Source organism: Aethalodelphis obliquidens, unplaced genomic scaffold (genome assembly GCF_003676395.1).
Source record: "Aethalodelphis obliquidens isolate GAN/ISIS:26980383/991018 unplaced genomic scaffold, ASM367639v1 scaffold5, whole genome shotgun sequence".
Lineage (NCBI taxonomy): Eukaryota > Metazoa > Chordata > Mammalia > Artiodactyla > Delphinidae > Aethalodelphis > Aethalodelphis obliquidens.
Genome location: NW_020837949.1, coordinates 4,645,684 through 4,717,772, shown reverse-complemented (window position 1 = coordinate 4,717,772; position 72,089 = coordinate 4,645,684). Strand labels below are relative to the sequence as shown.

General features: G+C 41.0%; 2 protein-coding genes across 4 annotated transcripts; one reads left to right on the top strand and one right to left on the bottom strand.

The window, feature by feature from the left end:
* Nucleotides 1–12,185: 12,185 nt before the first annotated feature.
* Nucleotides 12,186–39,468, bottom strand: XRCC2 (X-ray repair cross complementing 2). Of its 3 annotated transcripts, XR_003431824.1 has the most exons (4): nt 39,334–39,462; nt 26,885–26,966; nt 16,875–18,406; nt 12,186–15,046 (listed from the first exon to the last, which is right to left on the bottom strand). XR_003431824.1 is itself a non-coding variant. In XM_027101447.1 (3 exons), exons 1-3 carry the CDS (start codon nt 39,385–39,387, stop codon nt 17,685–17,687), a joined length of 843 nt encoding a protein of 280 aa, XP_026957248.1. In that variant the 5' UTR covers nt 39,388–39,468; the 3' UTR covers nt 15,434–17,684. The 3 variants fall into 3 exon arrangements, 2 of the variants coding, with proteins under 2 accessions (XP_026957248.1, XP_026957247.1); XM_027101447.1 differs by lacking the exon at nt 12,186–15,046 and having other exon boundaries at nt 15,434–18,406; nt 39,349–39,468; XM_027101446.1 differs by lacking the exon at nt 12,186–15,046 and having other exon boundaries at nt 15,434–18,406.
* Nucleotides 39,469–63,583: 24,115 nt separating this feature from the next.
* Nucleotides 63,584–65,273, top strand: LOC113617790 (zinc finger protein 396-like). Its single transcript, XM_027101285.1, has 2 exons — nt 63,584–64,490; nt 65,212–65,273. The coding sequence occupies exons 1-2, from the start codon at nt 63,584–63,586 to the stop codon at nt 65,271–65,273; spliced, it is 969 nt and encodes a 322-aa protein (XP_026957086.1).
* Nucleotides 65,274–72,089: the final 6,816 nt, after the last annotated feature.

Sequence of the window (72,089 nt, the reverse complement as noted above, 5' to 3'; positions counted from 1 at the left end):
TGGTAGCGCAGTGGTTGAGAGTCCGCCTGCCGATGCAGCGGACACGGGTTCGTGCCCCGGTCCGGGAAGATCCCACATGCCGCGGAGCGGCTGGCCTGTGAGCCATGGCCGCTGAGCCTGCGCGTCCGGAGCCTGTGCTCCACAACGGGAGAGGCCGCAGCAGTGAGAGGCCCGCGTACCGCAAAAAAAAAAAAAGAATTAATCATAGATATACAGAAGAATGTTTGTACAGCACTGTCTTAGCCTGTGTTCCCCAGAAAAAGAACATGAGGCAAAGCGTACATACTAATAATTTATTAGTGAGGGGAAGGGGAGTCAGAAGAGCATATCCACGGGCACACGGCAAGCTTGCCACGGAACCCTAACAGTCAGCTTGGTCTCACAGGGTGTCTTCAGTGATATAAAGTGCTGTGTCTAGGAGCAGTCCATTCAGGGGGAGGAAGGGAAAATAACTCATATAACAGTTCCCTTCCTTTCACGAACTCTCATTTGTCAGTCAGCCTCAGAGGACATTAAGGCCCCTCAATTTCCAGGTTGTGCTACCTGGCCTCTCCAGGCAGTTACTGGGGAGGCCAGTGGGCAGGCACGGCAGGTGGTCTTCATTGTCAAGTTGGTGGACGGAGCTCCTTGATTTGCAGGGCTATGGTGGAGGCAGCTGTTACTGGGTCCACAACCACGGAGAACTACGAGCCACTGCTAGTGTTGCTGTGTGTGTGTGTGTGTGTGTGTGTGTGTGTAAGGGGGTAGGGGGTAGTGGGGTGAAATAGGCATGGCTGTGCAGATTTTGGTTGGCACACCACAGCGTAAGATATAGTCAACCCCTTGCACCACTTGGACCTACTCATGTCCTCTTATGATATCCAGATCTCATACGAGAGCACGATGCCCTCACTTCCTCTCCAGAAGAAAGGAAAGAGTCATCTTAATGGTAATAGCCACTCATCTCCTTGAAGCACACCAAGACCCACTCTGCCGCTGTAGCTGGCCCCAAATTTGTAACTAGTATTGGTGTCATTTCCTGCCACCTATTCCAGATTGCTCTCCCTTTCAGCCAAGCGTTTTGGCTGTTCTGAGTTGCCTGCTGGACATAGTTTGAGCCCTTAGTTGTCTTGTCCACGTTGGGTCATGGATGCTTCAATTGCTCATTTACAGTTATCGGTGGCATGGAAACATCACAAGATACTCTCATTTTATAGAATAAAGTGTACCTACTCATTTTACACAAGAAAGGCATACCTATCACCCATACCAAATCTTACTACGGTACACTGCTGAGGCACCTCCCCCCCAAAAAAAAGGCAAGTCAGCGGGTGGTGGTGGGGGATCAGTCTGAAATACTGGTGTCTGTGAGGATTCCTTTAATCAAAGAACCATAAACCCACAGCAAGTTTTCATGCTTTCCCCTCTCTTATTCATTAATGGTGGGATAGCTTACAGAGTGCGTCAGTGGAGAAAACACAATTCTTCTAATGACCTAACTAACATCTCTGATTATTTAGAAGAAGGCATCACTTCTGAAGGAGAATACCCTGTGAGCAAAGAGGCATGTACACAAAATACTGAAGGCAGAGGATGCTCACTTCATCCAGGCAATAAAATGGCAAGGATTTATGTCCTCTACCTACTACCTACCTACCTGCCTACCTGCCTACCTACCTACCTACCTACCTACCTACCTATCTATCCATCCAATAATTCAAATAGTCAAGATTTATAAACATCATCTTGGGAAATCCCAATCTGTTACAAAATGCACTTTCTCTGCATTTTCTGAGTTCTCGACAAGGGGAAGGAACTTCGGCCATGTACTTGTCTCAGTTGTCTATTTCAAAGAAGAGGGATGAATATTTCCATGGTTACTTCTGACAGATGAACTTCCAATGAAAGAAACATATTCAAGCTAAGTTAAACTTTCATATTAATGTTCTAATTTCACTAACTTTTAGATTACTGGATTTTAAAATCCATACTTATTTTTTAAATTGGGGCAAGTCTCCTTCCTGATGCTACCCATCAACTAATTCTGTTCATTTATTCAGAACTACTATGTACTTATAAAATGCAGATTCAACTTACACAGCTTATGAAGAAATACATTTCCAGCACATTTACTTTGTGTTACCCATTATTTATCAATATTTGAAATACATAGGTTGTTTCAACCAACTGTATTCTACTAAGAGCTGTAGTAATTATTCAGTTATTTAATACTTGGAACCTTAAGATCACAGGAGAAAATTGCTTCTAATTTAAATTTATATACATATTTTTGTTGCAGACACATGTGATCAGGTCAACAGTCAGTAATGGACTTTTAAATATAAAAAATATGTTAGATCAAACTTCTGTAGGGGGAAGGAATTCAGGAAACTAGTAATGATGTAAAAATTTTGACTATTAAATACAAGCTTTACTTTTAAATCTATTTTTAATTTAAAAACCGGCGGTAGGGCTTCCCTGGTGGACCAGTGGTTGAGAATCCGCCTGCCAATGCAGGGGACACAGGTGTGAGCCCTGGTCTGGGAAGATCCCACATGCCGCGAAGCAACTAAGCCCGCGCGACACAACCACTGAGCCTGCGCTCTAGAACCTGCGAGCCACAACTACTGAGCCCACGTGCTGCAACTACTGAAGCCTGCGTGCCTAGAGCCCATGCTCTGCGACAAGAGAAGCCACCGCAATGAGAAGCCCGTGCACCGCAACGAAGAGTAGCCCCGCTCACCGCAACTAGAGAAAGCCTGTGTGCAGCAACAAAGACCCTATGCAGCCAAAAATAAGATAAATAAATAAATTTATTTTAAATAAAGGTGTTAAAATACACATAACATAAATTTACCATCTTAACTGTCATTAAGTGTACAGTGCAGTAGTGTTAAGCACATTCACACAATCTCCAGAACTCTTTATCTTGCAAAACTGAAACTCTATAACCATTAAACAATTCCCCATCTCCCCCTCCCCCCAGCCCCTGACAACCACCCTTCTACTTTCTATGTATTTGATCACTCTACAAAACCCACATAAGTGGAATCACACAGCATTAATACAAGCTGTACTTTTGTATTTTAAAAAAGGGTGGTAGGTATAAAATTGCTATGATATGTAGATTTCATTGGATATATTTAATAAATATTTTATTTTAAAGTGTTAATATGTCAGAAATCAAACTTTTTGCCACTATCTAAACTTATGAATTAAAGTTCTGAAGGTCAATTCAAAAGGTGTAAGGCAATACTTAATTTTCCAAATTTCATTTAGAGAGTATGTGAGTAGAAAAGAAGCCCAGTAATCCCAATTTACTCTGTGTGTTTGTTTGCTTTGTTGGCCGCGGCCCGTGGTTTGCGGGATCTTAGATTCCCCCATCAGGGATTGAACCTGGGCCACTGCAGTGAAAGCACCAAGTCCTAACCACTAGACCACCAGGGAATTCCCTATTCTTTTTGTTTTATACACAAGAGATTAAATGATTTGCATGTAGTCAAGACCTAGTTGACTGTAATTCATGAGAGAACCTAAGACTCCTGATACCTAAGAGCCCCTTCCCACCACAGATTCTGTTGTCCATACATTTTATATATTTATTTCAATTTTAACCACACTATTCACATATAATCTGTGTGAATACTTAGTATAGTCAAGAATCCTTTGTAATAAAAAAATACCTTGTATCTCTAGCATAAGTTAGATTTTTTATATAATAAACTTAAATAGACGAATCTGTATTTGGTAATATGGTATTCTGTTTTAAGTAACTGTATCAACCTATAAATGATCAGTACACTAATATGGACTTACAGAGGTAGGATAGGCCTCAGAGGTCATCTAATCTGAAAAATACAGAATAAATTAAGGCACAGTGAAGTAAATTGCCCACAAATAGCCTTCAGGAAATTCTGAAACATATTTGAAATGTTAAAGACATGAGTTATGTGACTATCCATAAATATTTCTTAATCTTTTAAAAGGGATCCTTTAAGAAATTTCAAAATAAATGAATGAAATCCAATAATTTAAAACTCAAGTGCTGTTATTTCTACGAGATCTCGGATTATATGTTCATTTGTTCATTGGAAGAAAAATCACATTTTCATTTCTTATATTTTATTTATATTAGAGAGAGCACTTCAATATTAATTCAAATATCCATTAAATGCAAAAATGTTAATGCAATATTAAAAATGAAATTTAAATGAAAGTAAGGGGATATCACATTAAGGTTCCCATGGCAACTCTCACTACACTTTTCAGCTTCTGAATTGTAATATGGTCATTTATTACAGGCTCATATAAAATATAATTTTGCAAATATTTAAAGATATATAGGTTAATTCATGTCAATTTAAGGCTTCATATGCAATGTAATATAATACATCAGACTAAGAATACTCTAAATATTAACCCATATTCTTAATTTAGACATACTATATAAAAGATGCAAACTTCCTCAATTTTGAATAATCTGTTATTAAATAATTTGTGTTTTGAATAGCACTCACACGAATTATAGCATTTTGCAGTTCCCATCATGGTTGAAATCTGAACTTTATGTTACGTAAATATGAATATAGGCGGGGTCAAGTGCCTCTCTCTTTAGCTTAGCAGGAGTTTGAAATTACAGATTACACATTTTGCCAGAGTAGGCAAAATGTAAATTCATTAGTTCACACAGTTAAAAGTCCAGGAACTGAATTATGTAGAAGATCAAACGATACTGTCAGAGCCCTCCTGGCTCTGCTTTTTCTACAGCCTTCAGCAGTACACAGTAACGTACTGAGAACTCAAAAAAGTAACCATCTGTTAACTAAGCAATATCTCTTTATTTATCTAAAGGAAAAAATTGGACTACTACAAAGCTATATGTATAAGGATTTAGAAAAAAATGTAGACAATCTAAACATCCATCAATAGGGTAGGTTAAGCAAACTACGGTATACAGAGCTTTGACAATGATTAGATCAATATTGACGTGGAAAGGTGTCCATAGCACATTCTCAAGTAAACAAAGTATAAAACAGCATGTACAGTAAGGAAAAACCCAGAACAAATCGAAACAAAAAGCCAAACACTATCTCACAATGTGTATACATGTATAGAGAAAAGTCTAGAATGATATACTCCCAATATTAATAGTAGAGATCTCTGGGTGGTGGGATTATGACTACTCTATTTCTCGATATTATTTTTCTGAGTTTTTTCAAATGAATATAATTAGAAAACAAATATAAGGTGTAAATAAAGTAAATACTCTGTTATTGGTGTGAAGATACTGATATTCTTCTCCACTGAGAGCAGGAGTATGAATTGGACAAAACCTTGAGATATCTGACATCGTGAAAACGTTGCAGCAAATCTATTTCTATATTCTATTTTTTTAAATATTCAGGAAATTGGAAACCACTCACATATTCAAGAATGATTAAATAATTATATATCTATAAGAGGAAATACTAAATATCATGTTGTAGAATACTTCTATGTGAAAATACTATTGATAACATGTCAGATCAGGATGCCCTTAGGGGCAAGTAATAGAAAAAAACCCTGACTCAACGTACATTATAAAATTTCTGGGTCACCACAGTAGTCGAACATACCCGTTTACTTCTAATTCCTCCTGAAACCAAACTGCAATGACAGAAAAGGGGAAAAAGTAAAAACTCAAAAAGACAAAGAGGGGGGAAAAGACAATAGCAACACAATTTTTGAAGCTAGAAAGCTGGTGGATGGGGATGGGTCTGTGGACCCGGTAAGACAGGACGTGGACGGCTCAGCAGAGCCCAGAAGCAGGCTGATTCACCCAGCAGAACTCAAAAAATACTCAAGAAATGAACACATTTGGAAAGTGGGAGCGCCATGGAGGAATTTATATGAGAAATGAAAAGAACCCAGGTCTCCCCCAGAAATCAAGACCTACTGGGGGTTTTAGAGGCTAGCGCCTCCCCCACACCCAACCATTGAACTTTTACAAAAGGTTGAGGCCAGAGCACCCTACTCCTATGTGTTCGTGCGTATATGTGACAATTACGGTAACCTATGATAATGTTATGAGACGCATTAAAAATGAACCTTAGTGAACTGATTAGAACTTCCCCAAATCTCATTCTGCTGTCCCCTTCTTCTTCTAACTTTAGCATACAATAGTTTCGCTTGTCTTTGAACCCTTTGTTTTTTTAAATACTTGGTTTATTTTTTATTTTTTGGCTGTGCCCACGCAGCACGTGGGATCTTAGCTCCCCAACCAGGGATGGAACCTGCACACCCCCCTGCAGTGGAAGCGCTGGCATCCCATCCACTGGGCCGCCAGGAAATTCCCTCTCTGAACCTTATTTTTTAAAGAATCTCCACATTAAAAATGTATGAGTGTTCACGGCAGCACTATTCATAATAGACCCAAATTGGAAGCAACCTAAATGTCTTTCAACGGATGGAAGTTTTAAAAAGTGGTATATATTTCCATAATAGAATATTACAGGGCAATAAAAAGGAATGAAGTACCGACACTTGCTGCAACAGGGAAGAATCTTGAAAACATTATCCTAAGTGACAGATGCCTCACAAAAGGCCACCTATTGTGTGATTTCATTTATAGGAAATGTCCAGAATAGGCAAATCTATAGAGTCAGAAAGTAGATTAGTGGTTGCCAGGGGCTGGGGAGAATGACTGATAGTGGATATGGAGTTTCTTTTGGGGATGATGAAAATTTTCTAAAATTAAAATAGTTGTACAACTCTAAATAAACTAAAACCCACAAGGGTATACTTTAAATGGGTGAAGTTTATGGTATGTGATTTATATCTTAATAAAGCTATCAAAAAGGTGTTATGCTGAAAGTATTCTTCTGCAATTTTTTTTTTAATTGTCCGTGCCACGTGTGGCATGTGGGATCTTAGTTCCCCAGCCAGGGATGGAACCTGTGCCCCCTGCATTGGGAGCGCGGAGTCTTAACCACCGGACTGCTAGGGAAGTCCTTCTGCAATCTTTTAAGAAAATTCAACATTATGTTTCTAAGATTTATCTAATGTTTACGCATCTTGCAGTAGTGCATTCATTTTTAATGCTGTTCAGGGCTTAATAGTAGGGATAAACTACCATTTGTTTATCCATTCTATGGTGAGTGGATGTTTTAGTTGATTCTGGCTTTTGCTGGTACAATGCTAATATATTCATACATCTCTCCTGCTGCATAGGAGCAAGAACTTCTCAAGAGTATATGCCAGACGAAAGGGGTATGTGTGTTACGTGCTGTTCCACACACAGCTGGCTTGCATTCCCACCAGCACTGAACTGGGCTTCCCTTTGTTGCCTACCTTCTTCAGCACTTAGTACTGCCAGCCTTCTAGTTTGTCAACCAGGTGTGTATGAAATGACATCTTAAGATCTTAACCTGTATTTCCAATTACCAATGAGATTGAACCTCATTTCATGTTTCTTGACTATTCCTGTTTCTCCTTCTGTGAAATGCCTCTAAATGTTTTGCCCATTTCCCTATGCATTAATTCTTCCTTATTGATTTGTGTGTACACCATATGTATACACAATTATAATGAATTAGAAAAGCTAATGAACAGAAAAAATTACAATGTGTATATTCATCTGTGTATATATTTAATTTGGTTTGGATATTAAACATGTTGTTCACATGGGTTGCAAATATACTTTCATACTTCAGTTTGTAGCTTTTCACTATTTTTTTTTTTTTTTTTGTGGTACGCGGGCCTCTCACTGCTGTGGCCTCTCCCGTCGCGGAGCACAGGCTCCGGATGCGCAGGCTCAGTGGCCATGACTCACAGGCCCAGCCGCTCCGCAGCATATGGGATCTTCCCAGACCGGGGCACGAACCCGTGTCCCCTGCATCAGCAGGCGGGCTCTCAACCACTGCGCCACCAGGGAAGCCCAAGTTTTTCACTATCTTTTGATGAATAAAAGTTCAAAGTTTTAATGTTGTCAAAATTTTTCTTTTCTATTATGGCTATTGATTGCTTTTTGTGTCTGTCTGAAGAAGTACTTCCCTACTCCAAGATCACAAATATATTCTCATGTATAGTCTTCTGTAGTTTTTAATGTTTTGCTTTTACATTTATGTCTTTAACCATTGAAATGGATTTTTCAAATATATATATATAAAGGTCCAGTTTCATTTTTTTCCACATGTCATCCATCCTTGCTACAATGTGAACAGTCCATCCTTCCCACAGTGATTTGCTACTTCTGGCATTTATTAAGCTCCATACTTGGGTGGGTTTGTTCTGCTGCTCTATGCTGTTCTACTTGCTTATCCTTGTACCAATAAGACACAATCTTAATTACTTTAGCTATATAATATCTTTCCACATAATAGGGTAAGGCTCCCTACCTCAGTCTTCTTTCAGAACACAGAGCAGCATTAGAAGTGCACCACTCGGGGCTTCCCTGGTGGCGCAGTGGTTAAGAATCTGCCTGCCAATGCAGGGGGACATGGGTTCAAGCCCTGGTCCGGGAAGATCCCACATGCCGCAGAGTAACTAAGCCCGTGCGCCACAACTACTGAGCCCGCGCACCACAACTACTGAAGCCTGCATGCCTAGAGCCCATGCTCCACGCAAAAAGAGAAGCCCACGCACCCCAACAAAGAGTAGCCCCCGCTCACCGTAACTAGAGAAAGCCCATGCACAGCAACGAAGGCCTAATGCAGCCAAAGATAAATGATAATAAATAATTAAAAAAAAAAAAAAGAAGTGTACCACTCAGATTTCCTTTGAGAGTGAATCTGCCGCAATGGGTGGGGTTAGTTAACAGCCTCCCCCTAAAGCATCTTCTGGATCTGCTGCAGCAATTGAGCCGGTCCTTCCCAGGCAGCTAACCAATGCCCGAGCAAGGCAGGAGTCCTAAGGACTGGCCCAATGTAGGACCCTCTACAGTCTTCGCACCGGCGTTCCCTGTGGTCAGGCCAAGATTTTCTGGGCTGTGCAGCCAGTCTAAAGTTCTTCCTGCCAGTCCTTCCTTCCTTCCTTCACCCACAGGTGTAAGACCTGCAGCACACTCTGAAGGCTCTCCCTGCCTATTCCTGCTTCTTCTCTTTATACTTTACATCTCACACTTCTAGCCACATTTTTGCATCTGTCTCCTAGAAGACCTGAACTGATACAGGGTCTTGGCTGTCCTTGGTTCCTTGCTCTGCTAAATTTAAGAATCATTTAAGTTCCAAAATGAAAGAAAACAAAAATACTTTGTTAGGATTTTGACAGGAATTGCACTGGATCAATTAATCAGTGGCAGAATTGATGTCTTTATAATACTGAGTCTCTCAGTCTATGAACATGCTACCACTCTCCATTTGTTTAGGTTTTCTTTAGTTTCTTTCAATATAGCCTTGTGATTTTCTCCAAAAGGTCTTGCATATTTTTGTGAGATTTCCAGGTATCTTATATTTTTAGTTATGATTGAAATTGTGTACTTTTAAAATTCCGTTTTTCTAATCCTGTTGCTGGTATTTAGAAATATTTAAATGTTGATCTTTTAACTAACACATTTGCTAAACTCTTAATTCTAATATCTATTTACAGATGGCTTTTGGGTTTCCATGTACACAACCGTACAATCTTACAATAATGACAACTTTGTTTCTTCCTGATGCCTTTTATTCATTTTCCGTGCCTTACTGTGTGGACCCTTTCAGTACAATGTCGCAAGTGACAGCAGACATTTTTGTCTTGTTCTTCATTTTAAAGGTAATGCTTCTACTGTTTCACTATTTTGTAATGTTTACTGTGGGGTTTTTGTAGATACCTTTTATCAGTTCCAGGAAATTCTCTTCTATTCTACAGGAAGACTTAATATTGTAAAAAGATGTTGAATTTTATTAAAGGCTTCTGGGTATCTACTGATGTACTCACATTAATTTTTACTTTAATCTCTTCGTGAGAAACTTACAGTGACTTATCATGAAATAACTGAATTTTATCAAACACTTTTTCTGCATTGTTTGGTATCTTAACTTTTCCCCCTTTAATCTAGTTTATGTGGCAAACTTTACCGATTTTCAAATGCTAGGCCCACCTTGAGTTCTGGGATAAACCCAACTTGGTCATGATGCTATTTACATTTAATTGAATTGTTTGTTGACTGTCTTTAGTGTTCTTTATGTGTGTGTGTATATATACATATATGTCTTTTTTCTTCCAGTTTTATTGAGATATATTTGACACACAGCACCGTGTAAGTTAAGGTGTATAACATAATGATTTGACTTACATACACCATGAAATGATTACCTCAGTAAGTGTAGCGAACATCCATCATCTCATATAGATACAAAATTAAAGACACAGAAAAAATATTTTATCCTTGTGATGAGAACTCTCACCATTCACTCTCTTGACAACTTTCCTACACAACATCCAGCAGTGTTAATTAGTCATGTTGTCTATTACACCCCTGGTACTTATACCTGGAAGTTTGTACCTTTGACGGCCTTCATCCAGTTCCCCCCATGCCCACCCCCTACCTCTAGTAACCACAAGTATGACCTCTTTTTCTATGAGTTTGTTTTTGAAGTATAATTGGCCTACCACACTATGCTAGTTCCTGTTACACAACACAGTGATTTGATATTTCTATACATTTCAAAATGATCACCATGATAGGTTTAGTTACCACCCGTCACCAAAGATATTACATAATTATTGACTGTATCCCCCACACTGCACATTTCATACCTGTGACTCATTTATTTTGCAGCTGGAAGTATGTACCTCTTAACCTCCCTCACCTATTTCTCTATCCCCCTAACCCTCTCCCCTCTGGTGACCACCTGTTTGTTCCCTGTATCTATGACTGTTTCTGTTTGTTCATTTGTTTTTTTAGATTCCAGATATGAGTGAAATGATACAGTATTTGTCTTTGTCCCACTTATTTTACTTAACATAATAACCTCTAGGTCCATTCATGTTGTTACAAATGGCAAGATTTCAGGTTTTTTTTTTAAAAATAAAGTTATTTAATTTTGGCTGCATTGGGTCTTTGTTGCTGCGCGTGGGCTTTTCTCTAGTTGCAGCGAGTGGGGGCTACTATTCGTTGCGGTGCTCAGGCTTCTCACTGCGCTGGCTTCTCTTGTTGCGGAGCACAGGCTCTAGGTGCGTGGGTTTCAGTAGTTGTGGCACACGGGCTCAGTAGTTGTGGGTCGCGGGCTCTAGAGTGCAGGCTCAGTAGTTGTGGCGCACGGGCTTAGTTGCTCCGCGGCATGTGGGATCTTCCCAGACCAGGGCTCAAACCTGTGTCCCGTGCATTGGGAGGCAGATTCTTAACCACTGTGCCACCAGGGAAATCCAAGATTTCATTTGTTTTATGAGTAATATTCCATTTTGTGTGTGTGTGTGTGTATACATTCCACATCTTCTTTATCCATTCATCTACTGATGGGCACTTAAGGTTGCTTCCGTATCATGGCTACTGTAAATAATGCAGCAATGAACATGGGGTGCATCTATCTTTTCTAATTAGTGTTTTCATTTTCTTCAGGAGTGGAAATGCTGGATCATATGGTAGCTCTATTTTTAATTTTTTGAGGAATCTCCATACTGTTCTCCATAGTGGCTGCACCAATTTACATTCCCACCAGCAGTGCACTAGGGTTCCCCTTTCTCCACACCCTCACCAACATTTGTTATTCGATGTCTTTTTATAACAGCCATTTTGACAGGTGTGAGGTGGCATCTCATTGTGGTTTTGATTTGGATTTCCCTGATAATTAGTGAGGTTGAGCATCTTTTCCTGTTGGCCATCTGTATGTCTTCTTTGGATGAATGTCTATTTAGATCCTCTGTCCATTTTTTAATTGGGTTGGTTTTTTGATGTTGTATGAGATCTTTGTATATTTTGGATATTAACCCCTCATCAGATATATCATTTGCAAATATCTTCTTCCATTCAGTAGGTGGCCTTTCTGTTTTGTTGATAGTTTCCTTCACTGTGCAAAAGCTTTTTAATTTGATGTAGTACCATATGTTTATTCTTGCTTTTGTTTCCCTTGCCTGAGATGATATAACCAAAAAAAATATTACTAAGGCCACTGTGAAAGAGCATCCTGCCTGTTTTCTTCTAGAAGTTTTAGGAGTCTTACATTTAAGTCTTTAATCCATTTTGAATTTACCTTTGTGCATGCTGAAGAGAAAGTAGTCCAGTTTGAATTCTTTAGCATATAGCTGTCCAGTTTTCCCAATACCATTTATTGAAGAGGCTGTCTTTTCCCCATTGTATATTCTTGCCTCCTCTGTATTGGCTTTATTGATCCCTTATTACATTTTTCCCATTTTATTTATCTCTGCTTTTGTTATTACATTTCTTTTATTTGGGGAAGGGGATTTAATTTACTATTCATTTTCTTCTTTAAGGAAATGCTTATTTAGCTCCTTTTTTAGCCTTTCATCTGATCTAACAAAAGGGTTTAAGGCTATAAATTTCCCCCTAAGTATTGTTTTAACAATACTCCTCATATTTGATATAAATTTCATTAGTGAATTAAATATTTTATATTTTCTATTGTGATATCTCCAATCTATTTTATTTCGAAGTTTATTCCTTACTTTTGAAATATATGCAGATTCTCTATGATCTCTTCGTTACTGATTTCTGGTGTAATTGTATCAGCACTGGAGAACTTACTCTGTGATTTCAATCCTTTGAATTTTGTTGACACAGCTTTATGGCCCACTATATGGTCCCTAAAAAGTGTTATAAGCATGCTGAAAAATAATGTATTCTGCACTTGATGAGTGGTGTGGTGTTTGTGGACCATCCTGTTCTATTTTTAGTATCCTTACTGATTTTGTTTTGTTTACTGTTTACCAATTACTCGGGTGTTAAAATCTCCAAACATAATTCTCAATGTCTCTATTCCCCTTGTATGTCTGTATTATCCTGGTGAATTGAAAGTTTTATCAACTCCACTTTTTCTTTACCTCTAGTAAAGATACCTTCTATCCTTACCTTAGTATCTTTTGTCTGGTATTACTGTACATATACCAGCCTTCTCTTAGTTCGCATTTAATGGAGGATTTTTGTCCATTCCTTTAATGTGAAAAATTATAACCCTTTTTTTCTATTCTTGAGTGGTTATTCTAGAAACCATAAGACGCAATCTCTTTATCAGTGTCTAACGTTGATACCTTTCCTTCTCCCAGACAATGTAAGGACCTTAGAACACCCATTCCATTTACCTGACTCCTGACTCATGGCGTTCCTCCCATGTATTCTTAGTCTGCATGAGTTGTGGATGTGTTGATATATACATTCATGTCTGTGGGGGCGGGAGTGGTCATTTCTTTCTGCAGTTTCTCACCCATAGAGACCTGTCTTTTTGTGTGTCGTAATACCTTAGATTGTATTTTGGACACTGCATTTAAGAATTCACTTTTAAAAATAACTTGAGGCCTATGAATGATATTGTCATCCTCCAGAGAGGATCTGTTTTGGTAGCGACATATTCTGCTATTACTGGAAGTCCCCCTAAATGACTGTGGGGAGAGTTCAAATTACTGATTCAAGTCTTGTAATGATTACAGTATTTTTCAGGGACTTTTTTTGAGATTGTTTTGATGTGTCCACTGCCTCAGTTTTCAGATTTACTGATACCGGTTGTTACTGATATAAAGTCTCCGCTCTATTTACAGTCATGCCTTCCTGTTCGCTCTGAAAACTGTCTGAGCCCTTGCTCTTGGCAGTCATTTGACTTTGTTGCTTCTCTTGTGTCATCTATTACAGTAATTTCTACTCAGTTTTTCTCCTGTGTCCTTTGTGTTTATTCTTTTTCTAACAATTTGTATGTTAGTATTTTCTAATTGTGAATATGATTTCTTATGTGACCTATTGATTATTTAGAAATTTAAACTTTTTTCTAAATTTGGAAACTTTCTAGTTATCCTTTTTGTTGTCGACTTCTGACAAGTGCATTATAATGAAGAAAAATGATCTCCATGATACTGACTCTCTGAAATTTGATGTCTTCTCATAGCACATGATCAGTTTTCATAAATTTTCCTTTTGTGTTCAAGATATGCATTCTCATTTTGTCTGCAGAGTTCTACATACGTTTATTACATCAAGTTTGAGCTTGTGCTTAGATTCTCTCTCTTTAACTGATTTTTTAACTGCTTGGTCTCCCAGGTATATTAAAATGTCTACCATGATGGTGACTGTCAATTTCTCCTTGTAGTCTCTAAATTTTTGCTTTATATTTTTGAAGTTATCTTACAAAGGACATATAAACTAAACCTTTTATCATTAACCAGTTAAGACAGAAAATATTACCACAGTTAAAGTCTATTTATACAGCTCCAGGAGCTTCCTTTGATACTTTTCTAGTCTTTTTAATCTTTAGGCTCTCAACATTTCTGTATCTTGGTTTTAGATGTATTTCCTTAAAAAGCATATAGCAGATTGTTAAAACTCTAGCCTAATTACCCAAGATTTTTCACAGAAGAGTTCAACACATTTATAACTGGATTTATCTCTACCGCATTATTTAGTGCTCATTTGTCCTATCCACTTTTTCTGTGTTTGTTCATTTTTTCTTTTTCTCTTTTCCCTTTTGCCTCAACATATACTACTGGAGCATATATTAATTTGTTTCTTTTAGAAGCAGCTCTTCAAATTGTCAAGTTAATACTTAAGTCTAACCTTGGTCCATATCTTTACTCTCCTTCAGAATAATACAAGCTATTTAGATTGATATAATTTCAATTACCTACCTTCTATGTACTAGGCTTATAGGCAATGGGATGCCTAGAATTGCTACTTTATATCGTTTCTTCCTCCCATAAATTGGATGTGGTTTTACACCATCAATATTTCTTTAGATTTCTCCAAGTGCTTACTATTTTCTCTACTCACTATTACTTCTTACATTTCAGGCTTTGGGATCATATTCTTCTCCTTGAAGTCCATCTTTCAGAAGTTCCTTTAGTGAGGCAATTTTGGTGGTAAATTCTCAGTTTCTGTTCATCTGAAAATGTCTGTTTCATCCTCATTCTTAGATAATCCATACAGAAGAGTAGTCTGCATCAAAGTTTTCTGGAATGATATTAATAATCCAGCATTTGAGAGCTGAAAGCTGACAACTTTATACAATGGAAGTGATAAGGTGAGCACTGTCTTGACTTTCTGTAGCATTTATCAGATGAACATCTGAAACATCTTTCATATGCATGTTTTAAATGGTCTCCCTGAGAAGTGCACCTATAAGAAATGTATTTTATGATCCCCCCTTTTAAACAAGTAAATGGGATAACTATCCTAGGATCCGTAGTCCTCACTCCGGTTATTCCTCTGGCCCCATCCAGCATCCCCATTATCCGCCACCTGTGGCTCAGGATGTGCCGCTTCTACCCCTTTAAGGTTGGTTCTTTTTATAAGTATTAATTTTTCTACAGTGTTCAAGAAATCCCATTGGTATAACTTTTAGTTTAAAAGACTTTTTTATTAGCCAGGATTAATTCCTTCCAACATGTTAGATAACAAATCTTTTTAAGATAACTAAGTCTTTGGTCTGACACATTAATACATAATTGATAATTTAAGTTAATATAAAAGTTCATTATTTTTTAATCATGTTCCTGAAGAATAAGTTATAAATCTGTGAATAACAGCGCATTAAATTAGCACTTCATTTATACAGAGGAGAAATGGAAACTCCTATCATAGCCAAGGCCAGAATTCTGCTAAGAGTCGCTAAGTTTTTCATAAACACGTGTAACACACACCCAGCGCTTGACAGAGAAGGTAGCTGAATTTTCACATCTCAACAGCTAAAAGGAGAAGTCCTCTTAATTACAGCAAGAGATTGTCACTCTTACTGATCACACACTCTTATGGGGGAAAAATAAGCATATTCCCTCAACATACAAATATTTATAAATTACTTATGTGTAACATGTATTGCATGTAATAACATACAGAAAAACATAAGCTGAAAAAGGATGAACTATGGATAAAATATGTAAATATTTAAAAGTATATTAATGGCAAGAGAACATTTATTGATGGCACACAGGTAAGCGGGTATGAATGACAGTAATGTGATCCAATGTAATTTAACTTGACAGCCAATTAGAATGCCATCATTTTAAATTCCATAATGTGGCTAAAGAGCAAATACTGAGCCTAGAGGGGCTGTTAGTCTGACGCCTGCCGACAGTTTGGTTCCCCCTCAACCCACAACAAAAGTAGTTCCTAGACAAGGATTTGCTCATTAGGGAGACAATCCCAGGAGCCCCATGAGAGTGGGGAAGTGAGAGGGAAGGATGGGAGGCAATAAACAGTGAGTTAATGGACAGATTATTGCTGTACGTGACTGGGAATCAGTCCTACCAGGGCCACCCTGAGAAATGCGTCGTTGTCCTCACTGAGGGCTGAGGAAGCAGGTGCATTCATCTACCGAATCCTGACCCTCACTGCTTAAGGACTGCCAGGTTTGGGCCCCATGCAGCAGGCTCTGGCGTCCAGGGACACCTTCAGAAGTCTTTGGGTTTGGGGAACTGCAGGTAAGCTCCAGGAGCTCCAGGTATGGACAGCAGATGCTACATCTGCTGTGCCTGCATTATGAAGATGATCCTTTAAGCCCTTATAAAGAATCTTCATTAGATAAGTGAACGTACAGTTAATTTTAACTAAATAGGTTACATATAAATGAACATACCTGTGAGAACACCACTGTCAATTCTTTCCACTTTTCCCACAGGATACCTCAAATATACATGTGACATAAGGCAATCTGATATATAGGTTGAGTGAGTGCCAGGGTCAATCTGAATATCAAATATTGATATAATTTAATCTTTTCTTAGATTAAAATATATAAATCAAAGTTCTAAAATTTTCTTCCTCTTCCACAATACACTACCTTGTGTGCCCCTGGAGGTGCATGCTCCCCTTTCTGGTCATTACTGGGCCAAAGTATATACAGCCTTGTCCAGCTCTCAGCTGGAAACATTTCAATTCATTTCAGAGTATGTCTGAAGTATTCTAAATGGGTAAGAAAACACAAGTAACATACAGTTACTATATAGTTTTAGCATTTATCTATCACTTAACAAGAAAGATGAAAATTTCAATATTCACAGAACTCCTTGAATGGGTATCTTATTTCCCTGTGTTTTAAAAATTATACAGAAGCTCAAGCATAATGCAGCTCCATCTTTGAATTCAGTAAAACAGATCAAAGTGCTCTGACTTTCCATCGTCTTTGGTGTGAAAGGCAGATTGGGTAGGCTCCTTGTTTTCATCCTCTTTACAGAAATAACAGCTCTACAGAAACATTTTCCAAATTTACAGCTTCTTAAAGGAGTTACATATGAAAAATCAGAAATGCATTTCAACTTTCCTAAACAAGTATTTAACTGAATTCCAGAAATGTGACACAAAGTTAGAATATTCCACTTTATTTGGACTGAAATGTATATCTTATTTACTTAGTCTTAAAACAACTTAATATAGCTTAATTGTTATTATCACTTTGAATAATCTTCAACAACCTAGGGAAGAAGAGTCTAAGGTTCTACTGTACTAGTTTAAGAAATCCATTCTGTATAGAAACACGGTTATGTCAAGTTCCCTTAGAGTTTAAGAACTTTAGAATCAAACCCTTTTGGCCTATTAAAGATGTTTTAAAATTTGCATAATATCCTACAAAAAGACTATCTTATGATACATATCAACAAAACTCAACACCACTTTCTCCAATAATAAAAAAATGCTTTTTTAAGTTGTTACTTTTTAAATGACGTGAAACTAAAGAAAACTGGTTGCTCGTTTTGGAATCATCTTGTTTGGAGAAAAAGATTCTGTGCTTTACCACTTGTTGCCACGCCTTACACAGATAGGGTCTATAGTCTACATCCACATCACTCTGGCGATTAAAGGCACAAGAAGGCCCTTCTGCTGAGCCTGAGGTTTTCTGCATTATACTTTGTGTTGTTGCAAAAAGAGCCAACCGATACTCATTTACCAGCTTCTCTAAGAGTTGGGAACATTTCTTCAGAGTGGACTCCTGTAAGTGAACACTTTCTCCTCCACTGACACGGTCTATCCAATAAAAAGCTGACAGGCTATCTAAAATCAAAAGGCAGAGGGAGGGGTGGCTACAGAACATGGTTTCTAGCGAGTACAGTGTGAGGAGTAACTGGGTGCTACTGCTGCAGTGCACCAGAAAAAACCTCCCAAGGCAGCGTTTGATTATTTCTTCAGAACTTTCCGATAGTCTGTGCTCAAGAATTGTAACAAGCCGAAGTATATCAAAGTGGTAATCTGTGTCAATAAACAAGACTTCTACTTCCAGTCCGCCTTCCGATTTTGGAAGTATACATCGTGCTGTTAAATGATAAAGCATTTCTGTTTTTCCTGTTCCTTCTGGGCCATGAAATTCAAGAATATCACCTGTGTAAAATTTAAAAATGTCAGTCAAAATGCAGCAGCATTTGATAGCCTACAATAATGACAGCCTACAAAATGAAAAGTGTGCAAGAATGTTTAAAAAGACATTTACTGAAATTTTTTCCTTTTGAAAGAAAATCTAAATCCATTTGCCAAAACGGATTTGTATAAGCAAATACAAATAAATAAGGAAAGAAAAAGTAAATCACTAAATTTCACCTCTGAGAAAGGTGTTGGCTATTAATTAGCACAAAGAAAATTTGAAAAACAAAATGACATGGTTGAAATGGGCCTAAGGGAATCTCCTGGTGAGGGGGCCACATACACTCACACTTAAATTGGTGACATTACAGCACTAAGAATGAAGTGCCACAGATCTAGGGTCTTTAAAAGCTACTGACTACTGCACACACCATTTCTGGTAGTTAGTTATCCCATATCCAGTTTCTCATTTTTCCTTAAGTATAAAACCCCAGTTTGGGGGGAAAGCAATGTGCCCAGCTTAAAAACGATTCTTCTCAGTTTTCCTTGCAACGAGAGGCCAGCAGGCAGCACAGCTGTAGCCATTGAGACACAGGTGGATGTCTGTTGGGGTTTCCAAGTTGTGCTGTCCTCACACAGGCGCCACTTCTGTCTGCTCTGCCGCTCCCTCCTCTGAGATGACAGCGAAGATGACAGGTATACACTGAGGAGGGCAGACCCTAAAGAGGGTGGGGCAGGAAAACAGGAGGCACCCAGGACGTGGATGACAATAAGGAACCTCGCACACCAGCCTGCCTCCATACCTGTGCGAGAAAAATAAGCCACTTGGCTGGACTTCTGCTACGTGCAAGTGAAACAGTCCCTAACTAGGGCTTCTCAAAATTGCTGGCATTATGGGTGGAACAGTTCTTGATGGTACAGTTTCACACATACAAGGCAGTAAGAACCCACAGCTTTCAGGCCCTAAGTGCCAACTGCATCCCTCAGGTGAAAACACCCCTGCACGTTTCCAAACTGCCTCCAGTTACCCTTTGCTATATGAGTATTGCTTGATACTGTCTTGCTGAAATGACATCTGCACTGTGAATTATTTTCCTAGCATTATAAATCAAAGTCAACTACTCTAAACTTTGAAGACCCCAAATCTCTTTCTATATAGTTTCCAATAACTCTCTTTCATTGAGGACAGCACAGGTAAAATAAAACACCTGGGGAAACTGTCCAGCCTCCAGAGTTTTTCAAAATCCACTCTAAACAGTGGCCTACCAATTCTTGTTTGCTTGACATTTAATTAGTTTTTTAAAGATTTATTTATTATTTATTTATTTATTTTAGGTTGCATGGGGTCTTAGTTGTGGCATGCGGGCTCTTCGTTGTGGCGCATGGGCTTTTCTCTAGTTGTGGCGTGTGGGTTTTCTCTTCTCTAGTTGTGGCGCACAGGCTCCAGGGCATGTGGGCTCTGTAGCTGTGGCACGTGGGCTTAGTTGTCCCGCGGCATGTGGGATCTTAGTTCCCCGACCAGGGATCAAACCCGCATCCCCTGCATTGGAAGGCGGATTCTTTACCACTGGACCACCAGGGAAGTCCCTGTTTGTCACTTAATTTATGGCTGAACTACATAATTGGAAACACTATGTTAAAAATGCAGATTATTAGGCCCTAAACAAACTACAAGTCGATCTGAGAATCCAGTTACTTTATTTCCTGCTATTCCTAACAAACCATTGTATGTTGGAACATTCACAAATAATGTGTAAGAAACCTAGCAATCTGTCACCATACCATATTTAAGGTAGTATAAAACTTCAGCCAATTTCCACTATAATCTTATATACAATCTGCAATTCAAAATTTTAATTAAAGACTCCCCCAAACCCCTGCCCCCAAGATTCCAGCTTCAAGGAGTAGAACTATTTTCATATTAACAATTGTTCATGGATGCTCTTATTAAAAGTTAACACAGTGACTAAAACTATATTCAATCCAGATGTTCCAGTTACTCTCTCCTACTATATAACTGATGAGCTAAGTGGAAATCCTCCCTGCCCCCAAATAAAAATCTTTTACCGCCCTCTATTATAGAAAGAGAATAAGCTATATGCACTAGATGAAGAAACATTAACACCGAACCAATATTAATGATAGTGAAGGAAAGCTGAAAACACAGCTTAGCAAGATTAACCTGAAAGTGGTTTGGAGGACACAGAGGACCACGCAGAAACACGACACGGAGACCGACAAGCAGGCCACACGCAAGCACCTTCTCTCCTTTCCCCAGGAAAGGCAGCCTAAGAGTCTGAGAAGCAGTAACCAACCTTTTTATAGCGCTTTCCAAATGAAAAGGGACGGCTGCGTATCTCGCTGGATCCTAGTAACAACACTCTGAGGTGGGAAGACCAAACTGTATCATCTTCTGTCATCACACTTAACATGCTATATCATTTTTGATGATTTGCTTGACTGATTCTATTTCTTGTTCACTACTTTAAGGTGGGGACTTGAATACACTATCCCCAGCACAAAGTACGGTATCTTTTGAATGCATTTCATCAGGTTACTTTCTTCTTAAGAATTTCTTAGAAGAAATCTAAATAATGAAAACGTAAGTTCTCATTTGGTGAAGAAAGTCAATTTTGGAACACGGCATTTTGAAAGGGAGCAGGTGTGGTAGGGAGTTACAGGTGGGGATGTGGGCGTTGGTTAGCAGAGTCGGCAGGTGCGAAGGCCAGCTGCCCCTGGGCCCGAGTGTGCTGACACTTCATTTCTATCACATCTTCAGCCTCCTTCACTTAGAAGGTAAGGGTTAAACCTAAGGTAGTGATTTAAAAGTTCTCAGAGACAGGCTTGGAAGTGCTGTGTAAAAAAAAACACATAAGCAGAGCAGAGATTTTTTTTTTTTTCTTTTTTTTGCGGTACGCGGGCCTCTCACTGTTGTGGCCTCTCCGGTTGCGGAGCACAGGCTCCGGACACGCAGGCTCAGCGGCCATGGCCCATGGGCCCAGCCGCTCCGCGGCATGTGGGATCTTCCCGGACCGGGGCACGAACCCGTGTCCCCTGCATCAGCAGGCAGACTCTCAACCACTGCGCCACCAGGGAAGCCCAGCAGAGATTTTTAATTCACATAATCATGTAAACATCCTAACAAGAATTTAGCTTTCAAAAAAAAAATTAGCTTTCAAAATGGTAAGTTAAGATGTATCTCTAGGTGTCACAAATAAATATATCCTACAGCCACTACGATTTAAGATTCACAACAGTAATAAGAGGCTGGATATAGCAATCTAGGAATAAGTTACACAGAAATAGAGAACAGAAAACTCTTTGGGGGGTGGGAGTGAACCTAAAACTAAGATAGAGGGCCAAAACTCAATTCTTTGGATAGATCCACAGCATAAAGACAGATAAAACAGAAATTTAATAGAAATAGTACTAAATAATACTAAATGCAGCAGAAAAGTCCTAAAAATAAAAAAAATGGCAGGGGAGGGTAGGAAACCGATCACTAAACTGGTCCTGGATAGTAACCTTATAGCAGTAAATGTGTAGCCTGCAAAAGCACATTAATGTAAACATTTTATGAACCAAACTTTAAAAACTGAGATACTCAGAAGATAGGCTGAGGGACTTCCCTGGCGGTCCAGTGGTTAAGAATCCACCTTCCAATGAAGGGGACACGGGTTCGATCCCTGGTCGGGGAACTAAGATCCCACATGCCGCGGGGCAACTAAGCCTGCGCCCTCTAGAGCCTGTGTGCTGTAACTACGGAGCCCGTGTGCCACTAGAGAGAAGCCTGCGCGCCAAAACAAAGAGCCTGCACGCTGCAATGAAAGCTCCCCCGTCCTGAAACTAAGACCCAACACAGCCAAAAACGAATAAATAAATATATTTTTAAAGTATATTATTAAAAAAAAAAAGAAGTCAATAAGCTGAAAAGGCAGCACAGGGAGCAGTCACTGCCTCTAGAGTAAGAGCAAGGAGAGAAATCAGAGTGGGGGAAGGTAGGGACACATCAGGGACTAGAAAAGAACACAATGGTTTAGGCTCATTTAAAAAGTAAAAAATTCAGTAGCAGTTCCATGTGTCTGGAGAGTCAAATGAAGATAAATTAAGCTAAGAGAAATGTAACGTATTCTGAAGTAAAAGAGGAGGGACTCCACAGAGAGCTAGAAATACTTGATATTGGTCAGAGGGTAACTGTGAGATATCTCTGGATATTTTCTGGATTCTTAGAACAGGGGAAAAAATGAAAAGTTTGCCAAGTATTTTCTTGGAGAGAGGGGTGGTGCTCGTGAACATTTTTCATCATAACACAAAAGAGAAAGGCTTTCCTACATGGTTTAACAAGGCTTTCTAAATCCATGTGTTAACGAAGGACTAGCTGGTGTGGTGTAAATATGGACTCCTTAGAGCCCTGGTTCAGCACAAGTTAAACTGAGGCAAAGTTTAAGGCTGGCTAAGAGATTATTAGGTAGACAGAAACCCTCCTATCCTTTTACAGATTACTAGCAAAGTGGGGGAAAAGGTCATTTGTAACAACTGGGTAAGTAAAATCTGCAAACTTGGAAATTACACATAAATACTATCATTAACTTCTTGAACTAGATTCCCTGCAAATATGTTTAATGATGAACTGAAATCAATTTCACTGATTTTTATAAACACTTACTATCTAATCATAAGATCAAAAATAATATTCAGGGACCTCCCTGGTGGCGCAGTGGTTAAGAATCTGCCTGCCAATGCAGGGGACACGGGTTTGATCCCTGGTCCCAGAAGACCCCACATGCTGCAGAGCAACTAAGCCTGTGAGCTACAACTACTGAGCCTGTGCTCTAGAGCCCTCGAGCCACAACTACTGAGCCCTTGCGCCGCAGCTACTGAAGCCCACGTACTTAGAGCCTGTGCTCCGCAACAAGAGAAGCCACTGCAATAAGAAGCCCATGCACTGCAATGAAGAGTAGATCCCACTCGCTGCAACTAGAGAAAGCCCGCTTAACAGCAATGAAGACCCAATGCAGCCAAAAAAGTAATAATAATAATAATATTCAAACATTATGTTCTGTAGAGGAGACACGGTCCTTTTAACTGCATCTGAATCACTATCTCGTAAGTTTCTGTGAGCTGTTAAAAAAATCTCACCCTAGTCCTAGGCAAACTACTGCATATTACAACTGGTAGTTAAAGGAAACAATCCCCCCCCCAAAAATCACCTCTACAGTTTGACATTAGACAAATTAAACTAAATCAGAAAATCTGGATGGTTTGGCCTTGATAGTTACTCTCACAAATAGAATGAGTAAGGGGTTTGGGTAACAGATTGTCGGAGTAAGTTCACGAATTTAAAGAGCCTTCAAAATCAGTAAAAGAAAGAAAAGCCAAAAAAATACACCATCTAGGTACCAACCTACTAATTGTATAACAAATATGTTGAATTTGTAGAGTACAATCATTATAGTACTGAAGAGGTAATGAGTCTGTATATGGTACTGAATAAGTACTATCCAAAAAAAGTATTAAAAATATGTTTTACAACAGCGTTAGAGACCCCTGTAACAGCTAAATCGCTTACAGCTTCAACTTGAGCTTCCCTATAACAGTTTCTGATAAACTGCTGTTGTTGATAAATTACTCTTATAATCCCAGTCTTATGTATGCTGTTGCTCCCATGAATATTCATCTAACCAGTTCTTTTTTTCCATCTAACCAGTTTTATAGCTCTAAGAGCTATCATAGTTTTAAGTAAACTTTTTTGTTAGTGACTGAACATAATGGTGTTTTTAAAGTTTCTATAAATGTAATATTCAAATGTATAAGCTGTGCTTCAAACCTATTTTTTTTTTGTTTTCATTTTATTTATTTTTGGCTGCACTGGGTCTTCATTGCGGTGCGCAAGCTTCTCATTGCGGTGGCTTCTCTTTGTTGGGGAGCACAGGCTCTAGGCGCACAGGCTTCAGTAGTTGTGGCACGTGGGCTCAGTAGTTGTGGCTCTCGGGCTCTAGAGCACAGGCTCAGTAGTTGTGGCACACGGGCTTAGTTGCTCTATGGCATGTGGGATCTTCCCGGACCAGGGTTTGAACCCGTGTCCCCTGCATTGGCAGGAGGATTCTTAACCACTGCGCCACCAAGGAAGTCCTCGAACCTATGTTTTAATGTCAGTTTCGTAAGGTTCAACTTAATAATATCCTTTCTGATAGAATAAAAAGAGTTCAATCTTTTGTCTAACATGTTTGATCAAAATTTGTCATTTATTATTGATAGTTTAGAATTTTTTTTTAACTAACAGATATGCTCTATAGGAAATACTAAAAGGAGTCCTGCAGGCTGCATGAAAGGACAGCAGTAGACAGTAACAAATCCAAATGAGTTAATAAAGAACATAGGACTACATAGGTAAATATAAAAGACAGTATAGGTGTTTTATATTTTTAATTATTTTTTCATCTGATTTAAGATTATTAAATTATTAAATAATTATTAAATTATTTTTATATTTTTAATTATTTTTAATTATTTTTCATCTGATTTAAGATTATTAAATTATTAAATAATTATTAAATAATTTTTATATTTTTAATTATTTTTTCATCTGATTTAAGAAACAACTGCATTAAGTAATTTTAATGATTTTAACTAAGCAAAATTTTAAGTGTGTTTAAGGGCATACCGTATATAAATATGTAATTTAAAACAGCACAAAGGAAGGGGACAGGAATGGAGTGATACGGTAGCAAAGTTTTTTATAAAATATTGAAATTAAGATGGTATTTAATCCAAACCAGATTGTTATAAATTAAGATGGTAATTGTAATCCTCAGGGCAATCACGAGGTAAATAACTCAAAGAAAAAAAAAAGTAAAAATAATGACAAGGAATTAAAATGCTACACTAGAAAATATCTATTTAACACAAAAGAAGACAGTAAAGGATGAATAGAGAAACGAAAGACGTAAGACACATATAAAACAGATAGCAAAATGGCAGTCATAAACCCTATCTTAACTAATAATAGTAATAAATGGATTAAACTGTCCAGACAAAAGGCAGATTGACAAAATGGAATAAAAAAACATGATCCAACTATAGGCTGTTTACAACGGGCACACTTTACATCTCATGTCACAAGGCTGATAGTAACCAAACAGTAACCAAAAGAGAGCTGAAGTGGCTAGCCTATTATCAGACAAAGTATACTTTAAGACAAAAACTGTTATTAGAGTCAAAGAAGGACATTTTGTTTTTTTATTGTGGTAAAAGATGCTTAATACCATTAGCCGTCAGCGAAATGTAAATCAAAACCACAATGAGGTATCACTTCATACTCACTAGGAAGGCTATAATCAAAAAGACAGACAGTAACATGTTTGCAGGAAGTGGGGAAATTGGAACCATTATACACTTCACTGGAACCACTGGAACCATTATGCACTTCACTGATAGTGGCAAGTAAAATGTGGCAATTCCCAAGCAGCTACTTTGGAAAACAGTCTGGCAATTTTGCCAAAGGTTAAACACAGAGTTACCATGCAACCTAGCAGTCCCTCTCAGAGGTATTATCCAAGGAAACTGAAAACATTTCTCCACAGAAAAACTCGTACACAAAATGATCATAGCAGCATTAGTCATAACAACCAAAAAGTAGAAACAACCCAAATGTACACACCAACTGATGAATGGGTACAATAGAATATTATTATTCAATAAAAAGGAATGAACTACTGATGCATGCTACAATATGACAAATCTTGAAAATATTAAGCAAAGTGGAAAGAGTCAGTGACAAAACACCACATACTGTATGATTCCAATTACATGAAATGTCCAGAAAAGGCAAATCTATAGAGGCAGAAAGTAGATTAGTGGTTGCCTAGAGCTAAGGGATGTGAAAGGAAATGGGTAGTGACTAGTAATAGGCAACGGTTTCTTTTTGGGGTGAAGAAAATGTTCTAGAATTGATTGTGCCGACAGATGCCTAAGTGTGCAAATTGTACACTTAAATGGGTGAACTGTATCTCTTTAAGGCTGTTATATTAAAAAAGAAGAAAACCACCTAAGCACACTACCTTCTTTCTAGTTCTCCCTAGTGTAGAGGGGCCAGTAAAACAAATGGGTATTATTCTCCCTATCGCAAAAATATTAACAGAGCTACCAAGTACCGAAGGACTTTCCCGTGATTCTCAAACTTGTAAAGAATAAAAATAAATAACAAAACTCCCATTAAATACTGTGCTGGGATAAAAGAGGTTTTCATACTGAAGGCTTAACTGCAAATAAACCAAACCCCATCTCATCTGACACAGATAATGAAGGCTTAAAAGTGTCTCATAAAAAAAAAAAAAAAAGTGTCTCATCATCATCTTTCTCAGTTTTTAATTTCACAGTGTAACCTATATAGGCTGTTGCTAGAAGTGTGTGTATGTATATGAACATACGTGGGGGAAAAACTTGTTTTATAAAACTTAATTTATGACACTATATTTTGGCTTGAGATTGTGTTTTTACCATGCACAGGTGAATCTTCATCAGCAAACAGATGTGGTTCTATTTCTTTCAAGGAACTTCTACCTTCCAGTCGGGCAAGGAGCTTGTGAAAGGGAAAAAAAAGAGAAGGAAAACTCATTGTTTAAAAATATAAAATCCTAGAAATCGACATTTATTCAATTTTCCAAAAGTCTGTAAGAGACTTTTCATCATTTTGAGGATCTGAAGGAAATTATGAAATAGAAAATACAGTCTAGGAGAAAAGTTGTGTTCATTTATTCAGAAAATACTTTATTTTTTGTTAATGTACCATATACAGTTGGTATAAAATGAGTCCCTGCCCTCAAAGAAGCTGATAGGGTCTTTGGGACACAGCACCAAACTGCTAATTGCAAAGTATTTACCTTCCTTACTCATTATAATTATCTTTCTCACTCTGCTCACCACACTTGTTATCAGGTTATCAGCTTTTAATCTGTCTGCCCATTATATCGCCAGCTCCTTATCTAGGGAGGGGGGGGACAGAGAGAAAGGTGGAGAAGAACTTCCCTGAGAACCTCCCAGTGAATTTGTCAATTCGTGAACAGGGCACAAGCAGGCATACCTGGCAGATGGGACATCAGCACAGTGTGTGGGTAAACTATAAGCAGATTTGAATTGCTAGAGCTTGTGGCACGAAACTGGCAGGAGATAATGAAGTCCTAAAAGAACAGAAGTCAGATCACAAAGGGTCTTGGATGTCACCTTTAGGAGTTTGCTCTTTGGCTTGTAGATAAGAGCAAGGGGTTTTAAGAAGCAATCTAGAACAGTTAAGAGTAGACAGCTAGGTCTTTGGGCCTGAGGTTTCTCATCAGTAAAGTGAGCAAAACAAACAGTATTTCCCTCACAAGACTGTTGAGGATTCAGTGTGTTCCGAGAGTGCCTGGCACAGAGTGAGCATAAGCTATTATTATCTGCATTTCAAACAGATCATCTTGGTGGCTACCGAGGGGATAGATTTGAGAGCAAAGCCAGATGCGGAGAAAAGGCCCAAGTCCATCACACTAACCTGGAGAAGTGCCTGTACCAAGACAGAAGGAGCTAGAACTACAGGAAGCAAAATTCCAAGACAGACTGAAATGTCAACGTGGGAAATATAATCAAAGTTGATTCTCAAGGTTCTAAGGAAACAGTACAGATTTGACAACCCTTCTAAACAACAAAAATGCGTATCACAAACGAAGAAAAGCAGTCATCCTTTGTGGGTTTTTTTTTTTTCTTTTAAACAGAAGCAAAAGTTTTTGAAAGAGTTCCTGCAGTGATGAAAAGGTTCTATGTATTAATTTGGCAAATATTTACTGAATGTCTACTATGCACAAAGCACTACGGCAGGTAAAATGGAGACTACAGAAATGAAGATAATTAAGCTACCCTCAAAGAACCTGCAGTTAGGTCCTCTAGGAGATGAGATTTTATCACAAAACACGCTAAAGACTGCTAACTACACTCAAGAGTGCTTTGAGTTAGAACAGAGCTTCTGAGGGCAAACCTGTGGTCAATTATTTTCATAAATATTAAGACATTATTTGTCTTTCTCACTATGCTGACACTTGCACTGATGGTGCAGCAGCAAAGGTGGGTAACACTGCTGGCACCCAGCACAATCAAGGCAGTGGCATCAAACCATATTAGTGCACACGGTACTCTTCACCACTCACAGAAGAACAAAGAAGCAAGCGAAACTATTTTTGCATAAGAATGTTTTTGATGTGGCAGTAAATAAGTATTGACTCCATATTAAATCATAACCTTTGAGTACTGTTGAAAATATTCCCTGTGATGACGTGGGAAACGTATTAGTAGGAAAGAATTTAACCTTGACCAAAGAGAGGTCTGGCCTTTGCCCTTGGCTCCTGGGAAATAATCTCTAAGCCTCTTGGAAAATCCTGCTGATAAAAGTGTCTTTGTTTACCTGGGGGCCCTGAGCCACACCAGATAGTCTCACAAGTATCTTCACCTAAAGGTGAGGGCTTTGGGTCAGCTCAACCTCTGCATAGTGGCTGGACACAGAGGCCAGCTGGTTGGGGGGCTGACCATGTCTACATGACAAAGCCGCATAAACACTCTGGACACCAAAGTTCAGGGGAGCTTCCCTGGTTGGCATACTGTCCCTCACTGTTGCTGGGGACAGTTAGCACCGTCCATACTCCACTAGGACAGGACAATTGGAAGCTCCATATTTGGAATTCTGGATTTTGTCCCATTATATCTCTTCCCTGGGCTGATTTTAATCTGTATCCTTTTGCTGTAGTAAACTATAACCATGACTAAGCTTTCAGCATATTCTGTAAGTCCTTCCAGCAAATCACTAAACCTGAAGGTGGTCTTGGGGACCCCCAAACATGCAATTAATGTCAGAATGAGTGAGGTCACGAGAACCTGGAACTCTGCAGTTGGTGTCTGAAGTGAAGGCAGTCTTGGGGACTTCCCCCAAGTTCACACACAGACAAGGAAAGCACTTTTGCTCCGAACTGAAATACAATGGTTTTTCTCTAGGAAAAGCACTTGTGTGATTACCTGAGCTGCATACTTTTTCATAAAACACCCTTTTATTTGAAAGAATGACTGACAGACAAATTAGGATTACACAGACTTTGTTATTTGGCAGACGTTTTACTGAAAACAAAGAAAGTCAGCTGGTCACTTTAAGGAAACTGACAGTATTTGTTGCCAATGATAAAATTTGAATTTTGGAAAACTTTTATCCACTACCGTGAGCTTGACAGCATCCCAATACTTAAAGCATTGGTGAAATCACTAAGTATTTTAAATTTCTCCATTTCACTGACAGATATAACCCACATAAACAACAACCTTTTGGTTATGGACGTTAACCGGAACTGCTGTGGTGACCATTTTGTACGACATACGAATACTGAACCATTTATTACGCTGTAACTCAGTCCTCAGGCCAAAAAGTATGAGAACCACTGGGTTAGAAGGTTGAGGGTCCAGAAGAAGAAGACAGAGAAACTTTCGTGGACAAGATGGAACACATGAAATGACTATAAAATGTTTTTAAAAGCATGTATACAAATGACCAACATCCTCATCAGAATGATTAAAGTGAGAAGCTACTCCAACTGTTTACCCTTACTGTCACTGCTCAAGATATTTTAGAATCCTCCTCTGGAGAATTCCTTGTAAGACAGAATTCAGAAAAGGATTAGAATTTTATTGACAGGACTCTTAGATGAAAATGGTATTACTCCTCTTATCAAACTGGCTGACTTTGCCGATTTGCATCTGACTTTCCACTATTACTAAAAAGTCAAATTCATTTTCAAAGGATGAAAACTACCTACCAATGAGAAATTTCAAAACAGTGTTTTACAATGCCAAAAGCAGAGTATACCGAATACAGAGGAAGTGAAAGTACCTCCCAGAATTTGGAAATAGATTAACTCTGACAAAAATAGATAATATTAACAATTTATAGAAGTCACTTGATGGGATGAGATATCTTACAAACCTAAGCAGAAAATACCCTAAAAATTTGGCATTAACCTGACCATTATGTAAACTAAAATGAACGATGTTGTCCAGATTTGAGGAATAAGCTGAAAGAAGCAAGGTAGAATCAATCTAGAGTTTCAGAAGGGCAAAGAGTAAATTAAGCCAGGGTAAAGGGAACCAAAGTAAGTTCTGTTTGACATGATAGTTTAATCCTTTTAGGGAAGATTAACACATCAGGCAAACAAAGCAGGGTGATGGTAGCTATTAAGATAATTCAACTATTTCTCTTGATTCTCTAAGCAACCTTTCTGAGCGCAAATTTCCTAACTGGGAAAGAATACACAGTGGACACAACAATTTTACTCTATTTGGCAGTTCACTAATATTGTAAATTAATAGATTTGGCATTTGGTTTGTAAATCAGTATCTGCCAGGTTTTATTATCATAACAATAGCTAACTAATAATAGCTACTATTTGTACTTGCTGTGGTACATAATTTATATACATTATCTCTTTAATTATCACATTAACTCTATTTGTTATCATTCTATTTTTCAGATGAGAAAACTAGTAGACGCCAGAGTTGGGATTTAACTGAGATCTCTGGCTCCCCAAGCCTGGAATTCTTCCCCTGTGCTACACAGCCTCAGAATCAGTATCACTGAGTCTGAAAAAATCTGAGTACAGGGATGACAGTTTTTGGACCTACTCAGCCGAAGATCAAACCAATCTGAGGTCCTGTCTAGGCAATTATCTGGTCTCTCTCGACCATCTCTCTTAGCACTCCCTCTAACATCACAAGGAGCCCCAAATGTTTTCAACAGCAACATCAATACTGGAGCTAGTATACGGTCTGCAAAAGGGGTAATACTCAATTATACAGATATTATTTGGTAAAAATTTCAAGCAAGTCAAGTGTATTCCAGGAACTGAGTAAGGTGCATAGATACAATACCTTACTTACATAGATACAACAGACACAGTTCCTATCCTCAAAGAATTTAATGAGGGAGAGTCAACGGTTTAAAAAGTACGATAAAGTATGGTAGGTGCTATAATATCAATAGAAATAACATGGGGCTCTGTGAAGGCATAAAAAAGGGACAGTCGATTCTCATCTGTGTGAGAGGCAACTTTAACTCTGAAAGAGAGATTTAGCATGTAGTTCTTTCAGGCACGTACAAAATATTCATTGATAGAGCAATGTCCTTTCCCTATTCTCTCAATTAAATGCTCTAAGGCCTAGACTATTGAATGAATGAAAATTCTACACATTCCTCAGGGCCAGCTCCTTCCATGAAGCTATTCCTATACTTAGGAACACATTACCTACCAGGCTCCCTCATCTGGATGTAAGAGCTTGAAAGGAACTGGCTCACCACCAATTCCAAAATGCTTTACATTTGGCAGAAACTTAGTAGCTACCTATTAAGTTGAAGGTAAACAGGTCACAGGTAGGTAGAATTGGGGGAGGATGGAGAGTAAAAAGAACCTCCAACTACATAGATTTTCACATGTGTGGACAATCTATGCAAACTTCTACTAAACAAAAGTCCTTGACTATTCTTACAGCTTTCATCAAAGTTCTTAACACTCATTAACAAAAGTCTGTTTTATAGACAATCATATAGCTTCAATGCCTGTTAAGTAGAACACGTACCATACAGATGTTTTAAAACATCATTTGGTTATGGAAAAGCTTACACTAGAGCAGGAAGGAGAGCTTAAAGATCAAATTAACCAGAAATGAATGACATTAAGGCAAACATGTGTATGTAATTGTCATTTGGATAAAGGCTCATTTCCCCTGACCTTTTGTGATTAAATCTGTTTACAGATGGACCCCAGCAGCAAGGTTTCAAACCACTTAAGTATAAAAGTCTACCTAAAGAAGCAAACACTCTAAACCAAATAGTCCCACCCCCGCCCTATAACAGGCCTGGATTTCCACTACAAACTGAATACAATTCTTAGTAGTTTTATTACATATATAGAGGAAATTTACTCCAGGCAAATCTGTGTTAACTATAACATACAGAAAGTAAGAGAGGAGTTGGAATGTGTAGGATGGCAAGGGAAAGCAGCAGCTATGTTAACATGTATGTGATCAATGCAAAATTGGGCCCTTACCATGGTAGTCCCTTCAATTCACGGACTAATTCTTTTTCACTTGTGAAATTAGGCTCCTCTGCCACTTAGAAAATTCAATCGCCCTTCAGGGCAGAGTACTAGGCCTGGCTCTTAATAAAGCTTTCGTCTAAACTATATGGAAAAGACAATTGTTACTCGAATACTAAATCATAAAAATTCCATTGTTTCTAAGTATAGGCCCCAAAGAGCTGCTGCCTTTACAACTAATATTTTTTAAAAAGCAATCACCCGGGGCTTCCCTGGTGGCGCAGTGGTTGAGAGTCCACCTGTCGATGCAGGGGACACGGGTTCGTGCCCCGGTCCGGGAGGATCCCACATGCCGCGGAGCGGCTGGGCCCGTGAGCCATGGCCGCTGAGCCTGCGCGTCCGGAGCCTGTGCTCCGCAATGGGAGAGGCCACAACAGTGAAAGGCCCGCGTACCAAAAAAAAAAAAAAAAAAAGCAATCACCCTATACGAAGGAAAAATAGATATATAAAAAGTCAAGCAAAAATTACTATATGTACCTAAGCAGCATTCACTTCTAGCAGAATTTATAAGGACTAAATTTTAAATTTATGACATCCTACCAGTTAGTAATTTCATTAAATGCATAGTTAAGATTTCACTAGGGGGCTTCCCTGGTGGCGCAGTGGTTGAGAGTCCGCCTGCCGATGCAGGGGACAAGGGTTCGTACCCCGGTCCGGGAAGATCCCACATGCCGTGGAGCAGCTGGGCCCGTGAGCCATGGCCGCTGAGCCTGTGCGTCCGGAGCCTGTGCTCCGCAACGGGAGAGGCCACAGCAGTGAGAGGCCCGCGTACCGAAAAAAAAAAAAAAAAAAAAGATTTCACTAGGAAGTTATATCAGACTATGCTTCACAATGTCATTTAGACAGAATAATCAACTATATGCAAGATCCCAGAAAGAGACAATAAAGCACAGAATCAAAACTGCAGAAGCTTAACACTGGAAGGACACTTACCCCTCCCCCACCTCCCTTGTATGTGAGGACCTCTACTGGAGAATACCTCTGGTGTATGCTCCCATCCTCCTGTTCCCTCTTCCCCAGGGAAGAAGAGGTTTTTCTAATGGGTTAATTTGAGAGCAGGAACTAGACACACATTGATTGGCCCCATCCTGGGTCCTGACAGCTTGCCTGCAGGAAGTGCATATTCTGCTGTTTCTAGTGTAGGAGGAGGGGTGCTCAGAAATGAGCATTTGGCAACATGAAGTTCGATGGTAACCCTGACAAGAGCACTTTTGGTGGAATATGGAGACAGAAGCCAGATAACAGTGGGCTGAAGAGTGAACGAGAGAAAAGTAGGCTCAGGCCAGAGCACAAGGGAGGAGGGCTCTACAGAGGAGGAAGGGAATGGGGCTGGTAGGGGCTGGTGTGTAGGGAGTCTTCTGGTTTGTTTTGTGTGTACTGCTTTATGTTAGGATACTGATAGAAGTGATTGGTAGAAAGAAGACTGCAGATACAGAAGACAGAAAAAGTGGGGATACCTGCAGGAGTGATGTCCTTGAGGGAGTGGAGTGGGGTGGATGGAATTCATATCACAAGTGGAGAACCTGCCCTTTCTTAGAAGCAAAAATATTCTACTTTACAGGAAGGAATTCAGAGAAAATCAGTACATGTACTTTTTATCAATACAGACTTGATGAAAAACCAGGAATTGCTATATTACTACCCAATAAAGTAGACTTCAGAGCAAAGAAAATTACTAGAGACAAAGAGAGACACTACATAACGATAAAAGGATCAATCCACTAGGAAGACATGTGATCCTAAATGTGTACGTATCAGACACATCTCAAAATACATGAAGCAAAACTCATACAGCTGAAAGGAGAAACAGACAAACTCACTAGTTGGGACTTCAACACCCACTTCTCAGAAACCAAAAGACTTACTAGAAGATCTGAACAACACAACCAACAGGATCTAATTCATATACACAGAACATTTGACCCAACAATAGCTGAGTGTATATTTTTTTTCAAGTGCCCATGGAACGTTCATCAAGCTAGATCACACCCTGGGCCATAAAACAAACCTCAACAATCATAAAAGAACTGAAGTCATACAGAGTATGTTTGACTATAATGGAAACAAACTAGAAATCAGTAACAGACAACAGGAAAAAATAAGGGAGTTCCTGTGATTTTTTTTGTTTGTTTTCTCAATGACACATGAGGCAAGGCAGAAAGGAGAAGGAAGAGAAGGGAAGGCATTTATCATTAATAAGGAGAAGGAAGAGAAGGGAAGGCAATTTATTATTAAACAATTATTGAGCACCTACTGTGGGCTAAATATTGTTCTAAACACTGAGACTTAAAGGAGTAATCCCAACAGAGAGCAGTCACCACCCTTCATTGGCAGGGGTGGGAGGTGGGGAGGAAGACAACATATAAACAATATAAGATGTCAGATGTGGTAAGTGTAAAGAAGAAAAAGAAACAGAGTAAAGGAATAAAGATTAACAGTAGGAAGGACCTCCTTATACTGGATGGAAAAGCTTCTCCTCTAAGAAACATGAAGCAAGTGAAGAGGCAAACCGTGTCAATTTCTGAAGGAACTGCAAAGGCCCTGAGGCTGAAGCACACTTGGCACATTCAGGGAACAGCAAAGACAACGGTGTGTCTGAAGAAGAGTGAGGGAGAGTGGAAGATGAGATCAGAAAGGCAGGAGAAGAGATCCGAGGCGGGAATGAAGGGCAAATCATACGATTTGCAAATCATGCATCAGTGGAGTAAACAGGATTCTGGATATTACTATAAATGATACAGGAGCCTCTGGAAAACTTTGAGTCTGCTTACATTTTGAATGGATCACCCTGGATACTATGTGGAAAATATGTTAGAATAAGTGTGAACAGGGTGGAGCAGAGCTGAGTTAGAAGGTTACTGTGATCAAGCAGGTGACAGCTCCTAGGAATAGGAATGGCTGCAGTAAAAAGCAGTGAAACATGGTCAAATCCATGACATATACTGAAGGTAGAGAAAACAGGATGTGCGAATGGATGTGGGCTGATATGAGAGGAAAAGAGGATTCAAGAATGACTTAGTTTTTGGCTTGAGCGACAGGTAGAACAAATTCACCGTTTGACAAGATAGGGAAGGCCTGGGAGGAAGCAGGTTGGGGCTGGGTGTACATGTGTGGTGGTAAACCAAGACTGCAGTGTAGGGCATATTAAAATTTTTTTCATGTTTTCTCTGCATCCAGGAGTCAATCATGATGAGCACGTTAAGTCTGGGATGCCTATGAGACATCCATGTGGGTATGTCAAGAAGATACTAGAACACATGTGTCTGGAATTCAGGCGTAAGGTTGGATTTGATGACAGGTGTTTTGTAGGGAGAAAGTGAATTACTTTCTAGAAAAACACAAGTGGACTGGGAGTCCACTTGAAGTTGATGGTTACAAATTTAAAATGAAATCAGTCGGCCTGGTTGTGATTTTCTTTAGCAATATTCAGCTGAGTGGGTAGACAGTGAAAGTAGACAGCTGGGTTTAACCGCAGTTAGGAAAGTAGGTTAGGATTGAAAGGGACAGGGAAGTTGAAAGTACTCATAATGGAGGAACGGTAATGATGGAGCACTGATTCTATTCTGGGTAGGAAGGGAAGCAAAGAGAGACGGGGACAGATGTCGTTCTAAGTCTACCATGCGAGACCAGAATATTATTAAATGCTAAATATTTTCTTATTTAATATTTGCCTCTGGCAAAAAGGCCACCCTGAACCTTTTCTAAGAAAAGAAAACCAGGGAATTCTCTGGTGGTCCAGTGGTCAGGACTCTGCACTTTCACTGCCATGGGCATGGAGTCAATCCCTGGTCGGGGAACTAAGATCCCAGAAGCCGCACGGTGTGGCCAAAGAATAAATTAAAAAAAAGAAAACCAGTCATTATTATTAATAAATAGTTATCAAGTGTTTACCATGCAGGGAATACTGTGCTTAGCTGAAAGGACACATAGAAATATAGGGACCCACCTCCTAGGAGTACAGCTGAAAGACAACTGAGAAATCATCATCTACCGCCCTCCTTTTACAAAGGTAGAAACCAAGGTTTAATAACTTATCCAAAATCATCCAGCTTGCTCCCGGCTGAGCCAAGACTACAGCCATGGTCCAGGGTTCTCTGTCTCAGCCCCCAAACTGATGCCATTAGAAAACCTCTGGGAAAATGTGTAAAAATCCACCCTGAGAAATGATAATTGGGATGGAGAAATTTCCTACTTTTCATTTCAGTATTACTGGAATTTTCTGTCATAAGCATGTACTACTTTAATATAAACTATTATAATAAGGTTAAAGAGAGGAAACAGTACGTTGTGCATGACAACCAAAACTGGACACTTTGAATCTATCCATTGATTACTTTTAAACGCAAGGCATTTTCAGCATTTTTGAGAAAATGTAAAGTACACCAGGGGTCCCCAACCCCCGGGCCTCGGAGGGGTTTGGGCCCGAGGCCTGTTAGCAGCAGGTGAGCGGCGGGGGAGCGAAGCTTCATCTGCTGCTTCCCAACGCTTGCATTACCACCTGAACCAACACCCCTACCCCCATCCATGGACAAACTGTCTTCCACGAAACCGGTCCTTGGTGCCCAAAAGGCTGCGGACCGCTTTAGGACACCACTACTTAACAAGGATGCGCAAATGAAGCCATTTGGTGGATGATACCAAAATACTGCCAAAATCTTTTCTAATACTGTCAGAGGAATGTAAAAGTAAAAAATGCCATTGTTACTGTGCAAAAGTAAGGTAAAGAACAGATTATTCTACTGTAAATTGCATTCCAATGTGTTTCTTCTTTAAACCAAGGGCTCCTTATATAAGTTTTCCACTCAGCTATCTGGCCTACCCTAAATTGCATCCCTAGAATCTGTTAAAGGAAAATAATTCTTTGCGACTGTTTTCTTGGAAGACCCTGTATGAAATGTCTCTTCCCTACTACTCACAAGATGTGGGAAAGGTTAGCTATTTTATAAGGTGGTTATTCTTGTGAATTAAAAATTTAAAGTAGTTTATTTCAGGACTTCCCCGGTGGTCCAGCGGGTAAGACTCCACGCTCCCAATGCAGGGGGCCTGGGTTCGATTCCTGGTCAGGGAACTAGAGCCTGCACGCATGCCACAACTGAGTCCACACGCCACAACTAAAGATCCCGCATGCCGCAACTAAGACCTGGCGCAGCCAAAATAAATATATAAAATGATAAATAAATAAATATTTTTTAAAAATAAAAAAAAATTAAGTAGTTTATTTCAGCCTCTTGGGATAATTTGTGACCTCAGATATCTTCCTCAACACATTGCCTCCAGGGAGGATCCATCTAGTAGACTGATGTACAAAGAAAGACAATAGAATCCAAAGAAATTAAGCCATGGCCATACAGAGCCCAGCACTTAAGGGAAAAGAGGGCTGCTTAGTTGGTTTTGATGACAAAAAGGAAAAAGAATGAAGCGGCACCAGCTGCCCAGCTCCCTAATCTTCTCCCCTCCACCCCACTGTACTCCACAGTAATACGAGTGAGCTAATCTTGCTTAGGATCTCCAGACGGCCGTGGCAGGCAAACGATATGATGCTAAATTCTTTGTTCAGTGCGTCGACTGCACTGGGCTCTCATTTTTTGGATGTTAGGCTTGTTCTGATTGCAAAAGTCATCTGAGTTTAACCTGCGTTTCAAATTATCATTTCAATCAGTAAGGTTGTAACTGTAGCAGTTCTCACAGGGAGCAGCGCCTCTACTCTGAAGGCCCAAGGGTTGGCAAACTATGGCCGGTGGGCCAAATCCTGAAGTTTAAAAAATAAAAGGTTTACTGGCACACAGCCATGCTCGTTTGTTTACACACCTCTGGCTGCCTCCACATTAGCACAGCAGAGCTGAAGAGCTGTGACCGAGACCGAATGGCCCACAAAGCCTAAATACAGACTATCTACTCTAGTCTTTCACAGAAAGAGCCTGTTGATCGTTTAAGAAGGTATCGCTTCCCCTCCCTCCTCTGTATAAAAGATCCTCCATAACCTGCCTCTGCCTATTTCTCAGGGCTTACTTCCCAACACTGTTTCCCCACTAGCTTTGTCCGTCTACGGAGAACCACTTACCGTTCCCCTAAATCAGTGACGCCCTTGCTCAAGGCAGAACCCACATACTTGCAACTCCCTGCCCCGAACGCCACCCCCTCCTTGCCAAGCCACCGACCATCCAAAGGTCCCTAAAAACCTCAGCTGTCCCTCCCAGTTAGTCTTCCAGGCTGCCCGCCCCTCGACTGGACGGCACGATTTACCAACCGTCCTGTAATTTGTAGGCAGCCTCCCTTACTTGTCCTGCAAAAGCAGAAGCTGTTTCTTGCGTTTCTTAACCAGCGGTTAACACGTAATAAGTGCTTGATACTTGCTGGCTGAATTCCTGAATAATCTTTGCAGACACCACATGGCTTGTGTGGCCCTGGATGCTCAGGCTGGAAATGTAAGCTGCGATAGCGAGGCTGAAGGCCCTAAGCAAAAGATGTACAGAACAGAGGCAACAGGTGGAGCCACCTACTCAGATACCACTGTTCTAGAAAAGTCTATGAGCACTCCGCCTGGCGATCCCCTGCTTTTCCTAGCCTCTCTTGCACACCGTACCATGTCTGACTGGTTCACGCATGACAGGTTTGGCCCGTAATTCTAGCGGTCTCGGGGGCCGGCTCCGGGGACACAGGTTTGGGGGGCGGGGCTCTAGGCTCGCCGGCGTCCGGGCCCCGCGCGCCTCCCCCTCCCCGGGGCGCCCCGGCCTCCCGCGCCCTCGGGGCTCCCTCGCCCGCCCACGGCCCTGTTCTCGTCTCCCTAGCTCCCACCTCGGCAGCTCTCACCTCCGTCCCAGACTCAGACCTATGGAAATCACTACACATCGCCCCGGAGGCTCGGCGCAACAGCCACTCAACTTTCCCGCCAGCGTCGCCATTTACTGCGCGGCCTCGGCCCAGCAGCCAGTCAGAGACGCTAACCCGCTGACCCGGGCGCGAGCATGCGCACTGCGCCCGCCCTCGGCCGGGGAGCCGGCGGGCATGCGCAGCAGGGCGTGCGACCTCCCCCCGCCCCGCTCACTGACGTCAGACCACGTCTCCTAGGAGACCGGGAGGTAACTGGGGATTTTCTTTTCTTCCCTCTCATAAATTTCCATTTGTTTTTATTGGGTAGAACTAGCAGCATGTATTTTTTTTAAGTATTAACAGAACACTTACTGAGCAAACGGGCCTTTTTGTTCATTCTTGGGTTAAAAGCCTCTGGCTGGCTGTGGGTGTAGTTTATGGTTGATTCTGAATAAACGAAAAAAGTATACTAAATTTAAACGAATTTTTAGAATAAAGCGAGCCGGCAGATATATCCAGTTCTTTTTGGAGGTAGAATAATTCTATTACTGTTTGTTATCCAGTGCCTATCCATTAAGATAGATAAATATTAGATGGACAGATGATAGAAGATAGATGGATGTTGAGTATTTGCTCTATGCCAGACCTTGTGCCGAGCTCTGGGAACAGAACAAAGAATAAGAGACATGCATGAATGGGGTTTACAGCCTATTAAGCCATTTACTGGAATGTGTCCTTAAAAAATTCGCTTTCCAATAGCTGTAGCTGTTGTTTAGTTGGGCAAAACAGTGAGGTTGTCAGTGTAGGGTTCTCTTTTTCTTATCCTTACGCTTGCAGCTGTGTAATTAAGAAACGATTATAATATTAGTAATGATAGGTAACACTTCCAGAGCGTATTATGTGCCAGGCACTGTCCTAAGGTCTTTATATATAATAATCCATTTAATCTCCACAGTCCTGAGGTGGGTATTGTTATTATCCTTATTTTAGAGATGAGAAAACTGAGGCACCAATTTTGGCCCATTTTACTTTGTTGTAGTGATCGTGGTGGGTCGACATTTTAATGGGAAATAGGAAGCAAAGACCATGAATACAGACAGTTCTTCACAGAAGCTTGGCTGTGAAGGAAGGAAATAACATATTACACAGAAAAATATATATAGGATAAAGGAAGAGTCATTTAAGGAGGCAAAGCCTGGTTCAAGTTTAAATGCTGATAGGAAAGAGCTGGTAGAGACTTAAAGGTTAAAGACACCATCTGAGAAAGGATACTTGATGGAGCTGGACTGGAAGAGGAAAGAGGGTGCTGGGTGTAGATATCAGCTCTAGATGGGGGAGGGCATCTCTTCAACGTGAGCAGGGGCAAGGAGTCAAGACTATTCACAGTAGCCAAGACACGGAAGCAACCTAAATGTCCATCAACAGGTGAGTGGATCAAGAAGATGTGGTACACACACACACACACACACAATGGAATACTACTCAGCCATAAAAAAGAATGAAATAACGCCATTTGCAGCAACATGGATGGACCTAGAGATTATCACACTAAGAGAAGTAAGTCAGACAGAGAAAGACAAATATCGCATGATATCACTTATATGTGGAATCTAAAACATGACACAAATGAACCTATTTATGAAACAGAAACAGACTCACAGATATAGAGAACAAACTTGTGGTTGCCAGGTGTGGGAGGGATGGGCTGGGAGTTTGGGGTTAGCAGATGCAAACTATTATATATAGAATGGATGGACAACAAGGTCCTACTGTATAGCACAGGGAGCAATAATCAATATCCTGTGATAAACCATAAGGGAAAAGAATACAAAAAAGAATGTCTATGTGTGTATAACTGATCGCTTTGCTATACGGCAGAAATTAACACAACATTGTAAATCAACGATACTTCAATTTTTAAAAAAGGGGTGCAAATGCCAGATACAGTTTGGGATGGGGAGCTCAAAGAGGGTGAGGAAGTTCTAGTCTGAGGACTTATGCTTTTTCTCTGAAGTAAAAAGCAAGGTAGTAGAAATGTAAGATTTGAGTTTAAATTCCTTTGGTGAAAATTAAAGTGAGCATCCGAGTCAAATCCCTAAACAAATGTTACCCACCTATGCACTCTGCTAAACCTTCCTCAGAAAACCATTCTTGGTCCACTTGAGTATCACACAGTGGGTGATAGACCTAACTACTACCCTAGACTATGGCAGTAATTGTTCTAACTAGGGAAATTGTCCTGTAATTGTCTATAATCACATTTAATATTCAACATACATTAGTACTATTCTTTCATTGCACAGAGCTCTTCCCTGAGTTACAATGTTCTTGAATTCCAAGGTGAATTTTCTGAACTCACCATGGATTTTGATGTCAAAATTTTGAACCCGGTTCTGTCACTTATTACCATCATTTAAGTTACTTGCCCTTCTGGGCCTTAGTTAGTTAGAGCTGTGATGACTAAGGGAAACTGTGTACTAGCGCAGCACCTGACACAAAATATCGATTCTTTTCCTACCTCCCTACCTTTCTTAGATCAGCACTTAACAGAGCACCAAAGATATAATAAATACTCAGTAGATAGCTCCTGTTCACCGTGATGGTAGTGATTAGGGCCAGATTAAGAGATGAACCTGTATGGCAGTAGTTCAGAGTGGCACATGATAAAGAGTGCAAAAACTTCTCTAGGCACTAAATTGCTGCAAAAATATGATATGGAAAAACTCTTGTTTTTTGGCCGTGCCGTGAGGCTTGTGGGATCTTTGTTCCCTGACCAGGGATTGAACCAAAATTTGCTTCCTCTTCCTCTCCCCAGCCACTCCCACCCATCCACGCAGGATTATGAATCTCTAAAAATAGACCGAGAATTTTTTTGAATACAGTTTTTTTTTTTTTTGGTCGCACCACGTGGCTTGGGAGATCTTAGTTCCCTGATCAAGGATTGAACCCCTGCCGTGGAAGTGCCGAGCCCTAACCACCGGACCGCCAGGGACTTCCCTAGACAAATATTTTTAATATGCCAAATTATATTATTTGCTCCCCCAACCAAGTCCATAAATCTTAATCCAATTCGGATGGTATTGATGATGGTGATGACTTGAGCTATTACCCCTTTTGTGCTGGGGTCCTGGATTTCCTATCTTAGACAAGTGAAGTCTGTTTATTTTTTTAATTCTACAGGATGTCAAAGTCATTTGTAGAGTGACCAGAGCAAAGTCAAGTTTACGCCCATTCTAAAAGATTTGGGCTCCCTAAGCTGAAGTTTCCTCTCCTGTAATGCAGCCCATTGCATGTGCGGGTGTGACCTCACCCTTCTCCCATTGCCCTGTGGCTACGAGGGCTCTGGGAAGCAGTGCAAGAAAATGCTGGTATTCTGCCTGCTGCTGTTACTGTGAGTCATAAAATCTTCCGTCTCGGACTTGGACTTTTGTGTGGTCTGTCAGCATCCATGAAACTGTGGTAGGCTGGCTTGTTAGCTTGCAGGAAGAGTAAACTCCCAAGCTCTTTATAGGTCTTGACAACCCACACTAAACAATCTGTAACAGGATAAATTAACGGTTTTGAGTGAGCAAAGCAGAAGCTCCGAGAAGCGGGAATGTAATTGTCATTGAGAATGGCAGGAAGACTATTTCAAAATGGTGGGAAAGTGCAGCCGATATCGATGTATATGTCTTTCATTGTGACCTAAAGATGTTTCATGCCTTGTTAAACTTTCTTGATAAAGTTTTGAATCTAACTTCTAGGATTTGAGAACTACCAATTTAGACCTGGCAATATGAATCCCCACTTCAAGTTCTAAGAGGCAAGAATATGGAACTAGTATCATTGGCTGTTAATATCAAGATGACAAGCTGTTTTGTGGAATGAAAAAGCTTCATGCAAAGATATATATTTTTCTGGGTGGACAAGAGCCTACTGTATAGCACAGGGAACTAAATTCAATGTCCTGCGATAAACCATAATGGAAAAGAATATAAAAAAGTATGTATATATGTATAACTGAGTCACTTTGCTGTACAGCAGAAAGCAACACAACATTGTAAATCAACTATACTTCAATTAAAAAAAGATACAGAAATTTTTCACCCATCTATTCTTTGAAAAACCTAGGGGATATCATGTACGTATGAAATATTTCTTATAGGTAATACTGAAGTTGCTCACTGTATAAATCAGGATGTTTTCTCTTTTAAAAAAGTGTTTGGGGCTTCCCTGGTGACGCAGTGGTTAAGAATCCGCCTGCCAATGCAGGGGACACAGGTTTGAGCCCTGGGCCAGGAAGATCCCACATGCCGCGGAGCAACTAAGCCTGTGCACCACAGCTACTGAGCCTGCGCTCTAGAGCCCATGAGCCACAACTACTGAGCCCGCGTGCTGCAACTACTGAGCCCACGCACCTAGAGCCCGTGCTCTGCAACAAGAGAAGCCACCGCAGTGAGAAGCCCGCGCACCACATCGAAGAATAGCCCCTGCTCACCGCAACTAGAGAAAGCCCACGCGCAGCAACGAAGACCCAACACAGCCAAAAATAATAAAATAAATGAAATAAATAAATAAATGGAAAAAAAGTGTTCAAGGCACTCTCATAAATTTCTGGTAGAAATGCAAACATGTACAGTCTTTTGGGGAGTGGAATTTGGCAGTATCTAACAAAACTATACATTTATTAACTTTTTGACACAGCAATCTTACTTCTAGGAATTTATCCTAAAATCATACCTTCAATTCCAGTCCTAGGTATATACCCATGAAATCCATTTTAAAAGATTTTTTTTTTGGCCGTGCCACTCAGCTTGTGGGATCTAGCTCCCTGACCAGGGGTTGAACCCGTACCATGGCAGTGACAGCACCAAGTCCTAACCACTGGACCACCGGGGAATTCCGGATGATGGATTTTAAGTATCCATATTTAAAATCTATTTAGGGAATTCCCCGGCGGTCCAGTGGTTAGGAATCCATGTTCTCACTGCCGTGGCCTGGGCTCCATCCCTGATGGGGGAACTAAGGTCCCACAAGCTGAGTGATACAGCCAAAAATAAATAAATAAAATAAAATCCGTAATCAACTCTGCTCTTCCTATAGGATCCTGGATATGCCTCCAACTTCCATGAGATGGTAGTGTCCATTCCTTCTCTGCGAAGTGAGGGATCTGGACTAGATGATAGCTCCCATTTATTGAAAGTCAACTGTGTCCCAGACACTCTGCTTACTGTTGTATGTGTATCGTTTCCAACCCTTCTCTGCAAGGTATTTATTACACCCTGATTTTATAGGTGAGGATTTTGAGGTGCCAAGAGGTTTAGCAAGCACACAGTCCTCCAGCCAGTAAGAACCCAAGTCTCCCTGACTGTAAACCCTGTGGTCTTCCTAACTCATTAAGTTCCTTCCAGAAGACGCAAAGGATCTAAGTCCTTCTACAACTCTAGATTCTGTGATTCTTTGTTAAGAAGCAAGAAGGTGAGAATTGACATATCTGCTAAGGTGCTAATAATTCATGACCTAAATGTTCATTCCCTTTTTCTATTGGAATTAAACAACAGCTGGTATCACATTCCCTTACCCTACAGTCATTTTCAGCTCAACCTCTTTTGTATGTTCCTTGGTGTTAGTTAACGGTACTTTTCGGTTTGTGAGCAGGTATCTTTCTGCTCCTGCAAAGCCCTGCTCTTGTTTCATTTATTTGTTTATTCCCTTTTAGCCCCATTTCGTACTCCCTGGTTCATCCCTGCATGGACAATTATTCTCGTGTGTTTTCTATGTGTCCCTCATTTTGTAGGTTCTTTGTGAAATAAGAAGTTTTTTTGAATGTGTATGTATTTGTAATTTACATAAATAACTATGTGCTGGCTGGTGTCTTTTTTTTTTTTTTCCGGTACGCGGGCCTCTCACTGCTGTGGCCTCTCCCATTGAGGAGCACAGGCTCCGGACACGCAGGCTCAGCGGCCATGGCTCACGGGCCCAGCCGCTCCGCGGCATGTGCCTGGCTGGTGTCTTTGACTCTCAAATCCATTTCTTGTTCTTTCCGTGCTCTGCTTGGTATCACAGGGCAGCGCAGGGTGGTGTGACGTGGGGAGGTAGGGGTGGACTGACATCTGCAAGCAGCATTGCCAGGTTCCCTGGTCAGCCTCTGGCCGAGGTTAGCTAGTGGGGGGCACGGCAGGAGCTCTGACGATGGGCGAAGGGAGAATAGGGTGCACGCTCCTCTGTCTCTCTTTTTTAGGATCTCCTGCAGCAGCTGTGTTTCCCCATAGCTCCAGCTCCCCCTGCCACGAGTCCAGCTTCTGCCCAATGACCTCAGCCCCTGGACTCAGGTCACATCATTTCATCCCCTTGTCCCTCCAACCCTGGATGGTGGTGATGACTTCCTGCTGTTGTGAACACCTAGGCTGCCTCACCTGTCCCTTGGTGGTTTCTCAAATATTTCATCACCTGTGTAACCAATTCCCCATATTAAATTCCCTGTCTGTTTTAAAATGCTTAAAATGTTTTCTGCTTTCCTGGTTGAATCCCCAGCTAATATATTTGGTTTTCCCCTTTTTTTGTGCAACACCATATTTTAAGGTCTGTGTCTGTTCTTAGTTGCATATGTAGCTCTCTAACTGCTGAATAGTGAACTACCGTGTATCCACCACATTTTATTTATCCGTGTCCTCCGTAACAAGTGTCTCCAACTCCTGCCCGCCCGCCCCACAGCACTTTGATGAACATTCTCATACATATGTTCCTTCGTGGATCTTTTCTGAGAATTATTCTGCAATATATACACTGGAATGGGATGGCTGGGTCATAAAGTAAACACATGTTTAACTTGACTAAGTTCTACCAGGTTGGTCAACAAAAGTTACTCTTTCCTCGTATCCCCAACACTTGGCATCACCCAACTTTCCCATTTTTGCCTTATTTAATTTCATAATAATACTACTATTAGATAACAGCACTAACTAGCATTTGTTGAGTGCTTTACTATATGCCATCCACTTTACATAGTTTCATCATTTGGTCTTTATCTCACTTCTGTGAGTAGGTGTCAGATGAATGAACAAAGGATCAGAGAGGTTAAGCAACTTGCCCAAGGTCACAGAGCTGAGAAGTTGCGGAGCTGGATTACAAATCCAGGCAGATCGGTTCCAGAGCTCATGACTCTGACTGTTACAGCATATTGATCTTAGATAGGTGGTGATGTCCCATTTTATAGATGAAGAAACTGAGACTGGAGAGAGGAAATAAATTACACAATGAAGTTCACATGGCTGGGAAGAGTTAGAGATTATTTTGACCTTGGGTCTGACCCAAAGCCAGTGCTCTTGACTTCACACAGCGCTGCCTAATAGATTCTACGTCCGGGAGAACAGAGAACCAACTCAGCGAGCTTGTGACTACGCATGGGGCTTCTGAATTCTCTGGATCATGCTGACAGATAATAGGGTTATCAAAATGACCTACAGAAATAAAATTGCACTAAACTTAATTTAATTACTTAGGAGGTGAAACGGTTGAGGTTAGCATCCCCATTAGAATAAGAGTTTTAGGAATTTGGGCATCTAAAACCTGAGATGCTAGAATTTGCCAATTGCCAATCTTCATTTCCCAATGAAAAGACCACGAGAAACCAAAGCCACAATGAGATGCCTCTTCACACCCACCAGAATGGCTAGAATTTTTAAAAAGGAAAATAACAAGCGTTGGTGAGGGTCTGGAGAAGTTAGAACCTTTGTGTGTTGTTAGTTAGAATGTAAAATGGCTCAGCCCCTGTGGAAAAGTCTGGCCGTTTGTCAAAATCTCAAACATAGAGTTACCATCTGGCCCAGCACTTCCACTCCTAGGTTTATACCCAAGAGAAATGAAAACCCATACTCACACAAACGCTTGTCCACTCCTGTTCATAGCAGCATTTATCATAAGAGCCATAAAGTGGAAACCACCCAAATACCCACCAGCTGATGACTGAATACCTAACATGTGGTATAGTCATACAATAGAATATTAGTTGGCAATAAAAAGAAATAAAATACTGACTCATGTTACATCTGTATGAACCTTGAAAACATGATGTTAAGTGAAAGAAGCCAGTCACAAAGGATGACATACTGCATGATTCCATTTATAAGAAATGTCCAGAATAGGTGAATGTAGAGACAGGAAGTAGGTTAGCGGTTGCCAAGGGCTGGAGGGTGTGGGAGAGTTGAGGGGCGATGGCTGATGGGTACAGGATTTCCTTCTGGGGTAATGGAAATGTTCAGAAATTGATTGTGTGATGGACGCACAATTCTTAAATATGCTGAAAGCCATCTAATTATACACTATATGATATATGAATTATATTTCAGGAAGGCTGTTTAAAAAAAGGCTATGAGATGGTGACTTTACAGAAATGGGAGCTGGGAATAGATTAGGATGACATGATCCTCTTTTTTTTTTTTAAGTAATATTTTAATTACTTTGACACACAATTATATACACTTCAGCTCATACCAGAAGAAATTTGTATTTCTCAGGGACAGATTTTTTACTCACGGGTGTGTATTTTCTGGGTTCTATGGGATGGGGCTTCCAATTCCCTTTTCCTTTTTATTTATATTTATAGACATATAAGAGTTGTTATAATAAAAGCCTATGATATAGGTGAGGATGGAAATAGTAGATAGAATTTCCCCACCTTTGTGAGGTAAAAAAAATTCAAAAGAAGATGTAAGATCCAGACTGAATTTGAATAATCATTTTAGTGCAGCAGCTTTCAGAGATCTTGGGCTGAGGAGCCCTTTACACTCTTAAAAATTAAGGACCCCGAAGAGCTCTTGTTTAGGTGAATTATATCTATTGATATGTACTGTATTACAAATTAAATTGAAAAAAGTTTTGAATATATACTTATTCAACCAATTACATGTCAATGTCTTTTATTTTATTTTATATTGTAAAGTTTTTATTTTTATTTATTTGGCTGCGACAGGTCCCAGTTGTGGCACACGGGCTCTTCATCGCAGGCTTCCCTCTAGTTGTGGCACGTGGGCTCTAGAGTGCAGGCTCAGTAGTTACGGCACTCGGGCTTAATTGTCCCGCAGCACGTGGGATCTTAGTTCCCCGACCAGGGATGGAACCCACATTCCCTGCATTGGAAGGCGGATTCTTCACCACTGGACCACCAGGGAAGTCCCTCAATGTATTTCATTAAAAAAAAACTATTTTCTGAAATAAAAAATTAGTGAGAGGAGTAGCATCGGTCCACATTTTGCAAACTCTCTGTGACAGAATCTCATACCTGCTTCTGAATTCAATCTGTTGTGATGTGAGCACAGTGCAAATGTCAGCACCACGGAAAAGGAAAATGGCATCTTAGTTCTTTTGTGAAACAGTTTGGATCTCGTGAACCCCTGAAAGGTCTTGGGGTTCCCTGGGGCTCTTAGATCATACTGTGGGAACCGGGGGTTTAGTGCTCACTAAATTCCTGATAGCAGCTCCTTTGACTAGGTTCCACATTTCATTTTAATAGGATCATCATTTAATAATTACATCTCAAAATATGTGCACAGATGCCCAGGTATATGTACAAAGATTAAGTAATGAAGCTTCTGCCTCAAAACTAAACATTTACTTTCTCTCTGTGAAAATATGGAAACCATTTTGATCATGGAGGAGGAATGGCTAGCAGAAAAAGAAAATCCTGCTGAATGACCTGATGGTTTGCAGTCAACTACTCCACATGTAGAGCACACTGCATTTCTACTCAACTTTGGACATGCTTTCTAGTAGAAGCCCAGAGGCTAGAACCAATGGTTTTCAGTCCTTGTGTGACAGATTGAAAATACAGCAGGAAAGAAGCAGATTTCAGTCCGGGCTAGTTCAGATGTTAATAATATAGGAGAAAACAGCGGAAACCCTTGTTCCGGTAATTCTTGGGACAAGACAACAGGGTTTAAATGAATCCGTATCCCTGTAACACGCGATATGCCACGTCCAGACCCTGGGTACTAAGCAAAGTGAACTTTGAATACATGAATATGGAAAATGGTCTTATAAAGTCACTGAGAATGAGCTATATCAAATTCATCATATGAATAAGAAAATAAGGGTGTACACTTTGTTCTAAAAAAAAACATATTAAAAGAGAGATGACCTGGTACTTTCTATCCAAAACGTATACACCTGTTGGGGAAATACACATTCTAGTAGGGAAATGGTGGAAAGCATTTGGGAAAGCAGAAATGAGGAAGGGGGTGCAGGAGGTGTGTTGTAGGGAGACCACCAGACCACATGGAGAAAATGAGTCATGTGTTCCCCAAATGAGATGCAAAACCAGCACAAGAAACACAAAGAGGATTGAATTGTCTGTTCATTGATGAAAAGTCTCATTCTGTTGAAAGTGGAGCATCAGATATGTCCTCAACTTTCTCGGTTGGGAATTAAACTGTTAACATTTATTTATTTATTTATTTGATGTTTGTTTGTTTAATTTGCTCAGGCTGCACAGCCTGCAGGATCTTTGTTCTCTGACCAGGGATCCAACCCAGACTCCAGCAGTGAAAGCGCCAAGTCCTAACCACTGAACCAGCAGGAAAGTCCCAAACTGCTCAAATTGAAACGTTAGATGAGAGTAACTGCTACACAAAGCTTAGTCCTGACCACGTGGGAGGGATGTAGTGGAAAATGACCACACTATCTTAGAGGAAACGCTGGGTCCAGTCAGATATGTCCTGAACCTAAGAATAGTAGAATTTTAGAGGAGGGAAAAAAAGCTATAACCCTGTGGTTTAAAAAGAGAATTTTAATTTAAAAGAGAATAAGACCAAAGGAAGATGTCTTCAAAAATAAGTCCCTTAGGTCGTGGAATTGTCATAGACATAACACTTTTTTTTTTTTTTGCGGTACGCGGGCCTCTCACTGCTGTGGCCTCTCCCTTTGCGGAGCACAGGCTCCGGACGTGCAGGCTCAGCGGCCATGGCTCACGGGCCCAGCCACTCCGTGGCATGTGGGATCTTCCCGGACCGGGGCACAAACCCGTGTCCCCTGCATCGGCAGGCGGACTCTCAACCACTACGCCACCAGGGGAGCCCAGACGTAACACATTTTGATTAGACCAAGCATTTACTAGTTTGTGAATAAAGTAGAGAAATAAAATCTGACTGATAAAACAGCTTTTGTCAAATCTTTATCTCTGGGAGGCTGAAAGGAGTATGATCAGTACCCCTAGACCTATTAATACCCCTGTAAGAATCTGTCCTCGAAAATACCAGCTAAGGTATATTTGCAAGGATAAATACTAGAGCTTTGCTTGTAATAGAGAAAAGTAAAATAATACAAATGTCTGTAAATAGGTTGTTAATTTAACAAATTATGGTGATTCACTCATAGTGGAAGGTAGCCCTATATAGAGATATGAAAAAGATATGAACACAGTATTGTTCAGTAGGACAGCAAGAGGCAGAGCATGGCATGGTCAGAGGGTCTGAACTCCGACATGACAGCAGCTGAAACCACGAAGGGAGGCCTAGGAGGGGCAACAGGGAGGGCAGCTGGAGGTGGAGTCTGGGGCAGAGCCCAGACCCTCTAAAGGCAGAGAGAGATGGGAAGAAGGTGGATCCTGGGTGACATCATCTGAATCACTGCAATTAGCTCACCTGAATCCAGACCTCAACTTCCTGTTACATAAACCAAGCCAATTAAGTTTTGCTTTTCTTTACTTGTAAGCATCCCCCTCAAAAAAACTTAACATACACACATACATGCACACACACATACTGCATTGCCCATGGCTTTTTTTTGTTGCTGTTATTTTTAACTTTATTTTATATTGGAGTATAGTTGATTAACAATGTTGTGATAGTGTCAGGTGTACAGCAAGGTGATTCAGTTACACAGATACATGTATCTATTCTTTTTAAAATTCTTTTCCCATTTAGGTTGTTACATAATATTGAGTAGAGTTCCCTGTGCTGTACAGTAGGTCCTTGTTGGTTATCCATTTTAAATATAGCAGTGTATCTAGAAACAATAAATGCTGGAAAGGGTGTGGTGAAAAGGGAACCATCCTGCACTGTTGGTGGGAATGTAAATTGATACAAACACTATGGAGAACAGTATGGAGGTTCCTTAAAAAGCTAAAAATAGAACTACCACATGACCCAGCAGTCCCACTACTGGGCATATACACTGAGAAAACCATACTTCAAAAAGAGTCATGTACCACAATGTTCATTGCAACACTATTTACAACAGCCAGGACATGAAAGCAACCTAAATGTCCATCCACAGATGAATGGATAAAGATGTGGCACATATATACAATGGAATATTACTCAGCCATAAAAAGAAATGAAGTTGAGTTATTTGTAGTGAGGTGGATGGACCTAGAGTCTGTCATACAGAGTGAAGTAAGTCAGAAGGAGAAAAACAAATACCATATGCTAACGCATGTATATGGAATTAAAAAAAAATGGTACTGATGAACCTAGTGGCAGAGCAGGAATAAAGACACAGACATAGAGAACGGACTTGAGGACATGGGGTGGGAGGGGGAAATTGGGGTGAAGTGAGAGTAGCATTGCGACATACATACACTACCAAATGTAGAATAGATAGCTAGTGGGAAGCAGCCACGTAGCACAGGGAGATCAGCTCGGTGGTTTGTGACCACCTAGAGGGGTGGGATAGGGAGGGTGGGAGGGAGGCTCAAGAGGAAGGGGATATGGGGATATATGTATGCTTATGGCTGACTCACTTTGTTGTACAACAGAAACTAACACAGCATTGTGAAGCAATTATACTCCAATAAAGATGCATTAAAAAATATATATATAGCAGTGTGTACATGTCACTCCCAAGACCATGCCTTTTTTATGTGGCTGAAATGTTTCAGTATGACCTGGTTGGAAGGAAGAGAACAGACATGAGTCCTCAGGGGCTTCAGGTCTTTTATTTTCATGCTCAGCTACATAATGGTAGGCCTTGGGAACAGTGATTTCTTTGAAAGCCATAGCCAGTGCACATCTGGCAATCTGCGTCCTCCTGTCCTAGTCACTCATGATACACTGCTTTTCATTTATTGCTTAAAAAGCTTCTGTGAAAATGTATGGTAATCCAGCTTTAAAAATGCACGTGCAACTTCCTGTTTCATCTCCGACTTCTAAAGTTCTTGGAAGTCACCACGCTATCCCCACAGCAAGAAAAAAGCTGAATAAATTGAACATCAATAACTTCTCCTAGACTCATGAAAGAACTAAAATATCAGGGGGAAATCACTCTGAAATCTGGAGAAACGGGTGAAACCAGAGGCACAGGTGAGATCTGCCTACTGGAACAGAAGCTGCTAGAGCCATAAACTCTGGTAATTTTGATGATTTGCTGGAGGCTGAGTGTGGACTAGTATGAAAATTAGAAACTCCAGGGTGCTGCAGTCTTAGAGGACTCCCACAGTTTTGTGGGTCTTACCTCCAGCAATTCCACTAGGTTCTCATAGCGCAGAACCAAGAAAGATCCCTTCTTGTTTGGGGGTCACAGCGGGTGGGGGGTAACCTTGTAAAATAACATATCCTCCATTACAAAGGCTTACTCTCCAGTGTAAAAGTCTTTACCAGAGCCTCATCCAGCCTTGGGAAAGGGTATTTCCCAGTTCCTCCCAGTTGTCTCACTAAGAAGCGGGGGGGAAGCTAAAAAAAGATTTGTGAATATAGGTTCACTAAAGGACTAATATTTGGGAGTTCCCTGGAGGTCTGGTGGTTAGGTCTCCAGGCTTCCACTGCAGGGGCCAGGGGTTTGATCCCTGGTGGGGGAAGATCCCACATGCTGCATGGCCAAAAAAAAATATATATATATATATATAAAACTAAATATATATTTTAAATATATATTATATATATGTTTTAAAAATATTTATAAAAAGGAGTCTCCAGGGAAACCCAAAATCAAAGACACTAGAGGAAACTGTAGACTCAGCCATGTACAACTATAGCAAGCATTGAACGAAGCCCATTCTTAGCCAGATTAACGTAAAAACCTCAAACTAAAGGCCTAATTAGCTCCATTCCTATTACCCAATACATCATGTCTCACTTTCAATGAAAAAGTACAAGGCATACTAAAAGGGAAGAAAAAACCCACAAGGTTGGAAGATCCCAGGAATGAATACAGATTATGACAAAAGAATCTAACTGAATTACAAATGTAGAAAACATCCTCACTGAAGGGGATGAGGGGAAATGTGCTGCACTTGGTAACTTTGGAAATGTCTTTAACACTAAAGCCAAAGGGAATTGCACTTAAGTATTGCAGTCTAGTTGATAAAAGTTGTTTCCACTGGGGGCCTGAGGTATTGTGTATATACAGGAATTGAAAAATTAAGCATTAATAAATGGATGGTAGATGATGGTAGCTAGTTTTCTTATTGTTGGAATGATTGATGTGGTAATGCATTAGAATTGGAGACATTAGTAAGAACTCATGTTTAGCTTAATATAGATACAGATAGTAACATAGAGAAATATGAAATATAGAGAGACAGAGAGAGGCAGAGAGACAGAGAGATTAGTACACTCAAATACAAGGGTCTAAAAGAAATGACAAGGGAAATCTCTGGCAGTCCAGTGGTTGTGACTCCTTGCTTCCACTGCAGGGGCATGGGTTCCATCCCTGGTTGGGGAGCTAAGAGCCCACATGCCACACGGCAAAAAAAAAAAAAAAAAAAGAAAGAAAGAAAGAAAAAAAAGACACTACAGTAGCACTGATCACACATATCTTGGCTTGTGAATAACATCTCCTATAAAAGGAACCAGGGCTCCTTGGAGAAATGGCTGATTCTGTGATTCTAGCAGAAAATATACAAAATGAGCCTGGAGCGGGACTTCACTGGTGGTCCAGCGGTTAGGACTCTGTGCTCCCAATGCAGGGATCACTGGTTCAAACGCTGGATGGGGAACTAAGATCCCACATGCTGCATGGTGCAGCCAAAAAAAAAAAAAATTCTTAGTTGGTGGAGGGGTATCAAAGGTGCACAAGAGCCAACTGAAAGGGCTCCCAATGGCCAAAACTGGAACACATTTTTTTACAGCTGTGTTTTAATTTTATTTATTTATATATTTTTATTATTATTATTTGGCTGCATTGGGTCTTTGTTGCTGCGCGCAGGCTTTCAAATAAATAAATAAAATAAAATAAATAAATAAAATTTAAAATCTTAAAAAAATAATAATAATTTCCAGTGGAGAAACCTGACAAACACCACCTCAGCCAGATGATCAAGGTCAACACCAACAGTGGTGAGCCATGTTGACAGTATGTATCCTTGATATGATGTGATGAGAAGGGCACTTTACCTCTGGGGTCTTCCTCCCAAAACCCACAAACTCAGTCCAACCACGAGAAAAACGTCAAGGACATTTCAATAGACGGGCGTCCTTCAACATGCCAGACCAGTCCTCTTCAAAACTGTTCCGGTTACCCAGGAAAAGAAAGTCTGTAAACTGTTACAGCCAAGAGGAGCCTAAGGAGAGATGACAACTAAATTCAGCACGAGGGGGCTTTCCTGGTGGTCCCGTGGTTAAGAATCCGCCCTCCATGGGCTTCCCTGGTGGCGCAGTGGTTGAGAGTCCGCCTGCCGATGCAGGGTACACGGGTTCGTGCCCCGGTCCGGGAGGATCCCACATGCCGCGGAGCGGCTGGGCCCGTGAGCGATGGCCGCTGGGCCTGTGCGTCCGGAGCCTGTGCTCCGCGGCAGGAGAGGCCACAACAGTGAGAGGCCCGCGTACCGCAAAAAAAAAAAAAAAAAAAGAATCCGCCCTCCAATGCAGGGGGCGTGGGTTCCATCGCTGGTTGGAGAACTAGGATCCCACACGCCAGGAGGCAACTAAGCCCATGCACCGCAACTACTGAGCCTGCACACTCTGGAGCCTGCACGCCACAACTAGAGAGACCACGTGCCACCACGAAAGATCCCACATGCCACAATGAAGATCCCACGTGCCGCAACTAAGACCCGACACAGCCAAAACAATAAACAAATAAATTTTAAAGTAAGTAAATAAATAAATCATTCTCCTTTAAAAAATAAAATAAAATAAAATAAATTCAGCATGATTTCCTGGGTGGATCCTGGAACAGAAAAAGGACATTAGGGAAAAAACTAAGGAAATCCAAATAAAGTATATATTTTAGTTAATGATAATGTATTAATATTGATTTATTAAATGTAACAAGTATACCATACCAATTTAAGATGTTAATAATTGGTGAAAGTGGGTGCCAGGTACACGGGAACTCTTTGTATTAATACTAACTTCTAAATTTTCCTGTAAATTTAAAGTTACTTAAAAATATAAAGTCTATTGAAAAATGTATGGGGAATTCCCTGGTGGTCCAGTGGTTAGGACTCTGTGTTCTCATTGCTGAGAGCCTGGGTTCGATCCCTGGTCGAGGGAACTAAAATCCCACAGGCCATGCAGTCCAACCAAAAAAATATATATGTATACAAAAATGAGAAGTTCATGGATAAAAAGACCCTATTGAAGTGGCAATTTAGCATTTTTATTACCTTTTGAATTAAAACCAAAGAATCACAGTATGTGTACTAGGTGTATGAGAAAATCCCAATAACTCTCATGTTAAAAGACTAAAACACTCCATATAAAGTATAAGTTCCTCATAATTTATGCTTATTTTTAACTATTGGTGGCAAAGGAATAATCTTTGCCTCGTTTAGATAAAGTATAAGTGAACTGGAAAGCTCATTTTTTAAGACTTAAAACTCAAAAGTATTTTGTTCTTGCTAGTCTCCCAAAACCTCCTGTCAACCTGAAATATAGAACTTTTTTTTTTTCATTTTTGGTCTTAGCATATGTAAGGGATAAATAATTGATTAGCACGGGAATTCTGGGAATATATTCAGCTTATGTTCAGCACTAAACTGTTTTTAAATGTCCTTAGGCATCAACCCAAAATGTACATCAAAAAGATGTCAGTTGGAATTGGGAAGTGAAGTGACACTGTGGATTAGAATTATGAAACTTGAAATGCAACAAGAGGAATAGCAGTTGTCAGTTTCACTGCCAGTTAAACAGTCAGTGTACCTTGCTATTTTCAAAAAAATTCCTTGAATGTCTCTCTGGTAAGACCATAGCCTCTTTGAGGATAGAATCTTCCTTTGTAATTTCAACAAAATCTGGTTGAGAGCAGAAACTTGAAAATGAATTGAAGAAAAAAGTATGATTTAAAATTTTATTATGATAACACTTAACAATGAGATCTAATAACAATAAAATTTTAAGTGTACAATACAGTATTTTTAAAATAAATTTATTTATTTATTTTTGGCTGCGTTGGGTCTTTTTTGCCGCGTGCGGGCTTTTTCTAGTTGTGGCGAGCGGGGCCTGCTCTTCGTTGAGGTGCGCGGTCTTCTCATTGCAGTTGGCTTCTCTTGTTGCGGAGCACGGGCTCTGTAGCACGCAGGCTCAGTAGCTGTGGCTCACAGGCTCTACAGCGCAGGCTCAGTAGTTGTGGTGCCCGGGCTTAGTTGCTCTGCTGCATGTGGGATCTTCTCGAACCCCTGTCCCCTGCATTGGCAGGCGGATTCTTAACTACTGCGCCACCAGGGAAGTTCCTACAATGCAGTACTGTTAATTATAGGGACAATGTTGCAAGGCAGATCTCTAGAATTTATTCATCTTGCAAACTGACATTTTATGCCCATTGATTCACAATACACCCTTTTCCCCTTCCTGCAGCCTCTGACAACCACCATTCTACTCTCTGATGCCATGAGTTTGACTGTTTTGGGTGGTGTAAGTGCAACCATGCAGCATTTGTCCTGTCACTGGCGTATTTCACTTAGCAGAACATCTTCAAGCTTCATCCATGTTGTCACACATTCCGAATTTCCTTCTTTTTAAAGGTTGAATAATATTCCATTATATAATTTACTTTATCCACTCATCCATCCTGGACATTTAGGTTGTTTCCACATCTTGGCTATTGTGACTAATGCTGCAATGCTGCAATTCTGAATTCCCAGAATTCCTGTGCTGATCAGTTACTGACGTGCTGATATCTCTTCAAGATCCTGATTTTCTTTTGGCTAAATACCCAGAAGTAGAATTGCTGGATCAGATGGTAGTTCTATTTAAATTTTTTTTGTAACCCCTCCACACTGTTTTTCCATAATGACTGCACTATTCTGCGTTCCCACTGGCAGTGTACAAGAGTTCCCTTTCTCTACATCCTCACCAACACTTATCTTTTTTTTTTTAATGGCCATCCTAACAGGTATGAGGTAATACCTCATTTTGGCTTTGATTTGTGTTTTCCTGATGATTAGTAAGATTGAGCATCTTTTCGTATACTTATTGGCCATTTGTATGTCTTCTTTGGAAAAATGTCTACTCAACTCTTTAGCTCACTCTTTTTAAAGCTTCACAACATTGGTCTTGGCAATCACCTCTTGGATATGACACCAAAAGCACAGGCAACAAAGCAAAAATAGACAAGTGGGATTACGTCAAACTGAAAAGCTTCTTCACAGCAAAGGAAACAATAAAATGCTGTGTCAACCTACAGAATGGGAGAAGATATTTGCAAACCATATGTCAGATAAGGGATAAATTTCCAAAATGTGTAAGGAACTCCTATAACTCAATAGCAAAAAAACCTAATAATTTAAAAAAAAATTTAAATTTATTTATTTATCTTGGTTGTGTTGGGTCTTCGTTGCTGCACTCGGGCTTTCTCTGGTTGCGGTGAGCGGGGGTGACTCTTCGTTGTGGTGCATGGGCTTCTCATTGCAGTGGTTTCTCTTGTTGAGGAGCACGGGCTCTAGGTGCGTGGGCTTCAGCAGTTGTGGCATGTGCGCTCAGTAGTTGTGGCTCGTGGGCTCTAGAGCACAGGCTCAGTAGTTGTGGTGCACGGGCTTTACTGCTCCGTGGCATGTGGGATCTTCCCAGACCAGGGCTCAAACCCGTGTCCCCTGCACTGGCAGGTGGATTCTTAACCACTGTGCCACCAGGGAAGTCCCAAAAAAGGATAATTTTTAAAACTTTAATTTCTATACATTTATGAAAGAGTGATCTCTGTCTGAAAATTTTTCCTTCATAAAATTATTTAATTATTTTATATTGGAGTATAGTTGATTAACAATGTTGTGTTAGTTTCAAGTGTACAGCAAGGTGATTCAGTTATACATATACATGTATTTATTCTTTTTCAAATTCTTTTCCTATTTAGGTTATTACAGAATATTGAGCAGAGTTCCCTGTGTTACACAGTAGGTCCTTGTTGGTTATCTATTTTAAATATAGCAGTGTGTATAGAACAATCCCAAACTCCCAGTCTATCCTTCTCCACCACCCAAAATTATTATTTCTCATCCGGAGCGAAAGGTCCTGGGCCCCACTCAGTGTGTAACTGAATTAACACTGTGAACATGAAGAGCCTCAGTTCCCACATGCTCATGAGACAACTCAGCACCTTTTATTCTCCCCAGCCCCACTCACTCCCCAGGGAATTTCTGGGATCCATCAGGGCTGGGTTATGTCCTTCTGCCCGGCTTTCTTCTGAGGTATCTCGCCCTGGCCTTTGCTGCTTGCACCCTTCTTGGGTACCCAGCTCGACTGGATCCTGCTGTCCTCTGCAGGTGGCTGCAATGGTCCATGGAGGACCAAATGTGCAGACCGTAGAGGATGGGCCTCCCACCAGCTTTGTGATCCAGTCTGTCACCTGGTCCTTAGAGGCTCCCAGCTCTGCGACAGAGCCTCTGGGGAGCACATCTCTTCCCCTGTGGGGCCCTACCCCCTCAGTCAATAGTGACGGGGGTGGGGGGCGGAATAAACTGGGACTGACATACACACACTACTATATACAAAATAGATAACCAGTAAGGACCTACTGTACAGCACAGGGAACTCTACTCATTACTCTGTAATGACCTGTTTGGGAAAAGAATCTAAAAAAGAGTGTGTATACGTTTATGTATAACCCACTCACTCTGCTGTACACCTGAAACTAATGACGTTATAAATCAACTCTACTCCAATAAAAATTAAAAAAAATAGTGATGGTGACATGTGCTTACCCATCCTCACTCTTTATCCTCATTCTGCCCATTCTCCTCAGGCATCCACGCATCCCACCCTTCATCCCCCACCAGCCCCCAGACCAAGGTCTCTGTTCATACCAGTTCACGCCAATAGGGCACCTGGAGGAATTCCCAGATGTCCATCCTCCATACTCTGAGTTCTAGTTTGAGCTTAGCCAGGACCTACCATGTATTCCTAAAGCAAAGTCTTACTTTCTAGTTATGCTGGAGGAAGGGAGACTAGACTAGCTCATATCAGTGACCTGTACTCACCAATCACTAAGTCTGCACTGAGCCTGCCATATGTAGGATTTCACTGAAGGCACAGGGAGAGGTATGAAGACGGGAGGTCCCCGCACAAGGCTTTCATAGTAACTGCTCAGCTTCTCAATCTTTCAGTCACTTTCTCAGGCATTAGCAGATGCCCTGGGACAACAGAAGGCCTACAGCTGGGTGCTCCTCCTTCAGTTCAATTGTTTTATAGATCTCAGCCCCGTAAGTCCATACTGTGCAGTTAGTTCCCCTGATGCCTGTAAGCAAAGTATTCTTATATTTTGTGCAGCTTTCCTGAATCTTCTCAGTGAAAGAGTTGTTCCCCGTGATTTAGCCTGCCATTTTCAGAAGATATCCAAGTCAATCCTTAGTAAAATTCTACTCTTCCCACATAATCTAATAGTAAAAAACAAATGAACAAACAAACAAAAAAAGCTTCTGTCAAAAAAATGTCATTTTCTGTTTCTTTACTTATTGGTAAAGATGCTATTAAAACACTTTCTAAATAACTGAGAGGCAAGGCAGATGGCCAAACAAGATAAGGGAAAATATCTGGTTAATTCACAAACTGTAGAGTTAGTCTGAACAATGGGGCTAAAAGGAACAGTCCCCGAATTAGGCTGAATAGACATTCTCCCTTTTAAAAGGTGATCCCATTTTCAGCATTGTTTTATATATATATATATATATATATATATATATATATATTTTTTTTTTGGCTGGACGTGGGCCTATCACTGTTGTGGCCTCTCCCATTGTGGAGCACAGGCTCCGGACGCGCAGGCTCAGCGGCCATGGCTCACGGGCCCAGCCGCTCCGCGGCATGTGGGATCTTCCCGGACCGGGGCACGAACCCGTGTCCCCTGCATCGGCAGGCGCACTCTCAACCACTGCGCCACCAGGGAAGCCCTATATATATATATATATTTTTAAATTAATTAATTAATTAATTAAATTTAATTAATTAAATTTTGGCTGCATTGGGTCTTCGTTGCTGCACGTAGGTCTCTCTAGTTGTGGTGAGCGGGGGGCTACTCTTCATTGCGGTGGCTTCTCTGGTTGCAGAGCACAGGCTCTAGGCACGTGGGCTTCAGTAGTTGTGGTGTGAGGGCTCAGTAGTTGTGGCACACGGGCTTAGTTGCTCCACGGCATGTGGGATCTTCCCGGACCAGGGCTCAACCCGTGTGCCCTGCATTGGCAGGCAGATTTGTAACCACTGCGCCACCAGGGAAGTCCAGCATTTATATATTATGTCCTCCCTGAAGCAAATTTCTCTTTATGCAAAGCATAAAGTAATCAGGTATTTTATCAAGAGGGAAAGAACTTGTTTTTCGCTTCCTCGATGACAAGTGGGTGTGCACACCATTTGACTCACAGGAGGCAGAGGTAGCACCAGGCTGAAGGTGCAAAGCCAGGAAGGTGACCTCATCAGAAAGATTATGGCCAAGTCAGGGATCAGTGCTAAATCCATCAGGCAACCTGGGCAAGGGCAAGTCCATCAGAGTGGACACGAGCTAAGGATGTGAGATGGCCTTGGCAGTCAGCAGGCCATGGTGCCTGGGGGGAGGTCAGCAGACCTGGAGAAGGCCACAGCAGCTGCAAGGATCTGGTGAGACCTTGTAACTGGGGCAGTCTGCTTTAATTTCCTTCTTGTCCGGAGCCAGCCTCGTTCTCAATAGGACCAGCCCAGAGGAATGCAGGGGAAGAGAATTTCACACTGGTTTCTGTGAGCAGAGAGGGAAGTGGAATTTTATCCCTCTCCTGACAGAGGCAATTACAGCCTCCAGAAGCAAAGCCCAGGCGGTATTTCCCCAGAGCTGATCCTATTTCTCTCCCCGGGTTGACAACTACCTCAGGACAGGGATAATGGTTGTTGATAATATCTGCCACTGTGCTGATTTGAAACTAAAAGAGGGATTAAATGTTCAAGCAGAAAAGCATAAGGAAAAAAAAATCAAGACAGGCTTGCAGGCTTCTGTCTGCCTCAGATAACCACTGCTGAGTCTGGCTTGTGCAACTGAGAGGCTAACACCCCTTCTCTCCTGGAGCCTGGAAGGAAACGGGGGAGATCAAGGGCTCCCCACTTTCCCGGGCTCCCTGCCTCAATGACCTCATTCGTAGCATCTCTAAATGAAAAGGCTAGGTATTGACCCTGTCATGAACTGGGACTTACCCAAAGCAGGATTTCCAATTTTTTTTTTTTTTGCGGTATGCGGGCCTCTCACTGTTGTGGCCTCTCCCGTTGCAGGCACAGGCTCCGGACGCACAGGCTCAGCGGCCATGGCTCACGGGCCCAGCCGCTCCGCGGCACGTGGGATCTTCCTGGACCGGGGCACGAACCCGCGTCGCCTGCATCGGCAGGCGGACTCTCAACCACTGCGCCACCAGGGAAGACCTTGCATGTGTTTTAATACAGAGTAAAATGAAACGAAAAGGAACCCCCTAACAGTTTTCCCGACATTGATGGTACTTAAGCAGAGTCTTGTCAATGAGTTGATGCTTTAAAAGGAATTCCTGGGCTTCCCTGGTGGCGCAGTGGTTGAGAGTCCGCCTGCCGATGCAGGCGACGTGGGTTCGTGCCCCGGTCCAGGAAGATCCCACGTGCCGCGGAGCGGCTGGGCCCGTGAGCCATGGCCGCTGAGCCTGTGCGTCCGGAGCCTGTGCCCGCAACGGGAGAGGCCACAACAGTGAGAGGCCCGCGTACCGCAAAAAAAAAAAAACAAAAAAACACATGCATGGAATTCCCCGGAGGTCCAGCAGTTAGGTCTCGGCACTTTCACTGTCGAGGTCGCACGTTCAGTCCCTGATCAGGGAACTAAGATCCCGCAAGCCACGCTGATCGGCCAAAAGGAACAAACAAACAACGACAACAACAACAAAAAACGCGTGCAGAACAAAAGAGCATGCTGAACAGGGTAATTCTCCATCCTACCTCAGTCTCCTCCCTGTGGAATCATTGTTGTATTTTTAAAACATTTATTTATTTTTGGCTGCGTTGGGTCTTCGTTGCTGCGCACGGGCTTTCTCTAGTTGCGGCGAGTGGGGGCTACTCTTCGTTGCTGTGTGCGGGCTTCTCCCTGCGGTGGCTTCTCTGGCTGCGGAGCACCGGCTCTAGGCGCGCGGGCTCAGTAGTTGTGGCTCGCGGGCTCTGAAGCACAGGCTCAGCAGTTGTGATGCACGGGCTTAGTCTCTCTGCGGTATGTGGGATCTTCCCAGACCAGGGCCCGAACCCATGTGCCCTGTATTGGCAGGCGGATTCCTAACCCCTGCACCACCAAGGAAGTCCTCCACTGTTGTATCGTAGCAGGAGGGTTTTGTACATGTGTTCATATGCGTGTAGCACCCTTCCTTAAACCAGCACCATACACACCTTTTTTTTTGTTTTTAATACATATGACAACATAGTTCTACATTAAGTTCCTTTTTGAGCACTCTAACTGAAAGTTGTACCTAAAATTGAACTGGAATTTCTGCAGATTTCAAATGGTTAAGTCCTTATTTGGGCTTCTAGAACTCTACAGAATGAGTTGAACTCTTCTACTCAGTGATGGTTCTGCAAGAACATCAAGACAGCGATCTTCTCTCATTTATCTTCTCCAACCCTCTGTAAGCAGCTCCTTGCCCCTTTTGTGTTTGTTCATCCCTGTTTTCCTTAGATCTTAAGCATAAAGATGAGATCATTAGGCAACATTTAAGTGAACTCCTGGTTTCTGCTTTTCTAAATATACACAACACCTTGCCTAACCTGTCGATTCCTTTCCTGGATTAGAAGGAATAAGAATAAAGAATTGCTTCCCCGGCTTCTCCCCCAAAACGTGGGGTCGTCCTTCCTAGGCCAGAGGAGTGTCCATAAGGAGAGTTTCACCTTCTTGAAGATTAAAGCCTAGCAGTTCTGAGCTATTCCCAGTCCAAATGTCTGCAAAATTGAGAGAGACATCAAAACTCCTTCCACAAACTTCAGGGGACCCTGACTGCATTCTGGTAATGAAGGTGGAAGAGGGAGGGCAGGCCTGTAATATGGTCTCCAGCCGCCACTGGAGCAGCTACTACAGCTCAGAGACCTACCGCCAGCGGTTCAGGCAGTTTGACTACCAGGAGTCACCTGGGCCCTGGGAGGCTCTGAGCTGGCTCCGCGAGCTGTGCTGTCAGTGGCTGAGGCCAGAGGTGCACAGCAAGGAGCAGATCCTGGAGCTGCTGGTGCTGGAGCAGTTCCTGGCCATGTTGCCTGAGGAGCTGCAGGCCTGGTTTCAAGAGAACCGACCAGAGAGTGGAGAGGAAGCCGTGGTGATGCTGGAGGAGCTGGAGAAAGAGCATGAGACGGTGGCTGAACAGGTCTTTCTTGGACAAAATGAGGACATGCTTGCAAAGAAGCTACCAACTTGTGAAATCACTCAGGAGACAACACGTAGTCAGCTTAAGCCCACAAAAAAGCAACTGCAGTGGGCATTGAAGGAGCTTCACACCTTAAGACAAAATGATAGAGACACCGGAACTATAAATGTGAAATCAGCTTCAAGGCGAAAGACTTCTTCAGGCAAAGAACTGCATTACAAAGTTTCTAACACTCTTCAAATGAATGCTTCCCAGAGTTTCACATTTAGAGGAACCTGTGAACAAGATAGAAAGTTTGAAAGAAGACAGGGAAACCGTCCTCGAAAAAAACAACACAAGTGTGATGAATGTGGGAAAGTCTTTAGTCAGAGCTCAGCCCTTAATCTACATCAGAGGATCCACAGTGGAGAGAAACCTTATACATGTGACGTGTGTGCAAATACTTTCAGCCGAAGTGCAATCCTGATTCAACATCGAAGAATCCACACTGGGGAGAAACCCTTCAAATGTCATGAATGTGGGAAAGCCTTTAGTCAGAGCTCGAATCTTTTCAGACATAGGAAAAAACATGCTGGAGAAAAAGTCCCATCAGTGCTGTGAGGGAGTCAAAGCATTTACTGAGAACTTTTTCAACAGGAGAGCAGATACAAGGCACCAATACTCCTTTAGTATAAATTGGTAGTTTCAGTGGGCACCAATTTCCTTTCAAAGGTTGTAAAAGCCACAGGAGAGAATGTAGAATATTTTCTGTCAGCATTGTTTGCTTTTCTGCTTTTCAGTACAGTGTCAGTTCAGATGATTGAAATTCTAAAGCTTAAATTGGATTTCCATCCCTAGTGCAACTCTTGAAAAGATACTCTCAGACATGTTCTACTGTTTCCATTATTAACACAAATAATGAACTAGTATGTTCCTTTTTAGACAAGTACATTTTCCCTGTTGAGAAGCAGTGTGTGAGTTAGTATATAAGTGGGTATTCTCCATTTCGTTACTTGCACATTGGAGTTATTAGACCAAAGATTAAATCATTTTTTTAAAAAAATTACCTGGGAATTCTCTGGCAGTCCAGTGGTTAGGACTCCACGCTTTCACTGTTGCAGGCCTGGGTTCAATCCCTGATCAGGGAACTAATATCCTCCAAGTCACGTGGCGTGACCAAAAATAATAATAATAAAATAAAATAAATTTCCTGTTTTATTTTCTGTTACCAGATTCAAAATATGAGTATAGGATTGAGGAGACCCAAAAGAATATGTACCTCAAGACCTAAGCTGAAATGTCCAGGGTCATTGTTAGGAAGCAGGTGAGTAAAGGGACTTTACTCATCTCTTACGAAAGCCTGAGAACCTACATACTGTTCTGTTTCAATTTTTAAAATTGAGGTATAGTTGATGTATAATATCATCTACACATACTGTTGATGATACTAAGTAATTTCCTGTGTAGGAAAAAAAAAATCTCCTTTACAATTTATATTGGAAATATCTCAGTGAAAGCATTAAGATTTGCTCTACATGTCTTCAGGAAGTGGCCTAAATATGGTGAGTGTTCTAATAATGAATAGTTATCTGTGGGTGCTTATATAAAGTTGATGATCACCTTAACATAAAGAAATAAGGAAGATGAAGAAAAGACTGATGTTACCTGGTAAGTGCAGCACATAATGGAGAAGCGTACTTACCTGGAAATGGGAACCCTTAACAGCTGGTGACTATCCTTCAGAGTTCTTCATGGCCTCTGTTCTGGCATAAATCAGCTGTGAACATGTTTCAGGCATCACAGGACAACCTTTTCAGGGTCTTATGTGTTCTTAGTAAATGAGTTTCTAGACAATTTATCATGATGTTAAGACCTTGCATTTTGATACTCTTGTACAAATGAGAAAATCACTAAAGTTCGATTAAAAAAAAAAAAAAGAGAAAACCCCAGGAATAGTCATGAAAAAATAAGGGAAAAAAAAAAGAAGTGATGCCACCGGTGAGTTCTAAGAAAATTTGGATTCTGGGCTCTGAGACTAAAATGCTCATCACAATCAGAAGTTGGACTACGATGGACCATGCCAGAGAAAGCTCTACTAAGTCTCAGACTTCCATGGTGGTGCAGTGGTTAAGAATATGCCTGCCAATGCAGGGGACTCGGGTTTGAGCCCTGGTCCAGGAAGATGCCACATGCCGTGGAGCAACTAAGCCCGTGCGCCATAACTACTGAGCCTGCGAGCCACAACTACTGAGCATGCAAGCCACAACTGATGAAGCCCACGCACCTAGAGCCCATGCTCCACAACAAAAGGGGCCACCACAATGAGAAGCCCGCGCACCACAACGAAGAGTAGCCCCCGCTCGCTGAAACTAGAGAAAGCCCACGTGCAGCAATGAAGACCTAATGCAGCCAAAAATAAATAAATTTAAAAATAAATAAATAAAATAAAAATTTAAAAAAAAAAGCTCTGCTAAGTCTCTTCCTCTTGACCTTGAAAGTGTTTATTTTGACGTCACCAGGTTTCTCACAGGATCAAGATAATTATGATGCATGTGTGGTTCTATTATTTTGTGATAATATTTCTGAATTGAAAATATTTAGTAATCTATGTACAGATGTAAAGAGGGTGAAAACTTAGAGAAAAACAAATCTTTGGTTTCATTCGATTAGTATAAATGAGAGTAAAATTTAAAAAAAGGGAGATTGTCAAAATTATGCTGAACAGAGGATATTTTAAAAGGATGAATGTAATAAAATGTATTGGAGGGCTTGTAATCATGAAAATGTTAATAACAGGAAAACCTAAATGGGATTCATATAATTGTTGTTAGGTCAGGAACAGATCAAGTGAATTAAAATACCAGAAGAGTTAGTTAAATTAGGGAAACTGGAACCTCACAGGAACTTAGGTCTGGTGCCTTTTTTAGAAGTTCTAGGAATTCATGATTTGGGATATAGAACCATAATATCTAAGTTTATGGAATTGAGCCCTATAGTGTCTAGTGACACTCTTAAAAGTAATAAAAAGATAATTTTTTCCCACATATTTTCTGATGAAATAAATAATATTAAAAAAAAGAGTCCATTGAGTTTAACCCACATTTAATTCAATCAGATTCTCTTGTTTAAAAAGTAAATGACTGGTATTTTTTTTAAAGTATTCTGACAATATATAACATAATGTCCCCCTTTCCAGGGATTCTTAATAAAACTCTGTATGTATTACAAGAATACATGGATTGTCGTGTCTCCCATGGTGCCACCGTTACCCAATATGGAGGCAACCATGAGAAATGAAAGTCCTTAGAAGGAGAAGGGAAGATAGGCCTCATGGTGAACTTCTTTGTTCCTCATGAAGTGTAAACATTTCATTATCTGAAAATCCAGTCATATCTAGTGCTTGGAGTAACTCCTGAGACAAATGTGGGATTACATGCTCTGCTTAGTTAGAATATTGATAAATATTAGATTAGTAAGGGGAGAGGAGAATACAAATTTTAATTTTAGAATTTTCTGATAGTGATTATACTTTGTAGCTCTAGTAAATATGAATAAGTATTGAGTTTTGTACATTTTCACTTATTAAAAATGTAGGAGTCTTTTTATTTGGGTCTCATTCTTTTTGTAATTAAAGAGAGGAACAAGCCATCTATTAAAGCAGCAAATGCCTCAAAAAAAAAAAGAATAAAGAATTAAGTAGTTAAAGAATGACTAACTCTCCTACCCTAGCTTCCCCTAAGTAAATTTGCAGGTGAAGCCTGAGGACGCAGGCAGATTACGTGGGCAAGAGAACAACCAGTTGCAGGCAGGCCGCGTGAGCAAGACAGCATGGCAAGGAAGACTAGGAGAAGTCAGCAGTCCTGCACGCAATGGAAAAGTGACGCAGAATCTGACCTCCTGCCTTAACAATTAACTGAGATTTTTTTCCCCTTTAAAAATTGTCATGGCTGGGCTTCCCTGGTGGCGCAGTGGTTGAGAGTCCGCCTGCCGATGCAGGGGACACAGGTTCGTGACCTGGTCCGGGAAGATCCCACATGCTGTGGAGCGGCTGGGCCCGTGAGCCATGGCCGCTGAGCCTGCGCGTTCGGAGCCTGTGCTCCGCAATGGGAGAGGCCACAACAGTGAGAGGTCCGCGTACCGCAAAAAAAAAAAAAAAAAAAAAAAATTGTCATGGCTGAGCAGAATCTTTGGAGTTGGTCTCTGGACATAAGTCCACCTTCTCCCCAGATCGCCGGCTTTTCTGAATAAAGCAACTTTCTTCTCTACTGAAGCTTGCCCCTCAGTTTATTGGCTGTTGAGTGGCCAGCAGCAGAACCTGCATTTGGGTACACCTCTCTCTCCCCCATCACCCACCCCTTTATCACATGATTCATTTCTGGCCAAAATATTTTGAGTTTCTCTATTCCTCATGTGGCATTGTAGAACTAAAATAATTGTACATATTTCTTGCCAAAGAAAAACATTCATAGTGGTAAGCTTGCTTGGAATTAAATAAAATGAGTCAATTTCTTTGTGAAAGGTTTGTTTTTGCCATCGTAACTTCATTGTGCCATCACATCGCATATATTGTGCTATCATAGCACTAGGTTACAGATGGTTGCCTTCTGAAGACTCCATCTCAATTACCTGAGTTTCACTTGCATAAATAAGGCAAATAGTCATGTGATTTTTTTGCAGCTGAAAAAGTAAACTTTCAAAATCAAGATAACTTAAAAACAAAGTGTACAGTGTATCTCTTAGAGCAGAAAAAAGTTTAAATACATTTTGTTCTATAGCATGTTTATAGATACTATCAAATTTTCTTATTGAAATGCAAATCAATGGATTCAACTGAAAGACAATTTAAATCCTCAGCTATATAAAATCTCTATGAACTGGAAATCATTTAACTGTAGGAATTAATTTGGCTCTCTTCCTCAGAGTTTTGAAAATGGAGCTTCGACAGGGTCTCTGTTTATGAAAGAATTTGTGCTTGAAAGAGTTTGTGCTTCGACATAAAGATCAAAACACAAGATTGCAGGAAATATTTTAGGACTTTCCCAAATTCTTAAAATGTGTGTGCAAGGAAGAAAAACACTGGGTCTGAGTTAGAAGACTTTGGTTTGTATCCCAGATTTACCTCTTGTTAGTTTTTTATCTATTTGAGCTGCAATTTCCTCACAATACCATTATCTGCATCATAACATTATAACCAGTATTTAGTGAGCATTTACTATATGCCAGCCACCGTACTAAGTGCCTCACACAGAAGATCTAAGTAATCTACACATCAACCGCATGAGGATCATACTCTTATTAACCTGTGTTACAGATGAGCAACAGGCTCAGAGAGGTTAACTAGCTTGCCCAAGGTCACACAGCCCAAAGTGAGGGAGTGGGAATTCACAGGCAAACAGTCTGGGCTTCCCCACCCCCAACTCAGGGGTATTTGGGGGGATAATATTTTTTAAGTGCTTCCTTGCTTGTGTTTCCTTCATTCTATTCTACGCATCTTCCTTTAAGACACTTATGGAATCTTTCTTTGTTAAAAATCTCAACTGGCTCTTGATTTGCACATGTTAAACTCTGCATTTCTAACCTGGCATTCAGCATCTTTCAGATATGCTCCCACTCATCTCTCTAGACTATCTCATAGAGACGTACCCTTGTGCTGCTCCTTGAACCCGAGTTGTGCTTTTTCTACTGTTCCCTTTCCTCTGACCAAAAGGCCTTTCTCAAGGGCCATGATTTTGTGAAGCGAGATTATTCCTGTCTGGAGGGATTTCTTGCCACCATGCCTGGAAATCTTGCAGCAGGGACTGTGTAATTCATATTATTTCCTTAGATACACTATCACGTAGAGTTATTTGTGTACACGAATTATCTCCTTTCACATCCTATAAGATGGTAGAAAACAATGTACAGCTCTTTCTATACCCATCACAGGAACTTGATGAGTGTTTCCAGAAGACAGGGATTCCGGGCTTTTTTGGGAAGTGGGATGGGGAGGGATTTGTGGCCCCAGTGGGGGTGAGTGAACAGCCGTAGACGTATCACTTCTACTTTGTTTTGCCAACAAAGGAAAGCTCTTAAGCCTCAGGCCATAAGGAATCACAAAGCCAGTCCTTGGGCTACATTGCATTCCAAGTTTACCTGGGGGCGTTGGCGGAGTGGGGTGGGAAGGTTGAGGGGAGGTAGAAAACCTGAGCTCCTCTCCAGTTCCAGGACTGTCATTCACTAGAATCTCTTTCAGCCCGTCTTGAAACCAGCATTTGACCCTGTGGTTTTAGGTCGAACGGTTTATGTAATCGAGTTAAAAACGGCACCCGGCAGTCAAAAGTACCCTTGCATTTTTGTTTTTTTGCAGTACTCCTCATAAAGCTAATATATTTAAATTGCTGTGAAGTAGACAACTGAGTGTCCCGTCATCTCTTTACAATAAGGGTTCAGAGTCTTTTAGCAACTGGAGCGGAGACAGAAAAAAAAATTCCTTAAAATGTGGCCTCACACAGACAACACTGCCTCCTAGTGTCTAGCATAGGTACTGCCTCACATCCGCGGACGGGAAGCCACTGTGGATTGGAGACGGAGGTTTTGGAGCAGGTTTGAGTGGGTTTTTACCCGCCAGCAGAAACCTTAAGGACAGTGAAAGTTTCATCACAAAATGGATCCCAAGCAAGGAACTTCTGACTTTTCACAACCAAGATTCAAACCAGGTCTTCCAACTCATATCCCTTCCTGAGCCTGGCAGGTAGGGGTGCGACTGCAGGAGCTGTGGCAGAGGCATGCCCCTTATAAAGGCATTCACTTTTCTCAATGTTTAAAGTGTCATGGGAGCCCAAAAACACTTCAGAGGACCACATCAGACTCTAAGTCATCAGTTTGCACTTAAACGATTCTGCGTGGGAGAAAAGAGATTTTCTTTCTCTTGGAGTTTCTGTTTGATTAAGAGGTTCCCAGAGCCAGTGAACTGAGCTCCAGAGTTTGCAAATACAGGCTACTTGTTTTCCCAGTGCCTGTGCACCGCGAACACACGGCAGGGTTAGGGATACTGTGGTCTTGTAACCAGGATGCATGACTGGTACACACAGGGTTCCACACTTAGGAAGGTCCCACACTTGGGTGCACATGCTGACGCTATCTTGAAATTCTTAATACTTTCGGAACCATGGCCCCCACCTTTTCATTTTGCGCTGGGACCTGCAAGTTATGTAGCTCATCGTGCATTTGATAGAATTTTCTACTTTCTTTTCTCCCCATTTCTTGCCTCTACTCTATGTTCTTGGCACCATGCTACGCCCCAAGCCTTGCCAGGAGAAAGAGAAGAGTCTCGGTGATGGTAGTCTGGACCCATCTTTTGATTCTCAACCCCAGCCTCTGAGACTAGGAGTCTGTGTCTTCTTTTGAAGTGCACCTGCCACGGTCACCCCACAACACGGACAGTGAAGCTCAAACATCAGTTTGGAGCCATCATCTCTTATTGGACCCTGTCTGGCTACCATGTTTATTCTTGCCCACCAGCTGTACCTTTAAACAGTCAATAACCATACCGGCAAACCTAGGTATCAGGTAAAGAAGCACCTGGGGCTGAATGCTCTTAGGCGCAGGCTACTATTCTGACGTAGCTCCTTTTTACAAAAAAAACTTTTTTTTTTTGCGGTACGCGGGCCTCTCACTTTTGTGGCCTCTCCCGTTGCGGAACACAGGCTCCGGATGCGCAGCCTCAGTGGCCATGGCTCACGGGCCCAGCCGCTCCACGGCATGTGGGATCTTCCCGGACCGGGGCACAAACCCGTGTCCCCTGCATCGGCAGGCGGACTCTCAACCACTGCGCCACCAGGGAAGCCCGAAAAGACTTTTTAAATTTTATTGAAGTATAGTTGATTTACAATGTTGTGTTAATTTCTGCTGTACAGCAAAGTGATTCAGTTATACATATATATATACATTCTTTTCATATTCTTTTCCACTACAGTTTATCACAGGATATTGAATATAGTTCTCTGTGCTATACAGTAGGACCTTGTTGTTTATCCGTTCTCTATATAATAGTTTGCACCTGCTAGTTGCAAACTCCCTATCCATCCCTCCCCCATCCCTCCTCCCCCTTGGTAATCACAAGTCTGTT

Bases quoted from the DNA above. Each gene is read 5' to 3' on its own strand.
- XRCC2 (XM_027101446.1), bottom strand. From the start codon at position 39,387: ATGTGTAGTGATTTCCATAGGTCTGAGTCTGGGACGGAGGTGAGAGCT. The intron at 26,967-39,333 runs GTGGGAGCTAGG...CCCTTTCACAAG, and splicing joins CGGAGGTGAGAGCTGCCGAG to CTCCTTGCCCGACTGGAAGG. The intron at 18,407-26,884 runs GTAAAAACACAA...AATTTTACACAG, and splicing joins TGAAGATTCACCTGTGCATG to GTGATATTCTTGAATTTCAT.
- LOC113617790 (XM_027101285.1), top strand. From the start codon at position 63,584: ATGTCTGCAAAATTGAGAGAGACATCAAAACTCCTTCCACAAACTTCA. The intron at 64,491-65,211 runs CTGGGGAGAAAC...ATTTTCTGTTAC, and splicing joins TCAACATCGAAGAATCCACA to CAGATTCAAAATATGAGTAT.